Source organism: Phyllobates terribilis, unplaced genomic scaffold (assembly GCF_046119375.1).
Source record: "Phyllobates terribilis strain yellow unplaced genomic scaffold, ASM4611937v1 Scaffold_3__8_contigs__length_932513732, whole genome shotgun sequence".
NCBI lineage: Eukaryota > Metazoa > Chordata > Amphibia > Anura > Dendrobatidae > Phyllobates > Phyllobates terribilis.
The window spans coordinates 709506702-709578790 of NW_027362763.1; the positions used below are offsets into that span (position 1 = coordinate 709506702).

At 43.1% G+C, this 72089-nt stretch overlaps 1 protein-coding gene across 3 annotated transcripts; it reads right to left on the reverse strand.

Annotated features, from left to right (window-relative positions):
• Positions 1-17185: 17185 nt before the first annotated feature.
• Positions 17186-60425, reverse strand: SERTAD4 (SERTA domain containing 4). Of its 3 annotated transcripts, none has more exons than XM_073672003.1 (4): positions 60279-60425; positions 35065-35256; positions 30859-30971; positions 17186-18506 (listed from the first exon to the last, which is right to left on the reverse strand). In XM_073672003.1, the coding sequence occupies exons 2-4, from the start codon at positions 35237-35239 to the stop codon at positions 17784-17786; spliced, it is 1011 nt and encodes a 336-aa protein (XP_073528104.1). In that variant the 5' UTR covers positions 35240-35256; positions 60279-60425; the 3' UTR covers positions 17186-17783. The 3 variants fall into 3 exon arrangements, with proteins under 3 accessions (XP_073528104.1, XP_073528101.1, XP_073528103.1); XM_073672000.1 differs by lacking the exon at positions 60279-60425 and adding an exon at positions 60019-60270; XM_073672002.1 differs by lacking the exon at positions 60279-60425 and adding an exon at positions 38581-39037.
• Between the last annotated feature and the right edge of the window lie 11664 nt (positions 60426-72089).

Below are 72089 nucleotides of genomic sequence, written 5' to 3' on the forward strand. Positions count from 1 at the left end.
CCTGTGGTCCATCATAAAATGTGAGATCTACAGGGAGGGAAAACAGTACACCTCTCAGAACAGTGTCTGGGAGGCTGTGGTGGCTGCTGCACGCAATGTTGATCGAAAACAGATCAAGCAACTGACAGAATCTATGGATGGAAGGCTGTTGAGTGTCATCATAAAGAAAGGTGGCTATGCTGATCACTATTTTTTTTGGTTTTTGTTTTTGCATGTCAGAAATGTTTATTTCTAAATTTTGTGGACTGATATTGGTTTACCTGGTGAAAATAAACAAATGAGATGGGATTATATTTTGTTTTTATTAAGTTGCCTAATAATTCTGCACAGTAATAGTTACCTGCACAAACAGATATCCTCCTAAAATAGCCAAATCTAAAAAAAAAAACACTCCAACTTCCAAAAATATTAAGCTTGGATATTTATGAGTCTTTTGGGTTGATTGAGAACATAGTTGTTGATCAATAATAAAAATAATCCTCTAAAATACAACTTGCCTAATAATTCTGCATACAGTGTAGAGAAAGCTTGTAAGACCTGCTTTCTCTGCCCACACAGCTTTTACTGTATGGCATTGTATACAAGGAAAACTGTCAATCACTGTGTGTGGGAAGAGAAAGAAGGACTCAAAGTCTTTCTCTGAGTGGGTGGGGAAAACAGGACTCACAGGAGTCTCTCTCTATAAGTGGGTGAAGAAAATAGGACTCACATGAGGCTCTCTCTATAAGTGGGTGGAGAACGCAGGACTCACAGGAGGCTCTCTATAAGTGGGTGGAGAAAATAGGACTCACAGGAGGCTCTCTCTATAAGTGGGTGGGGAACGCAGGATTCACAGGAGGCTCTCTCTATAAGTGTGTGGGGAATGCAGGACTCACAGGAGGCTCTCTCTAAAAGTGGGTGTGGGACGCCGAACTCACAGGAGGCTTTATCTATATGTGGCTGGAGAAAATAGGACTCACAGGAGGCTCTATCTATAAGTGGGTGGGGAACACAGGATTCACATGAGGCTCTCTGTATAGGTGGGTGGGGAACGCAGGTGTGGCACCCTGCTGTTCACAGGTACCACAGGACCCAGGGTGCATGGATGGACTTCTCCACAAGAGGCCCTCATTACATACAAACACCTCCACCCTTCCACCTCACACCACCAGAGGGAGCCCGTTAGGGATATATATATGGAGGGTGGAGGCAGGCAGTTCAGTTCAGTCAGAGAGTCTGAGAGCGTGCTGACGCTGAGAGCAGCGAAGACGCAGCACGTCTGCTGCTGAGTTTTGAGGGCCCCGAGTGTGGCCGACGGCAAAGAGGAGAGGAGAGAGGAGTTGAGGGGGCAGAGGAGCATCATAGGCTCACCCCGAAGATACAAATCGGACACCGGGTCCGCGCCTACAGGATCCTTTATACCCAGTAGGGACCACCGGCATACCAGGAGGACTGCAAGTCCCTGGCAGACCTGAAGCTAAACCCTTAACAGGACCAGGAACCACGAAGGCCCCAGCGTTACCAGGGATAGTGGTTGCCAGCAGAAGGTCCTACTACCAAGTGACAGGTGAAGGAACAGCACAACACATAAGGTAGGCCCAGTTGCAGGCTGGCCAGGAGCATACAGAGAGGCAGACATGGACCAGGAGGCCTTATACCCGCTCACTGGGGTGAAGTCCTGAAGTGCACCCATCCTACTGAGTACCCTGGACCGTACCTGACATCCGCATCAGTAAAGGTATTGAAGCGAATCCCCTGTCTCTGTCAGTTACTCCTGCTGCGCCATCCCGCCTGCACTACAAGCCCCAGCATCACCATCCACCATCAAACTCCACATTGCCCCGGGGGCCCGCTCCGCCTGTGGGGAACAGAAACATCCCAGCTGCCATCCCTTCACCCCCCGGAGGTCTGCAGCAGCACTGGTAATCCTTACCAGGTACCACAGGTGGTGTCACAAACTATTTACTTATTTATTTTATCCAAGTTCCAATCCCCTTTTTCAAGAGTGACCCCAGGGTACGGGCCCAGGAGCCGACCACCGCGACATCCCCAAACCAAGCAAAGGCCCGGGTACCGAGTCGTCCCCATCCCCTGGGCGCGTCATACTCTTCCTGGCGTCACAAACTCTATAAATCCCCTATAAATAGAAAGCCCCCTCTTTATTGACCGCGCTGGGTCACGGACCGGGTCACCGCCACTGTGATATCACCCCCTGCATCCAGGGGTCGCGTCACAGGACTCACAGGAGGCTATCTCTATATGTGGGTGGAGAAAATAGGACTCACAGGAGGCTCTTTCTAAAAGTGGATGTGGGACGCCGGATTCACAGGAGGCTTTCTCTATATGTGGTTGGAGAAAATAGGACTCACAGGAGGCTCTCTCTATAAGTGGGTGGGGAATGCAGGGCTCTCTCTATACGTGGGTGGAGAAAATAGGACTCACAGGAGGCTCTTTCTATAAGTGGGTGGGGGATGCAAGACTCACATGACGCGCCCCCTGGGCCATGGGGTACTCGGCAGCCGGGCCTCTTATGGACGCCGGTGAGGAATATCACGGTGGCTGGCCCGGTCCGTGACCCAGAGCGGTCAGTAAAAAGGGGGAGATTTATAGGGGATTTGGAAAGTTCGTGATGCCACCTGTGGATTGCTGCTAAAGGGTGCCGCCGCTACGGAGCAGTCCTCTGGAGCTGGTGTTACGGCAGCAGGGATGATGTGGCTCTTCACAGGTAGAGCTGGCTCCAGGGCAGTGTAAGGTGGTGTGGGTTGCACTGGGCGTTGTAGTGCAGGGAGTGAACGGTGGCGCAGATCAAAGAATGGACGGAGGCAGTGCGGTGCAGTCATCCAAGTTTTTACTCACAGTTCTTATGAGGGTTCCACTGGTGCACTGTACAGGTGTCAGCCTCCCACGTCGCGCTGCGTTCACCAGGCAGGGGTTCAGCACTTCCTCAGGTAGATCAGGAATACCTGGCAGAACCCCACTTTCACGTGTTCCTAGCTAGACCAACTTCACACTGGGTCTTTCTCCCTCCTGCCCTGCGCTGCCCACTCTCAATCCCGCTCGGGTGCTCTGAAGTCCCTCCTGTGCGTCAGATCCCGGACCTGCTTGACCCTCCTGGGGATTAGAATGCGGCTTCGGCAACTGACTATATAAGCCAGAAGCCTCCGGTTTTTCCAGCCGGGACTTAAAGTACACGGCTGGGCCAGGGGCTGGTCCCCTTCCTGCGGCCTACGATCCCTCCTACTAAGACTCTGCTCCCGGACTGTTCACCAACTACCAGTCCACTTTCTCAACTGCCACCCTAAGATGGCTTCCCTATTTTATACTCCTACCAAAGTGCTCCCCCTAACTACTTCCTCCACCCACACCCACTACTGGTTCCCCCTACCTTTGGGTTCCCCCCACTCCAGCCAGGGTCAGCAGAAACATACATTGCGTCTTGCCCCTCCAGCCGGCCTGGAGTAGTGTAGTGTTGGATGCAGGTGTTGGGGTTCTGGGCAGCACTCCCTCCTTACCTGAGTGAATGAGACACCACACCTCTGGGTGAGGTGCAGTACCTCTGTGGCGACTGAACCATCAGGGGCGCCACACACAAACTTTCTTAATGAGTGGGTTGAGAAAGCTGGACTCACAGGTTTTTTTAATGAGTGGGTGGGGAAAGCTGGACTCACAGGTTCTCTTAATCAGTGGGTGGTGAAAGTGTGGCACCCCAGGGGTCTGGTTGCCACAGTAATAGAAATATTATGTCTAAGAGCAAGTGGGAGGTTTCTCTGGTCAGGAGCCCTAAGCATGCAACACTGCCCGCCCAGACCTGGGAGGGGAGGAATCTGCCCTTATAAACTGGGTCTGGGGCGGAATTAGGAGAGTCAGAGCCTGGAGAGGGAAAGATACATCAGGAGCTCTGTAGGAACAGTAGCTGAAGACCAGGGGCTGGACCTGAGCAGAGCTCGTCCTGGCTGAGGACACTACAACCGGACACCGGAGTCCGAGGCTGTGGGTACTGATATACACCCAGCAGCAGAAACCAGCCGGCAGGGAATTCAAGGTCCTCTGGCCATAGAAGCCCGGAGGCTCAGTCACAAGGAAGGGACCAGCACCGCCATCCAGGAGCGGAGGCTAACAGAAGGCCCCAAGTCACCAGCCATACGGGTGAGCACCACACGGTATACTCAGGGACGTGGGCTACTTGTAACCGCTTACAGCAAGGTAGCCAGGAAAGAGTGCAGATAGACGGGGAGGCCTACAACTCCGCCTGGCCAGGGGAGATCCTGCTTGCTCACAGACTGACCAGGCCTCTACTGCTAACCAGTACTCCCAGGAGGGTCTGCTTTATAACACCAGTAAAGATCCTGAACTGCACTACACGTCTCTGTGCTTCTTTGCCGCACCAGCACTACCAGTGCTGGGATGCTCGTGCACCATCACTACCATCATCCACACTAGCTGCCCTGAGGCTATACTCCTCCCGTGGGGAGTCATCCCATTCTAACTGCACACATAATACCAGCCTCAGCGGTCTGCCCTGCAGCGGCAGTCCCCACTGGCCGCAATCCACGGGTGGCGTAGTCGGACAATTATCGTACTAATAGGCCTGCCACTGGTTTGACCACCCTGAGCCACGGACCGGGTCGCCGCCACACTGAGACTACCACCCCTAGCATCCAACCAGAGGCCCGGTTCCGGGTTCCCCACGCGGCCCAGGGGGCGAGTCAAAAGCAGGACTCAAAAGTTTTCTTAATGAGTGGGAGGGGAACTAAGGACTCACAGGCTTTCTCTTAGTAGGTGGAGAAAACAGAACTCACAAGAGGTTTTCTATATAAGTGGGCGGGGGACGCAGGACTCACAAACTTTCTTAATCAGTGGATGGGGAAAAAAGGACTCACAGGTTTTCTTAATCAGTGGGTGGGGAACGAAAGACTCACAGGCTTTCTCTGGAAGTGGGTGAAGGAGATAGGACTCTTGTGCTTTCATGCTTCTGAGAGGGTGGTGAATACAGGACTCGCAGAAGTTTTCTGAGTGGGTGGGGGAAGCTAGTCTCACAGGCTTTCTCAATGAGTGGGTGGGGAAAGAAGGACTCTCAGGTTTTCTCCATGAGATGGCAGGGAAAGCAGGATTCACAGGTTTTTTTCAGGAAAAGAAAAACAGAAAACGAATTTCCAAAGCACCTGATATTTCCTAATCTTCCTTTATTGCATTATCATTGAAAAGTTACCATGCTGTAACTTTTTAATGATGATGCAATATAGGAAGATTCTCACAACCCTCTCCTGGATGTCTGCAACAACAAAATGTGTCCGAATACGATTTTTTTTTTTTTTTTACTCCAAAACTGACCAGGAAAACTTGTTTGTATCTCTGTCTGAGCCTGTGTGTATATATAGGCCTGTTGGACTCACACATATCACTATTGACCTCCACAAAGGTACAACTTGAATAGCAGGGAGGAATAGGACAGACCGTGTGTTATTTAAAAAAAATAAAAAATGACAGTTTTAATTCTTTGAATCTAAGGAGTTAAAAGAAAATTGACATTTATTTTATTTGAGACATAAAGTGCGCCCCTTGTCTTGAGCTCCTCATTATATAAAATATCTCCGGCAGCAGCCAGTTGCCATAGAAACCTTGAGAGAGCATGTTTATTAGACATCATTATGTTTTTCCTTCAATCCCTTTTATTGTCTTTTTTTTTCTAGAATTTTTTTTTTTTTCTAGTATTCAAAAACTGCTCGAATAAGTGTCTGTGTAGTGTATATATATATGAAATAGAGATAAAAAGGGAGATGGCTGCAAAAAAAAAATCACCGTTTACTTAATGGATGTATAATCCTCGCTGTCACTTTGAGACGATATTTCAAGGTGCAGCGTGTGATAGCTACGTTAATAGAAGCACTTTTTTTTGGTTAATGCATTTGCTTAGAGCAATTTATTGTAATTATATTTGTTTCATTTTTTTTCCTTTTTTACAGACCTTTTTGGAAGCCATCAAGATTAAAAGTGGAAACAAGACCCCCATCTATATAAACCAACTCCAAATCGAGACCTAATGTGCTCCACCACCCTCAAATGCGCCCCTCTGAAGTTCAGCATGGTCTCATAGACAATCATTAATTTAATTGCCCCCAGCATCTCCTTCCACATTGCTCCTATTGCCCCCAAGGCTACTTTCTGCACATGTGTACAGGGCTTATCTGGGCCCTTGGTCAACAAAGTTCCAGTTGACCCCTCTTCGCTTTTAACTTTTCCACCTTCCCTTGTGAGGGCTATAACTTTTTTGTCTGAATTTCTATTTCTATTTTTAATTTTTACTGTTTGTGGTATGAGCTGTAGTTTTTATCATTACCATTTTGGAGTCCATTTGACTTTCTGATCTGCTTTTATTTTATTTGTTGTTAGGCAGTGTGAACAAAAAAAAAAACAGCAATTCTGCCTTTTCGATTTTTCATTTTTTCCCGGAGTTCACTGTTTGGGATAAATATGATATTTTATTACTTCGGACTATTACACATGCGGAAATACTAAATATGTAAAAAAAAAATTATTTCTTAGTCCTCATTTAGCTTCTATTTAATTCACATTTACGATATGTTATTTTTTTCATATATATATATTTTTGGTTTTTACATTTTTTATCTACTTTTTTTTACAGGACTTGAGCCTGAGACCACTTGATCGCCTATATAATACTCGGCAATACTGTGATATTGCAGTGTATAGTAAAATTACCTACAGTATCTCCTATGAAACTTTGCCTATGGGGTACAAACATAGTAGACACGGGAGTCTTCAATAGGCCCCCCCCCAGCCATTGGCACACTGCATTCTTATTGCGGTGGGGACAATGGAGGCTGGAAGGAACACCATCCTCCACTTTCAATCTCATAAATGCAAGTTTCTTAATTGCCGGCTTTATCTATGATGTTAAACAGCTGCAATCAGAGTTAACTCCGATTGCAGCAGTTAGATTCCAGTGCCAGCTGTATAGTTAAGCCAACACCCATCCTGTATGGAGCAGGTCAGCTCCTGAGCCCACTCCATATGTGCAGCGCGACAATCCATCATACACGTACAGTGGACACATAAACTGACCCCGTAAGGGTTGGGATAGTCACCCCTGGTGCCATGGACACCATCACTTGCCCGGGTTCACCGGGTACTGTCGCCAGCCATGATAAAAGTTATCAAAACTAATGAAAAAGAAACAGAGTAGATGTTGCCCATAGCAACCAATCAGATTGCTTCTTCCATCTTCAAAAGGATAAATGAAACATGAAAGCTAGAATTTGATTCGTTTCCAAGGACAGCTCCTTCACTATTTTCCTTTGCATCAGTTTTGATCATTTTTCTTCAAGTCTTATCCTAGAAGAGCTTTGTATTTTTACGGCATGTCTTTTTTCAAATTAGAGAATGTCACATTTAATAATATATTGCATTAGTAAACGGTTATTATATTTTATATGTCGGTTACATATATTCATTATATGACATTATAGCGTGATATAAAATCCTAATTGACAGCCTCTGATTCCAAAAAGATTAAGTCAAAGATGTCTCCCATCATTAAGAAGCTGGAATGCGTACATAGCCGGCTCCAGAAGTCGCCTTACAAAGGCTTAAGGACATGTGGTCTGTAGAAAAAAAATATGCAGAAAATATAAAACAAATATGTGGTTTTCTTAACAGCAGTTTCCATGCAGGCACAAACAATGGCCTTTGTGTATATTAGTAAAAACCACAAATCAACACCAGGCCGACTTACATCCTGTAAAATCCGATCCTCGGCGCGGTTTTATCTGGGAAATGTTAAATCGTTCTCTTCCAATTTCAACCTTGACTGTAATAATATTCAATATATGGCAGAGGGACATCTGCATGATATCTGTGGAGCAGCCGACTGCATCCATTGTACTAATCATACAGCTAAGAAAATGCCATTTAGGATATGTAGAAAGCAGAGTGAGACCTCGGAGTGTAATGAGCGACCAAATAAGTCATAGGCCCAGGTCCTCCATCATGATTATGGTTGGCATCAATACCTGGCAAATCCACTTGGCCCTGCGGTTTCAAGCGAGTTTGAAACAGCTCAGCCAAATGGGTGGAGCTTGGGAGGAGCTGGGGCGGTGCTACTCCACCCAATAAAATTCAGCAAAAGTGCCAGAATTTCTTACGCCAAAAAATGTTACTCCAGTCACTGGCAAGGCTCAGGCCACTAAAAAGATGGCTTGCATTTTTTAAGGAATTGTACTCCAGTGGGTCCTTTATTAAGGCTCTAGTGCGCCATGCCAGTCTTAATGAATCAGTCCCTGTATTCATGGAGCGGGCTCAGGAGCTGTGTTATACAGCTGGGAGACCGGTCTAAATGCTGCTGGAAGTATACAGCTGGAACGGCTGCTTAACCGTTTAGATGCCTCGTCAGTTGTAAAAGCTGCATTTAAGCGGTTGGAAATGGGATGCCAACAAACTAAAAAAATTCAATAAAAATTGTTGGAAAACAGAAATGGGGTGCCAACAACATTGTCATGGCAGCATTGATTATTGTTGCCATTAGGGTTCGTGCACACGACCCATCATATGGGACAAGTGCTATCCATGATTTTAACTGATAGCACTCGTATCCAAGTTATTCTATGGGGCTGTGCACGTCCAATTTTTTCATCGGACCAAGTGATCCGAGGAAAAATTTGGTGACATGTTCAATTTTGATCTGAGTGTCGGATTAAAATCGGCAATAAAAGTCTATGGGTCCGTGTAAAACATCGGACCGCACTTGGAAGACATATGAGTGTTGTCTGATGTTCCCAGACTGAGAGAATGGAGAAGATGGAAAAATGTTTCTTTTCTATCCACCTCCAAGAAAAACGGATCCCACTCTGATCAGCATAATCAGACTGTTTTTCTCTGATGGAGAGAAAACGGTCGTGTGCACCAACCATTAGGGTGCGTGTCATCAGCCATATGATCAACATCTTTCATACACATCTTAAAGGAGTTATTAAAATATATCCTACTCACCTCTTCTTTCTCCCAACAATCTATTGCAGGTGCTCTGACCTCAAGTCTTTTGTAGAAGGCACCAACATGTGAGCTAACGGTTGGGACCACCGGACAGGTACAGCATCCATGCTGAATCAACACAAGATGGATGAGGTGCTTATTCTTTAGTTTTATTACATGCTACTGGGTTTTTGCGTTTTTTATCTTAGAAACGAGAATATTATGAGACAATCAATTCACAGATATTCCATTAAAGTACAATATCAGTTATCAGAATTGTTTAGACTATTAAAGTTTTCAATGCATTTTCTATTTTTACAGATTAGAAAGCTACAGATTAGCACTGTACAGTGATTAATGAGTACGTCATAAATGTCCTATAGGTAAAAGGTCCTTCCATAACTGCTGTAGGCTTAAATGGAAGGAGAAGGTCTGTAGCCAGGCCTCCTGTACATACAATCTGAGGCTGGATGGAGCCTCTTTGCTGGGCAGAAGATGGATCAGGGCACCTTCCTTGCACATTAGATATAAAATATACCCCTTGGGATGCCCTAAATTTCTATGATGGAAAACCCAATATTATAGAGTCTAACACCAGATAAAAAATTTTATAATGGTGATTTTCTTATTTTTGTGCCTCATTTCACCACCATAGACCCACTTGTTTGCATTCTGTGTTTCGCCATTTTGCTGCTTCCGGCGCTAATTATGATGACAGTTTCCACACCGCTACGCACTGGCTTCACTGCCTGGTCACTACTCCTCATTAACTGCCATACCGCTGCCTCTTCTCCCATCGGCTACATAAACATAGCACTGACTTCAGAGCTGGCATTTCATGCTCATAGTCAAAGCCTTACTGCTAACACTCGTACTCTTATCCTTCTCTAACCCTCCAGATCCTCTGTTTTCTACCATGCCAATACAGTAGTAAAAAAACTTTTAGTTTTAATTTCCTTTATTTTTTTTACACTATACAGTAGAGGGGTTTAGAATAACTTTAGACACTTTACTGAGCATGAATGTCTAAATGTCATCAGCACATGCTCAGTAAAGGTTCGAGCTCACTGGCGGTGGGCACACACTGTGTAGGCGCCAGTGATGGATTGTGTTGGATGGGGGAGTGGCGACAAAGGAGGAAAGCACTGAGCATGTGTCAGAATAGGAGACTAGCACGTGCTCAGTTTGGGAGACAAAGGATCAGTGTGTGTCTTCATATCAATCATAATGTTCCAATTGAGATTGTGCTAAGCATTTTAATAAAGAATATCAGTTAAAAAATATAATTAATATAATATAAGTTAAAAAATAAAAACTTCAAACCCAAAGTGTGGATATCTTTGTTAGCGGAGTGATTTTTTTTTAATAACAATCAATTACATAAATGCTTGTATTCACTGGAGTGATTGCTTGGAATCAGGAAATTAGTATTTGAGAATCAACTTATCTCAACTTGTGTAACTTTTTTTTACATATATATGAAAAATCCCTTTAAAGATTATTACTAGATATACACATAAATTGAAATATTCCAGTATTGAGCAGTAAGTCTTCAAAATTGTTAATGGTTTTCATGGTTATTTCAATCAGGGATGTTGGTGAGTTTCCAGCTTGGAAGTCATCTTCTAATAGAGATCCACTATTTAGGGGTTTCGCCCTGTCTAGAGAGCCCAAGTTTGGCTGGTATGAGATGAGTGACTTGGCATATATTTTTTTCGACAATGGAGCATTGTCTTGAAAATATACCTCCTTAAATAATTGTGTCACTTCCATGGGTGCCAGGAACCCCCTGAAATATAATAAAGAGATGGGTGAATAAATTGACAAGACCCTGGTCCAGTAGCAAGGTCAATATTTCATGGCGTCTGGATGGGAACCTTGCAAACCGAGTTCTACCAGTTGGCAACATTGGTTCCTCTTTGATTAGCCGGCCTGGTACGGTGTCGTGAGTTTGTTATGCTGCAACAATGGTGTCGCGCCAGGCTGGCTAATCAAAAGAGAAGTTGCGGATGCCGACAGGTCAGAGGTGGCTCACAGGGTTTCTGTCCAACAGGGTCCTGCAAAATAATGCGCTCATCTCCAATTACTTATAAAGGCACCAATGCTATGCTTCTTCCAAAACTAAATCTAAACTGAATACAGTGAAAACCTTTATGAGTTGACCAGCAAAAAAAATAGAGGTCCCCAAATAAGGGACAATCTTGTCCAGATATGGGTTGGTCTTCTAATAAAATAAATTGTCCTTTGGAGAAGTTTTATTGAACTTATACCTTAAAAAACCCATAAAAGTAAAAATCATCTCTTCTCGTCTTATAACCAGGTTATACCATATCACCAGCAATCCTGAGATTGAACGGGATGCCATGATGATTCAACACTACGGACCTTCTGTGGTTTCTCCATGCACATCGGTGACCTGGCTGCCTCCAAATCCATGGTGGTTACGTATAGTGCTTAGGATCAGGCTTATGGAGGAATCAGCAGCTGAATTTTGGAAGCAATTCTGGTTATGACATATAAGAAACCATGTAGCTGAAGGACAATCTTACTTGGATTTCCAACCTGTGAACTTCCGATGTGACCTGAAGTTGTCATGGCACATTGGGCGTTGTAGTTTTTCAACAACAGATGAAGCCAGGGGTGGATTAAGAGTAGCAAGGGCCCCGGGCAGTTTAGAAGTCGCGGGACCCCCCCCCCCACACACACACACCTGATGTATCACATCACATGATCCCCTGTGATAGTTCACGTGAAATTAATTTGTCACAATATTAATATATTAATCATAATAATTTTTTTTAGGCTGTGTGCCCACTATGCGTTTTTTAAGCGTTTCTGCAGTGGCAATTCCGCTGCAGAAACGCTTAAAAAACGCTTGGTAGAAGGTCTGCCATGTTCCCCAATGATAATCCGCATGTGCTATGCACATGCTGCGGATTTTTCCGCTGCGGATTATCATTGCGGAAAAATCCGCAGCACTACCAATTATTTTGCGGAAGCGCGGCGTTTTCGCCACCATTGACTTCCATTTGAACATAAGGAATCCGCATCACTGCATCTGTACATGCGCATTCCATGCGTTTCAATGTGCGGATGGTACCCGGGTCTAGAGGAGAGGAGACTCTCCGGACCCGGGTACCATAGAACCTGTAAAAAAAAGAATAAAATAAAAAAATAAATATCATACTTACCTTCTGATGGCCCCCGGTGTCTTTATCCGATGCGTCCTGGCTTGCTGGCAGCTCGCGGTAGACTAAAGGACCTGTGGTGACGTCATTTAGTCATGTGACAAGTCACGCGACCGCTGACGTCGGCAGGCCATCAGAAGGTAATTATATATTTATTTTTTATTTTTTACCATTCTTTTACGGTCACACTATATAAATCCATGTCGGTTGCATGGATTTATATAGTGTGACCAAGTTGTCAAGCACTTTCCAAGTGATGCTAAAATCGCTTGGAAAGCGCTTGTCAACCCGCAGGCGGAATTGCACATGAAGAACGCTTCACATCCGCATGTCCCTGGCAGGAAAAACGCATGTACAATCCGCATGCGTTTTTTCTGCCAGGGAGATGCTGAAACGCTCAGGAAAAATCCGGAGCATTTCTGCATCGTGGGCACATAGCATTACATTAATTGTATGGCTTAATACTGAGCACACGTAGCCATCTATGCACAGCGGGAGGCCGCACGTAGCCATCTATACACAGTGGGAGGCCGCACATAGCCATCTATACACAGCGGGAAGCCGCACGTAGCCATCTATACACAGCAGGAGGCCGCACGTAGCCATCTATAAACAGCGGGAGGCCGCACATAGCCATCTATACACAGCGGGAAGCCGCACGTAGCCATCTATACACAGAAGGAGGCCGCACGTAGCCATCTATAAACAGCGGGAGGCTGCACATAGCCATCTATACACAGCGAGAGGCCACACATAGCCATCTATACACAACAGGAGGCCGCACGTATCCATCTATACACAGCGGGAGGCCGCACGTGTCCATCTATACACAGCGGGAGGCCGCACGGTGCCATCTATACACAGCGGGAGGCCGCAATGTGCTATCTATACACAGCAGGAGGCCGCACGTAGCCATCTATACACAGCAGGAGGCCGCACGTAGCCATCTATAAACAGTGGGAGGCTGCATGTAGCCATCTATACACAGCGGGAGGCCGCACGTAGCCATCTATACACAGCAGGAGGCCGCACGTAGCCATCTATACACAGCGGGAGGAAGCACGTAGCCATCTATACACAGCAGGAGGCCGCACGTAGCCATCTATACACAGCAGGAGGCCGCACGTAGCCATCTATACACAGCAGGAGGCCGCATGTAGCCATCTATACACAGCAGGAGGCCGCACATAGCCATCTATACACAGCAGGAGGCCGCACGTAGCCATCTATACACAGCGGGAGGCCGCACGTAGCCATCTATACACAGCGGGAGGCCGCACGTAGCCATCTATACACAGCGGGAGGCCGCACGTAGCCATTTATATACAGCGGGAGGCCGCACGTAGCCATCTATACACAGCAGGAGGCCGCACGAAGCCATCTATACACAGCAGGAGGCCGCACATAGCCATCTATACACAGCAGGAGGCCGCACGTAGCCATCTATACACAGCAGGAGGCCGCACGTAGCCATCTATACACAGCAGGAGGCTGCACATAGCCATCTATACACAGCAGGAGGCCGCATGGCGCCATCTATACACAGCAGGAGGCCACACGTAGCCATCTATACACAGCAGGAGGCCGCACGTAGCCATCTATACACAGCAGGAGGCTGCACGTAGCCATCTATACACAGCAGGAGGCTGCACATAGCCATCTATACACAGCAGGAGGCCGCATGGCGCCATCTATACACAGCAGGAGGCCACACGTAGCCATCTATACACAGCAGGAGGCCGCACGTAGCCATCTATACACAGCAGGAGGCCGCACGTAGCCATCTATACACAGCGGGAGGCCGCACGTAGCCATCTATACACAGCAGGAGGCCGCACGTAGCCATCTATATATAGCAGGAGGCCGCACGGCGCCATCTATACACAGCGGGAGGCCGCACGGCGCCATCTATACACAGCAGGAGTCCGCACGGCGCCATCTATACACAGCGGGAGGTCGCAAGCAGTCACGCGCACACACAATCACATACAGACATATACATACATGCATAAACACATTTGAAATACAAAAATACATATAAACAGACATCACACAATGATATCTGCACACACACACATTCACTCAATCACTCACACACACATTCTCTCACACACACTCTCACACACACTCTCACACACACTCACCATCCCCCGGCTTGGCTCCAGTCCTCCAGCTCCTCTCTGGTGCAGCAGTGCAGCGCGCACTGCGTGACATCACACTAGCAGACACGGCCGCGCACAGGGCCGTGTCTCCTAGCTGAAGAAGAAGTAGCGGCTGTGCTCCGCTGCTGGGGGAGCGGTCCGGGGGCCCCCCCGCCTCTGACTGCCGGTATGTGCTGCGGCGCCGCTCATATTATAATGAGGGCAATCTGGCCATGGACCCCCCGGAGCCCCGGGCCCCCTGGAGCCCCGGGCGGTAGCCCAGATTGCCCTCATTATAATCTGCCTATGGATGAAGCCATAGGTTAAAGGCCACTCTTTGGTAACCCATCAAATTCTTCATGCATAGCCCATAATCAATGAACCTTTTTAAAAGAACCTGTCAACTTTCTTTATCAGTCTTTTTAATAATTGCATGTAACAATTCTGGAGTATTTTTTTCTTGAATTTTTATATTGTGTTGTTCTTCTGTTATTCCTTCTAAAAAAAAATGAATAAATTAATAATGGGGTGTTACCAGTTGGGGATGAGTCCCTTCAGAGCTGCCACAAAGAAGTCTGAGAACTAGAGTTGTTATTTTTTCAGGAATGCTAGCATTTATAGAAAAACAGACATGAAAGTAGTCGTGACAGGTCCACTTTAAAGGGAATGTTTCATCAGAAAATTACCTATTGTTTAAATCAGGTTTTTATATACTGTATTTTTTCAAGATTCCATATCACTATCGATATTAACATAAATAAATAAATCAGAAATCTTGCAATTTTCACACTGTCCACTAAGTCTAATACTAGCCTTTCACTTCCTGTTCTGCACAGATGACTTTTCAGGAGACCCAGTGTCATCACAGACAGGGTAACATCACTTTGTACAGTAGATAATGCAGGATCAACAATTCACAATATAAGATATCACAGCTCACCTCCTCCTCCTGTACAATGACAGATAACACCTTTATATAGAGTACATAACATAGGATCCACCATTCCCTATAGTGATATCACAGCTCATCTCCTCCCCCTCCTGTACAATGACTGATAACACCTATAAATATAGTAGATAACACAGGATCCACCATTCACAATAGGTGATGTCACAGTTCACCTCCTCCTCCTCCTGTACAATGACTGATAACACCTCTATATACAGTAGATAACACAGGATCCACCATTCACAATAAGTGATGTCACAGTTCACCTCCTCCTCCTGTACAATGACTGAAAACACCTCTATATACAGTAGATAACACAGGATCCACCATTCACAATATGTGATGTCACAGTTCACCTCCTCCTCCTCCTCCTGTACAATGACTGATAGCACCTCTATATACAGTAGATAACACAGGATCCAACATTCACAATAGGTGATGTCACAGCTCATCTCCTCCTCCTCCTCCTGTACAATTACTGATAACACCTCTATATACGGTAGATAACAGGATCCAACATTCACAATAGGTGATGTCACAGCTCACCTCCTCCTCCTGTACAATGACTGATAACACCTCTATATACAGTAGATGACACAGGATCCACCATTCACAATAGGTGATAGCACAGCTCACCTCCTCCTCCTGTACAATGACTGATAACACCTCTACATACAGCAGATAACACAGGATCCAACATTCACAATAGGAGATATCACAGCTCACCTCCTCCTCCTGTACAATGACTGATAACACCTCTATATACAGTAGATAACACAGAATCCACCATTCACAACATGAGATATCACAGCTCACTTCCTCCTCCTGTACAATGACTGATAACACCTCTATATACAGTAGATAACACAGAATCCACCATTCACAATAGGTGATATCACAGCTCACCTCCTCCTCCTGTACAATGACTGATAACACCTCTCCATACAGTAGATAACACAGGATCCACCACTCACAATAGGTTATGTCACAGCTCACCTCCTCCTCCTGTACAATGACTGATAATACTTCTATACACAGCAGATAACACAGGATCCCCTATACACAATAGGTGAACATCTTATATCCTCCCCTCCCTTTGACCTTTGCCCTGTAGAAAGCCAATGTGTTAGAGTCTGTCTATTCCAGCCTATGCCCATGTGGCTGCAGTGTAAGACTAGTCTTGTGCTTAGTATCTGTCTGAAAATTGCATCACTTTTATATATATTTTTATTATAGATTGCGGTAGAAAAAATTGTAAAAAAAATGTAATAAAAAATCTGATTTAAACAAATTGGTCATTTTTTTTATTACACACTCCCTTTAAAGGGGTTCCCAAAAATCAAAACTTATCTTCTATCCATGGTTATAGTGGATAACTCGTTGATTGTTGGGGATTCGACCACTGGGACCCCCAATGATCCTGATATTATGGCTCAAGTAACTCGGAGGACAGGTCTCTGTAGAGCCCCGCCTTGAATGGAGCAGAGGTGCAAATGCTCAACCTCACGTAGTCCCATAGACAAATCCATTATCTATGGGACTACATGAGAAGAAGAAGGAGTACAGTGCTCCACTATTTCTGACAGTCTCATTGACAATTAATGGAGTGGAGGTCGAACATGAACATCTCTGCTCCATTCAAGATGGAGCTCCACGAAGACCTGTTGCGGAGCCCTGTTTTTGAAATCGTTGGGGGTTCCAGCTGTCGAACCACCAGAAATCAGCAAAGGGCAGACCAGAATGTCCACCAAAACATTCATTCCCTTAGTGCCCTCCCCAGGCACTCTTGAGTTGCCAACCCAGACGCCATGTACCACTCTTGTGAGAAGCCATGTTTTTGATACCTCAGTTGGCCAGTTAGGTGTTCATTGTAGGTCTGTCCTACTACATAGGTCTACTCATCGACGCAAGATGTTGTTAGTAAATAAATGACTACGTCGTAAGCTCAATATTTATTTTAATACAAATATTAAGAGTGAAAATGAAGGTCACTACAGCAGAAATGCAGATGAGGAGAAAAATACATTGCAATGCTCGTTAAAAAAAAGATGTCTTAGCTGGGTTGGATCTTAGATGCACCTGGATAAGGCTTGTTTCATGCCCTTGGCCTTACCTCCAATGGCAAAAGGAGGTCTCCAGTAAGAAGACCAACAGTCAAACTGGGTACTCCTACACATATCGAGTATGTGCGTATGATGGTATCCAGTTCTGAATTCTAGGCAAGTATGAAGACTTGTCTGACGTACGTGAGGCACAGTATAGTACTATGAATCCATCTCCATGGCGTAAGCCCAAATCACGGACAGTACCAAAAAAAATGATAACTGTAAATGTGATCTAATACATTTCATAAACTATATTACACAAATGAAAACACTGACGTTTGTTTCATACCAGATATCCCCTTTTTTTTGCATAGGGAATGTTTCATTATCACCATAAAAAGCTACAAAAAAATCCCATTTCCACTGCAGAACAGAACCCCACTTTTAGGCAACAACAGAAATAACGAAAATAATCATAAAGTTATCGCGCCACTCACATCTTATTTCCTTTGCTGCAGCAAAGTTTATTACCTGGAAAAACCTCTTTCTTCCTGAGAGATTTTTTCCATGGTTCACTTATGCTACCCTTGTCGTTGCAACCAGTTGCCAAAAAATCATAAAATCGGCCTTTGCGTTCATGGGTACCACCCGCATTGGAAGCTTCGCAGCTAAAACTGTGCGTGCCCCTCTTTTCTTCTGCTGATTCCTCGTGCAAATTTAACTTATGTTGAGACTTTGAATTGGTAACAACCCCCCCGCAGGAAGGCCCTTGGATGCTGTTCCTGTATAAAGGATCATCTGCCATGCTGTATTCCATATGGTGAGAGCATCCAGGCAAAGGCAAAGAGCTACTAGACGAACAGGAAGCTGCAAGGTGCCCTCCATTGGTGTTAACGGCAAACGGGATGTTTAGGTAATGGCTGCCACATTCCTGGTAAAAACAACAAGTTTGAAGGCTACTGTCGTCCTTGGCAATACGAAGACGTTTCCGATAAGGACAATCCTGGGGCACAAACCATTCCTGTGCTGATGCCCCACTCAGGGCACAGGCTGAGAAACACCAGTTGTTCTGCAGGAGAATCTCGCCGTGGATTCTTTTCATCAAGTTGTTGATGAGGACCGATCTTCTGAGGAACACTTCGGGGTCATCAATAAATTTTAATTTCTCCAAGGACATGTAAAGTACGTGGGCCCTCTCTTCAAAGATGGATACATTCTAAATCATGAAAGTAGAGAAAATAAAAATGAGATTTAAGGGAAAGAAAACAAATTATACAGTCAATGAAATGTTCAACCAAAATACATATAGAATGTATAAGGCTAGGGCAACAAGACATAGTCTGAAGACGGTTGAAGAAGAAAAGGTCCATCTAGTTTGACTTCATGTAGTGTTGGTCCAGAGTAAGACCAACGCAAGGCAAACATATTCCTTTGTGACTACTAAGGGGGTATTTACTGAATTTCTGGACCATCTACCCGTCTTAAGATGGTTTATTTACAGATCAACCATCATAATATCTTGTAGCACAAAGTTTTATCGTCGTAAGGTGGACTTAGGTCAGCAGAACCCACAGCCAGAGGTATAGGCCAACGTCTAATGTCTGTAAGATGTTCAGATGTCATTTGTTTTTTCTATGGTGGGGACAAAAGGATTGGGCATGTTGAATTTCAACTTACCAATTCCTTTTTTCCCTGGGGGAGTTAACCTGTCACCGGAGCTGTCTCATAGCAGCTTCCGTTGACAACACATGCATGTGTCACGGAACTGAGTGCATGTTTTTATGGAGTTTCTTAGGAACAAATTTCGGACAGTTTTATTGTCTTTACAGTAGACAATCAGAAAAGTCCCGAAACACATTTGATGGGCACTAAAGACTCCTAAGGTCTACCAATTCCAGTGATCTCTTTGGTTGACCGCCTCTCTTCCCTTCTTTACAACTACGATGGTTTTGGTCTTTCATAATCACATTTACCTGTAGAACATGTGCAACCATTCCCAATGAGATATAACTCAGACATACTTTTTACCCTACCAATGTCACATGTGTATTTAGATCTACTTTTCCTTAAATCGACAAAAGTACCTCAGGAATTACAATAAAATACATCCCGGGTTGATATTCAATTAAAGGAAATGGACCATGAAACCAAAAGATCTTTCCAGCGATTATCATGATTGTAATGATATAGATGCAATGAATCTGTGCTGAGAGCTGAGAAAATTTCCAGAACAAAGTGGACAACTTTCCACATGCTACTATATAGGAGTGTTTATAGGAGTTACTGTATGTATGCATATATTTATTATCCAGTATTTACATACAATCATTCACACCAATCTCCATAACCATAAAAGCGCACAACGTACAGTGAAACCTCTTTGATATGACCACCCAAAATTGCATTAAAAAAGGTCTTCTAGATTGAATTGTCTTCTCGAAAATGTTGGCCAGTATGGTAGAGATGAGCACTTCAATTTGTTCTGCCCAGGTCCGCCATGACAGCTGATCTTCACTTCACTTCTACTCCTGGCATCCTGGGAACCTTCTGTACTTACTAGTCACCGCAACGTTATGTCATTACGTGAGGATTAATGACTAAGCCTCATGCAATATCATAACCTACATTAAGCTACAACGGGGCATTGTAAGCACTAGAGGTGCCCAGGATGTCGGGAACTGAAGACCCTCTTCCATGGAGGACCAGACTGAACGTAGGACCAGAGCAAAGCAAATCAAATCACTCATCTCTACCATCTTCTATATTAATGGTCATGAATGAGTGTGAAGTGCCTTCAAGAGCCAAAATGTACTCAAAGCTGTTTTTGTTTCTTCCATGACTTCTCGAATCTCATGGCAAATTATGCAACGTGCCTCAAGATATGTCATAAATGCTTGATGGACCAGGGATCCGCTCCTGGAAAGAAAGTTTCTTATCTACAGTTAACTCTAGTGACCAGTGGTAGCCACAACCTGGCAAAGGCAGAATGGAGTCCAACCTGGGTTGCCAAGTCCAGAAATTCCAAGATAGTCCATAAAAATTGGTGACTTTTTTTCCCTGTCTGTGAAAAAAAATGAAGGAGTCCATGATTTTTTTGAAGCTGAAGAAACTTCTACAGATTATTCTGACTGTAATCGTCATCATTTTACAGTTTACAGTGAATGCAGCGATTGTCTTAATAATCAGAACTATGGGCCTTAGATATGGATCACTTAGAATTATAATGATTTATTCTGGTTTTCCATAGTGTCCATACAAAATATTGTCTGATTTTTTTTAATAAGCTGTCCAGAAAAAATAATAAGTCAAGATGACAACCCTGAGTCCAACAGACTTGGATGTACAGAACCAGCACATACCCACACCATCCTGATTCAATCTGCATGTGGCTGTGCAGAACAGTGGTTAGTAGAGTTCCCAAAGATAGGATCGCCTCATTTCAGATATTTTTGGATTAAGCAAAATATATCTATAGTTTTTAACAGTTAAACTATTATAATAATTGCATGGAACAAGTCACATTTAGGTGTCAGGTAAAATCTTTTTTTTGGAAGAACTGGCAGAAATTGAGGAATTAAGTGTCATCTCCAATAACTTTACAGCAGCATGAAGCTTGGAGACGATTTAACTGTAAGTTATATTAATTTAGTATATGCTATGGAAAAGTAGTACAGGTGGCTTAATGCACTCACTTTATCTCTTATGGAATATGTTCATAAAAACAAACCTTGGGCTCCGGTCACATATATTTTACATATTAGATTTTTTAGTAGAAGAATCTTAACTATAGAGATTATTGATGACAGCAGAAGAAGAGTAGGTTGACCTTGAAAGAGAAAGTGACCTGTTTACTCATGTGCTTATGTTTGTAAGGACAGGACTTCAGGTGAAAGGGGAAACAAAATCCTGTAGGCAGTCATATCATGGGAATAATAACAACAATAGGTGAGGAGTGTGTTGATTTTATGAGAAGCAGTGACCTGTCCAATTTTTTGCCACTTATTGTGTATTATCGCATCGCTTGGTAACTTCTTAGTGGGAAAGCTGTGTTTTATATTATATGTACAGTGCAATTACTGGACCAACAGCATCGTACAAGTGATACATGTCAGATAAGCGGTCAAGAATGGGGGAGGTCAGATCTATGTCTATTTTCACCAGCAAGTGCCCCACTCGGGACTCCCACCTGTAAGCCAGGATGGAAAGTCACTCACGTGGACTTCCACTGACGGAATATTGAGAGCTGCGGCCAATCAGTGAGTGTTGATAAGCTGCAGCGGTCAAGCGACATAACAGATTTTTCCACTTTAAACCATCCCTCTATTATTCCTCTTGGAAAAGTATTAATCAATGGACAGTTCAGTAGTTGGTGCAGCATACCCCTAATCTCTCTTTGTTGGCAGACACCCTTTTGAAAAAAGGAAATATAATTCCTAATTGGAAATGTATTCATATTTTTCCACGAGGTATAATAGAGGAAAGGCACAAGCAGAGGCGTGCCAGGTCCTCTTTACAAGATTTAATCTAGTTTGGATCCAATATACAGCTCAATTCTATGCAGTAGATTGATCACAGCCAGGACCAGTCACCACGTGGCAGTAAAATCACGTCGCTGCTGACTGTTTCATTATGGAAATTACTTTTTTTTTCCCGAATTCCGTTCCTCTGTTACTGTTCTTGGAATTGTATGACTAAACTAACAACTTGGCATCAATATTCCACCCTAAATACAAGGGAAATGGTGATGCCTAGTTGCCTATTTTGAATTTCGTTTTCCAGGAGGAAGAACAGAGGAACAGCGAAATCTTAAATTCTTAGAAATGATGCTATTTTACTGGAAATACTGGTAATTAAAGGTCGGAAGAGTCGAGAGGCCTTATTTCATGCAAATATATGATATTTTTTTTTAAGTAACATGGGAAACAGAAAAAGCAACGTGTTCACAGTGAACACTCAGGAAATGCATTAAATTAGGAAATGCATTAAATATTTTGGAAGCAAAAGGCCTTATGGTCGCTGCCATGTAAAAAAAAAAGGACTGAACGCATCACCCCGTCTGCCATTTCTGCCTCTTGTGACCTTGAACATTTGGAGGCGTACGGCATCAATGGCAACAGGTACGTTCTATTGTGCGCTGCCGACTGCGGGCACTTTGCAAAATGCTTGAAGTTGAATTTAGACAAAAGATTAAAACTGCAATCAGAGCCTAACAAAAAAAAGTATAAAAAGTCATTGTATTTCACCCAAAAAAAAAAAGCAAAAAAAAAAAAAGCACAAAGACTTCTGGCAAATATCAAGAGTAACATGGACTCAGACGACTTTATGAAAGTTGGCGGTGTGCCAAAGATGACACATAAGGTGCCATGGAACGGGATGGAAAATTCTTTACCACGTAAGTACTTGCAGGACTGCAGCAGAGAAGTGAAACATTTCCGGCCACACCAGCGCTGAAGTAATAGGAGAGAGAAAACCTTGGAAATCGGCATCTGCACTTCATCTGCTTTCCTTCCAAAAACCCAAAACAGAAGTCTGTAGTTTATTAGTAAAGTTACTGGAGATCGAACTGGAACCATATATATACATATATGTATATATATATTTATGTATCTGTGTGATGCATTTATTTTACTTTCTAAGAGGTATTGTTTCAGCCCACTGTTGTTCCTCCTGGAAATTAATAAACTCACAACTGGATGATACCCATCCCTCTTGTGTCTCTACACGTTGTGACATTCTCATCATTTATTATTTATAGTGTACAGTCACGGCTATTTGAGAAATGGAAGCAGTTCATTTATTTCTACAATTCCAGGAGGAATAACAGAGGAATCATGCCATTGACAATGCTAAGAAAAGTTTTTAGTATTTACAGGGAAATACATCAATTTACAAAAACAGGACAGTTCTCCATTTCGTCAGTCCGTCAAAATCGGACTGTACTCATGTGTCATCTGATTGCAGTCCGATTTTTTCAACAGACTCATCGATTTGCATGGTCGAGTGCGATCCGAAATATCGGATGCAAATTGTGCATGCTCCAATTTTTGCACGGCCCCATAGTATAACATTGGTCCGGGTGCGATCTGATGTTTTGTCAGATCGCACTCGGACCGAAAATACGATCGTCTGCATGATCCCATAGAGGTGATTTATTAGACTACATGGACCAGAAATTGGGCTTCATTTGTGCCAAAAACCATTCTTGCATTGAACCAAATTTATTATTATATTAGACACATTCTAGATACATTTTACACGTTTCACAATGGGGGGAACTTATCAGAAGGTGGATGGAAAGAGGGGCGCAGCCGAAAGCCTGTTGCCGTGTGACAAAACTGTGCTGAAGTGGCGCCACAATTTGACTTAACTTGGTTGACCATAGAAAGTCAATTTTTAGATGGTGTTTAGACAGTCTAAAGAAGCGCCAGTATAAAGAAGCGCCAGTCTAAAGAAGAGCCAATCTAAAGAAGCGTCAGTCTAAAGAAGCGCCAGTCTAAAGAAGCACCAGTGTAAAGAAGCGCCAGTGTAAAGAAGCGTCAGTCTAAAAAAGCGCCAGTCTAAAGAAGCGCCAGTGTAAAGAAGCGCCAGTGTAAAGAAGCGTCAGTGTAAGAAGCGCCAGTGTAAAGAAGCGCCAGTCTAAAGAAGCGCCAGTCTAAAGACGCGTCAGTCTAAAGAAGCGCCAGTCTAAAGAAGCGTCAATCTAAAGAAGCGCCAGTCTAAAGAAGAACCAATCTAAAGAAGAGCCAGTCTAAAGAAGCGTCAGTCTAAAGAAGCGCCAGTCTAAAGAAACACCAGTCTAAAGAAGCGTCAGTCCAAAGAAGCGCCAATCTAAAGAAGTGCCAGTCTAAAGAAGCGCCAATCTAAAGAAGTGCCAGTCTAAAGAAGCGTCAGACTAAAGAAGCATCAATCCAAAGAAGCGCCAATCTAAAGAAGCAGCAATCTAAAGAAGCGCCAATCTAAAGAAGCAGCAATCTAAAGAAGCGCCAATCTAAAGAAGCGCCAGTCTAAAGAAGTGCCAGTCTAAAGAAGCGACAATCTATATAAGCCCCAGTCTAAATAAGCATCAGTCTAAAGAAGCGCCAGTCTAAAGAAGCGCAAATCTAAAGAAGCGTCAGTCTAAAGAAGCGCCAGTCTAAAGAAGCATCAGTCAAAAGAAACGTCAGTCTAAAGAAGCGTCAGTCTAAAGAAGCATCAGTCTAAAGAAGGGCCAGTCTAAAGAAGCGCCAGCACTAGCCAATTTGATAAATTTGATGCATTTAATGCCTTTTTTTTTTTTTTTTACATATTTTGGTGCTTTTTTTTGCAGCTTTCTGGGAGTCATTAGGAAAATACACCATTTGTTGTCTATTTTTATACTGCAAAAAAAGGGCAGTATCTTCTAGATATGGCATTTTTTCAAGTGGTTTAAAGAGGGTTTTTTTTATCCATAGACTTATATTGCTTTTTTTCCTCTGTTAGGCCATGTTCCCATGTGCAAAAATGCTGTTTTTTTCACTATTCTTAGTGTTTTTGCTGTTTTACTTCTTTTTTTATGCGTTTTTGGTGCAGATTTCACGCATTAAATAGATTTTGTTTAGTGCTAAAATTCTGTGATTCTGCCCTTTAAAACAAAGTTGGTTTCTTTACATACCATTTTTAGGCTCTTCTAGAGAAAAACGCACCAAAAAACGCACAATTCAACCGCATCTTTAAACAGGCGTTGGACATTGGTTTTCATGAAATCTCACCCACTTTGCTTGGACACAAGATTTACATATTTGGGTGAAAAGAATAAACTCAGCTGGTCAATGATTATCATATAGTCTAAAACAAATCTGGTATCTTGAGTTTTGCTCCCTTGCAGGCATGCCACCCACATCGTGTTCTGGGCGCTGGGCAGGGCAGGAAAAAGTTATATATTCCCTGTATTATGTCAACTTCCATGATGTCATGTACATTAATTCATTCCAGGCACACTGAACAAGTCTTTTCCAGTACAATGGACACATGGTTTATGTTGCCAGTTTCTGAGACCTGTAACTTGTTTTTGCATTTTTCTGCAGAAAAGAGACCGACAGAAGCATTTGCGGGGATTTTACTGCAGTGATCTGAGCTAATTCTGGTTGCTGCTTTTAGAGGCGGATGCCAGCTGTATAATACAGCTAGCACCCAGTCTGGGCAGAGCAGATTCATCTCCTGAGTCCACCCACACCCGATATAGGGAAAAAGAGAGAAAACGAGAGTGAAAGAAGATGGGAAGGAGTTCATAAAGATGTTGGGTGAGTGCAAAGACCCCCAGGCAATGATTGACAGTTCCCGGTAGTCCCATCCAGAATGATTGGTGCGGTGATGTGCCATCACCCCACTGGGGTAATTCAGAGCCCTGTTCTCGGGATCCGTGAGACCCCCAGTGATTGGCAAGTTTATCCCCTATCCATGTTATTTCTTACTGTATTTTTTTTTACAAACTATTTCTAGTAGTTGATACATTTTGTTTCTTCCATTTCTTATCTTTTATATATTCCATTAAATTTTGAATCCAGTAATAATGAGAAAATGAGAGAAAATAGAAAATATCGAGGGTATAACTACTAGAATGATGTTCCACAGAGACATCAGACCTAAAAGACACGACTGGGTCCAATTACTGTTTTTGATTCAATGCTACTCATTTTAATTAACAAAAGATGTCATTGTGGTCCATGAGGGGTGCAGTTAAGAAACCAAATGTTGGCTATAACACATGCCAGTGTTTTGCCCCCTCGTGAATATAATGCCATCTTATATATTAACGTTTTGGCAGATATGATAAGAAACACAATGCAATTATATGAATGCATGCCAGCCACAGATGTCAAGCAGTAAACGGTTCGCCTGGGGTGTGACTTGGTCATTGACATGGCTCCAAGCATCCATAAATGGAGTAATTTGCATGAAGGTATCTCTAATGTAGTTGTGACATAACATCAATAGAGCCCCCGACCTCCTGAAAACCACAAGATCGTGTCTCATGGGTTCAGGAGTTTGTGACATGGGCATTGAGTTGACACCAAGCATCCACCAATGGAGTAATTTCCATGAAGGTATCTTTAATGTTCTTGTGACACAACACAAATAGAGCCCCCGACTTCCTGAAAACCACAACATCATGTCTCATGGGTTCAGGAGTGTGTGACTTCGGTATTGACTTGGCTCCAAGCATCCACCAATGGAGTAATTTCTATGAAGGTATCTTTAATGTTCTTGTGACACAACACAAATAGAGCCCAAGACCTCCTGAAAACTAAAAGATCATGTCTAATGGGTTCAGGAGTGTATGACTTGGGCATTGACTTGACACCAAGCATCCACCAATGGATTTATTTGAATAAAGGTATCTCTAATGTACTAGTGACACAACACCACTAGAGCTCCCGACCTCCAGAAAACCACAATATCATGTCTCATGGGTTCAGGAGTGTATGACTTGAGCATTGACATGGCTTCAAGCGTCCACCAATGGAGTAATTTCCATAAAGGTATCTTCAATATTCTTGTAACACAACACCAATAGAGCCCCCGACCTTCTGAAGACCACAAGATCATGTGACAGAGAACAGTTGGGACCTTTACCGATGACTCTAACTAAGTAAGGCCCAGAGCTTGTTTTCAGGCATAGAGGGTCGGATCAAAATCGGCAATACAAGTCTATGGGTCTGTGAAAAAATTGGACCCCACTTGGATGACACCTGAGTGCTGTCTGATTTTCATAGACTGTCAGAATGGAGAAGATGAAGAAACTTTTTTTTTCCACGTACGAGAAAAACTGATGACACTTGGGCCAAACTCTGATCAAAATAATCGGTCCGTTTTTCTCGTACGTGATAAAAACAGAAGTCTGAATGAGGCCTTGAGTTGACACGTCCAACATTACTGATCTCAGTATGGACTATTTTGTCAGAAACGGTCATGGGTTTCTTGACCCAAACTCAAGAACCTCATAGGCATATATGAGTCATGGGACCCATGACCCATGGTCTGGACATCATAGATCATGAATGTTGGACATGTGAAACTCTATTCTGCCTCATACAGAGGAATCTTAAGGGGAATCTTACCCTTCATGACAAAATAAGGGTTATTGATGTTTAAAAACCCTTTAAAGCAGATCTATCATCAGCTGCAGAAATTATTATGTAGATCTCTAAGATCTGATGAGGCTGGTGTACTTATTTTTGAACTACATGTCAGACTGGCTGTTTAATCCATTGTGAAATTATCACAGCCGAACATTAAAACAAGCATTTTATGAATCAATAAAAAAAAAGTACAAAAAAAAAATCATTTGGAATAGTTCTCCTGCCCTTGGGTGCTATACTTAAATCTGTTTTGTCAGAATCTGATAGAGAGTACATGGCCCACAAAAAAAGACAAATGGCAGAAAAACAACACACTATCAACTAGCAACATGCATGGCTCAAAGTAAACTGGTGACTATGTGATCACAGGGCACAATGTGTATATGTATACATTGTACATCGCCCGCCCTCCATGCCCTGTATACTCACAAGAGGGGGAGCAAAACCATTGAAGAGAAAAGGAAGGTACATCCAGCACTGGGTCCTCATAAAAAAATCTTCTTTATTGCAAATCCATAAAAACTCCAGACAGAGTAATCGCATACGCGTTTCAGACGGTTACGTCCTTAGTCATTGCATACATTGCTGGATGTACCTTCCTTTTCTCTTCATTGTTCCTTGCTATACTACAAACCGGCCGTGCAGAGGAGATCCTCGATCCATGGGTGAGCGGAATACCAGGTTACCGCAAGGTTTCCTATGACTTTCATGATCAAAACCTTTCCCCCATTATTCTTCCTAGTAATTAGTCCTGTGTTATTGATATGTTACAGTAACTACTGGAATTTAATAGCTCAGTTGGCATATATGGTATAATTTTATTTTGTTTGGAAGACATATCTGCTGGGTTTCAGGTTTGATGGGTAACAGAGTTTATCTGGAGGTAACTTCTTCCATCTCAAAATGTATAATGTGCTACTAATGGCCGTAATGCAGCACAACTCCATGTAAGCGAGCGGCTGCAGGGTCCTGGACAAAGAGAGGATCCCCACCGCTCAGAAATGATGACCTATCCTCCAGATATACCAACAGTGTATGAGAAGGAAAAAATGCTGTATCTATCTATCTATCTATCTATCTATCTATCTATCTATTATCTATCTATCTATCTAGCTGTCTATCTATCTATCTATTATCTATTTATCTATTTATCTATCTGTCTGTCTATCTATCATCTATCTATCATCTATCTATCTAATATCTATCTGTCCATACATTCATCCATCTATATATCCATCTATCTATGTAATATCTATCTATCTATCCATCCATTCATCCATCTATCTATCCATCAATCTATCTATCTATCGATCTATCTATCCATCCATCTATCCATCCATCTATCCATCTATCTATCTATCTATATATCTATCCATCTATCTATCTATCCATCTATATATCTATCCATCTATCTATCTATCTATCTATCTATCTATCATCTATCTATCTATCTATATATCCATCTGTCTATCTATCTATCTATCCATCCATCTAGCTATCCATATATCTATCTATCTATCTATCTATCTATCTATGCATCTATCTATCTATTATCTATCTCATATCTATCTACTTACCTCATATTTATATATCTATAATATATCTTTCCAGTATCTATCTCATAGCTATGTACACACGTGGTCAAAATTGTTTGTACCCCAGAAAAACCCACAATGGTCACAGAAATAACTTGAATCTCACAAAAGTAATAATAAATTAAAAATCTATGAAAATGAACAAATGAAAGTCAGACATTGCTTTTCAACCCTGCTTCCACAGAATTTTTAAAAAAAGCTAAACTCATGAAATAGACCTGGACAGAAATGATGGTACCCCTGAAAATAATGTGACAAAAGGGACATGTTAAATCAAGTTGAGTCCACTAATTAGCATCACAGGTGTCTACAATCTTGTAATCAGTCAGTGGGCCTGTATATAGGGCTACAGATACTCACTGTGAGGTTTGGTGACATGGTGTGTACCACACTCAACATGGACCAGAGGAAGCAAAGGAAAGAGTTGTCTCAGGGGATTAGAAAGAAAATTATAGACCAGCATGTTAAAAGGTAAAGGTTATAAGACCATCTCCAAGCAGCTTGATGTTCCTGTGACTACAGTTGCACATATTATTCAGAAATGTAAGATCCATGGGACTGTAGCCAACCTCCCTGGACGTGGCCGCCGGAGGAAAATTGATGACAAATCAAAGAGACGGATAATACGAATGGTAACAAAAGAGCCCAGGAAAACTTCTAAAGAGATTAAAGGTGAACTTCAAGCTCAAGGAACATCAGTGTCAGATCGCACCATCCGTTGTTGTTTGATCCAAAGTGGACTTCATGGGAGACGACCAAGGAGAACACCATTGTTGAAAAAAAAACATAAAAAAAACAGACTGGAATTTGACAAACTACATGTTGACAAGCCACAAAGCTTCTGAGAGAATGTCCTATGGACAGATGAGACAAAAATGGAAGTTTTTGGCAAGGCATATCAGCTATCAGCTCTTTGTTCACGGATGGAAAAATGAAGCATATCAAGAAAAGAACACTGTCCCTACTGTGAAACATGGAGGAGGCTCTGTTATGTTCTGGGGCTGCTTTGCTGCATCTGGCACAGGGTGTCTTGAATCTGTGCAGGGTACAATGAAATCTCAAGACTATCAAGGGATTCTAGAGAGAAATGTGCTGCCCAGTCAGAAAGCTTGGTCTCAGTGGCAGGTCATGGGTCTTCCAACAGGATAATGACCCAAAACACACAGCTAAAAACACCCAAGAATGGCTAAGAGGAAAACATTGGACTATTCTGAAGTGGCCTTCTATGAGCCCTGACCTAAATCCTATTGATCATCTTTGGAAAGAGCTGAAACATGCCGTCTGGAAAAGGCAACCTTCAAACACGAGACAACTGGAGCAGTTTGCTCATGAGGAGTGGGCCAAAATACCTGTCGAGAGGTGCAGAAATCTCATTGACAGTTACAGGAATCGTTTGATTGCAGTGATTGCCTCAAAAGGTTGTTCAACAAAATGTTAAGTTAAGAAGAACCATCATTTCTGTCCAGGCCTATTTCATGAGTTTAATTTTTAAAAAAAATTCTGTGGAAGCAGAAAAGCAATGTCTGACTTTCATTTGTTTCATAGATTTTTAATTTATTATTACTTTTGTCAGTTTCAAGTTATTTCTGTGACCATTGTGGGTTTTTCTTTCATTAAACGAGCGGTGCTAACAATTTTGACCACGTGTGTATCTATTTTTATCTATTGATCTATCTATGTAGCCATCATCTATCCATCTATTTAGCTATCTCTTATCTATTCTTCAATCTATCTATTGATCTATCTATAATCTATCTCCACAGTATAATATCATGCAATATCCACAGCTATGACATCATTTATCAGCATTGACACATATAGTAGAACAATCAGTGTGATGTAACAGAATAAGTAAAGCAGACGAAACAAAACGTACTTTATGACTACAGCTGTTGAGCGGCAGATGATAATCCTCTTCTACATATTTCCTTTTAAAGTAAGCGCTCTTGGAAGCTGTTTTTGGATTTGAGATTCCCCTGTAATGTGATTCTGTGGTAATAAATCAGATATGACAGATGACATGAGGTTCGCCTGAGGTTCTCCAAACAAAATAACTTTGTATCCTAACGCACAACAGAATATATCATGGCACAAACTGATCTCACAGCGCGGGAAGAGCACACAACGGAAATGTTTCTCCAACCATCACCCCGCTCCCAATAACTGATGCACTGGTTATACCGGGAATGTCGGCATTGTCACACATTTACATATGAACTGCTCATTGTCTTCAGACAAAACACTGGAGGAATCTTATGGAATTTCCACTGGAATTTTTTGGAAACATTATTGTGGTATCTTCTATATTAGTCATTTTCTGTCTGTATTATTTAAAGGCAAGGCTCTTTTAACCATTCCCACCCTTCTCATTATATTTAAAGGGGCTTGTCACTCATCATAAGTATGTTAATTTTTTTTAGATGGTGTACAGTGGGGAAAAAAAGTATTTAGTCAGCCACCAATTGTACAAGTTCTCCCACTTACAAAGATGAGAGAGGCCTGTAATTGACATCATAGGTCGACCTCAACTATGAGAGACAAAATGAGAAAACAAATCCTGAAAATCACATTGTCTGATTTGGAAAGAAATTTCTTTCAAATTTTGGTGGAAAATAAGTATTTGGTCAATTACAAAAGTTCATCTCAATACTTAGTTATATATCCTTTGTTGGCAATGACAGAGGTCAAACGTTTTCTGTAAGTCTTCACAAGGTTGTCACACACTGTAGCTGGTATGTTGGCCCATTCCTCCATGCAGATCTCCTCTAGAGCAGTGATGTTTTGGGGCTGTCGCTGGGCAACACGGACTTTCAACTCCCTCCAAAGGTTTTCTACAGGGTTTAGATCTGGAGACTGGCTAGGCCACTCCAGGACCTTGAAATACTTCTTACGAAGCCACTCCTTCATTGCCCTGGTGGTGTGCATGGGATCATTGTCATGCTGAAAGACCCAGCCACGTTTCATCTTCAATGCCGTTGCTGATGGAAGGAGGTTTGCACTCAAAATCTCACGATACATGGCCCCATTCATTCTTTCATGTACATGGATCAGTCATCTTGGTCCCTTGGCAGAGAAACAGCCCCAGAGCATGATGTTGCCACCCCCATGCTTCACAGTAGGTATGGTGTTCTTTTGATGCAACTCAGCATTCTTTCTCCTCCAAACACGCCGAGTTGTGTATCTACCAAACAGTTCTACTTTGGTTTCATTTGACCATATGACATTCTCCTAATACTCTTCTGGATCATCCAAATGCTCTCTAGCAAACTTCAGATGGGCCCAGACATGTAATGGCTTAAGCAGGGGGACATGTCTGGCACTGCAGGATCTGAGTTCCTGGCGGCGTTGTGTGTTACTGATGGTAGCCTGTGTAACGTTGGTCCCAGCTCTCTGCAGGTCATTCACTAGGTCCCCCCGTGTGGTTCTGGGATTTTTGCTTACTGTTCTTGAGATCATTTTGACCCCACGGGGTGAGATCTTGTGTGGAGCCCTAGATCGAGGGAGATTATCAGTGGTCTTGTATTTCTTCCATTTTCTAATTATTGCTCCTACAATTGATTTCTTCACACCAAGCTGCTTGCCTATTGCAGATTCGGTCTTCCCAGCCTGGTGCAGAGCTACAATTTTATTTTTGGTGTCCTTCGACAGCTCTTTGGTCTTCACCATAGTGGAGTTTGGAGTGTGACTGTTTGAGGTTGCGGACAGGTGTCTTTCATAGTGATAACAAGTTCAAACAGGTGCCAGTACTACAGGTAATGAGTGGAGGACAGAGGAGCCTCTTAAAGAAGAAGTTACAGGTCTGTGAGAGCCAGAAATCTTGCTTGTTTGTAATTGACCAAATACTTATTCTCCACCAAATTTGAAAAAAAATTCTTTCCAAATCAGACAATGTGATTTTCAGGATTTGTTTTCTCATTTTGCCTCTCATAGTTGAGGTCGACCTATGATGTCAATTACAGGCCTCTCTCATCTTTTTAAGTGGGAGAACATGCACAATTGGTGGCTGACTAAATACTTTTTTTCCCCACTGTAAATGCCGCTGATTCTGATGGTGTTATTTTTTCTTCTTGCTCCTCTCCATTCCTGAGATATGGCCTCCTATCCCTTATCTGAAATATGGCCTCCTATCTGTAAACCTAGTCTTGTTAGCAAAGGGGGTGTGGTCCTGAAGAACACACCCACACATATCTGGACCACGCCCCCTATGATGACAAGATTAGATTTACAGACAAGGAATAAATGGGCTGTATATCAGGGATGGAGAGTCGCAGGAACAAAAGTAAAAGTACATCAGAATCAGGAGAACAACGGCAATCCCACAACGTAAAAAAATATATATTTATTGCAAGTGAGAGGTCCCCTTTAAAGGGGTCATTCCACTAATACCTTCCATCAATTATCTATAGGAAAGGTGATAAATGTATGATCAGTGGGGGTCCATTTTGAGAATGGGGGTCCTGTGCTTCCGGTGTGAAAGGTACGCTACTGCACATGCCTGGCTAACACTCCATTGGCTTCTATAGGTCTATTGGAGCAGTAGTGCACACTTGTGACCATCAATACCATGGACCTTGAATTAAGCTGTTGTCCCGTATATGCACTTTCTCTCCATTAACCCCATGGACACGGGACCCTTGTTTTCAGGATCAGTGTGGGTTCCAGCGGTCAGACCACCACTGGTCATAGATTTATCCCTTCTGGATGGATTATAAATGCTATTGGTGGGATAGCCCTTTTAAAGGGTAACCCCAGTTTTATCACCAAATCAGAAGCTCATGCTGTTTGGGGTCTTTGGAAGGAAGCGGGGGTCTGTAAATCACATTATAGTGTTATGGTCCCCAAATATTACAAATGCACGGTACCCCAATAATACAGCATGACACCGCCATGACACCCTCTATGAGGAGTGGCACGATGCATTACTGACACTACTCAGTGTATCTATGGCTGTCGTTCCATGAACGTGAATGTGTGATGGCACGTCAGGATTATCCGTGATATTGTTAGAAATGTCTATGATAAACTCTATAATAAAGTCATACATTCTGTACTATTGAAAAAAAAATAAACTGGAAAACGTGATAATAACGGTATAAGAGCGCAACATCCATTCATGTCACCGACATCTTATTATTGTTTGTTCTGCAGCCGCCGTGATAGCTGCGAAGTAAAGACACCGACATTATATTTATCAGGATCCAACCCGAGATCTAGACTTATCGGATGACGGGTAACTATGGAAATGAAGGGAAGAGAGCCGCGCGTTATGTGTAATCTCACGAGAGGACGGAGCTGTCACATAGGAGTCTTACACATCGGAGATAGAGAGATAATAGACAGATAATGATAGATATGAGATAGAGAATGATAGAAAGAAAGATAGATAATAGATGATAGATAATAAAAAGATAGATAGATAGATAGATAGATAGATAGATAGATAATATATAGATAGAGGGATAGATAGAAAGATAGTAGATAGATAGATAGATAGTGGATAGATGGATAATGGATAATAGATAGATATGGATAGATAATAGATAAATAAATGATAGAGGGATGGATAAATAATTAGATAGATAGATAGATAGATAGATAGATTAATAGATAAATAGATAGAAAATATAGGTGTAACAAAAAAAATGACAGGTGGGTGCAAAGCCTCACATAAAATACCAAACCTTAAAAATAAGTCCAAGAAAATAGAGGCAGCTCTATGGAGTGCTCCCTCTATTTTCTTGGACATAGATAGATAGATAGATAGATAGATAGATAGATAGATAGATAGATAGATAGATAATAGATATATATTTAGATAGATGGATAATAGATAATAGATAGATAATTTGTAGAATCGGCTGTATTTAGCTTTCAGTATCACAGATGGCTGATGGGTGACTCCTCTGTATAGCGCCCCCTGTCTGTAATATATAGAACTTTCCTCAGTACAGAACTTTTGGCAGATCAGGCAGTATGTGATGAATGACATTGCTGATAAGGCCCATTGTCGCTAACACTTGGACTATCACTCCCAGCATGCTTCTCTAGGAGTTCTTACATTGGCCATGAATGATTCACCTACCTGGAGCAGAGTGACATATTCTGTAGTCCTGGTGCTGGGCATGGAGGTTGGCGGAGGAGCTGCCGGCCTTGCCCTGGTGCTCAGTCTCCCACACCGTCCTGTACTCTGCAATCTCTGCGGGACCTTCTGAGCTGATGGGGTTGCAGAATCTGTTCATGGACAGAACCACAGTCATCTCTTATAGCCTGCAATCTGCAAAAACAAAACAATATGTAGTTAGCCAGCCGGCTGGCATCCATGTATCAGGACCTCTATGGCCTGAAGGTGAAAATCCTTAGATGTAGCAGAGCGGTACGTGTCACTGAATACCTGCATTGCTTGTGTACTGTGAAAGCGTCACCTTTCCTGTATATACTACAGATCTGTGTTGAAAAACTTCAACTCTAAGCAGGATCATTACCAGCACCCTGCAAATCCGGGAGAGTGCCAGAAGGCCCACCTTGCCCAGGTCTCTACCCAGCACCTGGGGGCCCTCCCTGCCCAGGTCTCTACCCAGCACCTGGGGGCCCTCCCTGCCCAGGTCTCTACCCAGCACCTGGGGGCCCTCCCTGCCCAGGTCTCTACCCAGCACCTGGGGGCCCTCCCTTCCCAGGTCTCTACCCAGCACCTGGGGGTCCACCCTGCCCAGGTCTCTACCCAGCACCTGGGGGCCCTCCCTGCCCAGGTCTCTACCCAGCACCTGGGGGCCCTCCCTGCCCAGGTCTCTACCCAGCACCTGGGGGCCCTCCCTGCCCAGGTCTCTACCCAGCACCTAGGGGCTCTCCCTGCCCAGGTCTCTACCCAGCACCTGGGGGCCCTCCCTGCCCAGGTCTCTGTCCAGCACCCAGGGGGCCCTCCCTGCCCAGGTCTCTACCTAGCACCTGGGGGCCCTCCCTGCCCAGGTCTCTGTCCAGCACCCAGGGGGCCCTCCCTGCCCAGGTTTCTACCCAGCACCTGGGGGCCCTCCCTGCCCAGGTGGTCTCTACCCAGCACACAGAGGGCGCTCCCTGACCAGGTCTCTACCCAGCACCTGGGGGGCATTCTGCTCAAGTGTCTGCTCTCTTAGATGCCACTATCAATCGTAACAGAGACATTTCAGAGTCTGATCAGCCCCCTGCAGCATGATTGTGGGGTGCCAATTACAATGTCACAGCATCCTGGGGGGCTACTGAAGGCCCACTAACACTACCGCATGAGTACAGTACCTTCAGTACAACAGTACCTTCTCATTACATACACTGGATAGGTGACTCTCAGCATTGCTTGTCTTAGCTGCGCTACAGTACCTTCTTCCTAGACAGGCAGGGACGACAGATGTCACAAATTCACATTATCACAATGAATGAGCAATGCTGAGAGTTATAGTTTTGCAACAGCTCAAAAGACACAGATTGGAGACCTTCAATTCACAGTAAATGCAAAAGTGGTACTGTTGAAGCTAGTCATCATTGGTAGAATTAATGGAAAAGGACTTCAGATGTGCAAGTCTACGTTATCACATTGCATGTGGCCGCCTGGCAGTTGTAGATCAGAGGTCTCCAACTTCTGGCTCTTCTTTTGCTGCAGAACTATAACTCCCAAAATGATAGTACTTGTGCATTGTGATACTTCTACCTTGCTTCATCTATTACTTGTCTACAGTACCTACTCCGAGTCCTAACGTATCATGGAGATCTGAAGTCTTCATCTTATGTCTTTTTTTTCTAGCAATCCCGTAACTCCCAGCCTTGCTTATTCATTGTGATCATTCTGCCCAGTGACATCTGTATTACCTGTCCACAGATTCTACTAAATAGAATGCGTAGCTGTCATACAACAGTACCTTCCCATTACATATCCTACAGATCAGAGGACTCCAATCTGTGCTCCTTTAGCTATAGAAAAACAACAACTCCGAGCATTAGAGGTGCATTGTGATAACTTGGCCTGACTACATAACCACTGATTTTACCAAAGAGGATGAGTAACTTCCGTTCAACAGTACCTCTTTATTACATACACTGTGGATCATTGTTTTCCAATGTTTGGCTTATCATTTATGGCCAAACTACAAGTCGTTGTGCATTGTGGTAACTTAGCCTTACTAAATCTGAAGTCCTTTTCCATTTACTGTACCGAAGAAAGCTTTTGTACAACAGTACCATCATTAGGTATACTTCGAATCAGAGGACACCAATCTGTGTCTATTCTATAACAATAACTCCCAGCATTGCTTGGGTGTTGAGAAAAAGCAGTTCTGTTACGTCTGTGGTCCTTGCCTGTTTTCTCTACCAAAGAGGAGAACCAGCTTATATACAACAGTACCATCATTATTACCTATATTGTAGATCAAAGGTATCCAATCTGTGGCTCTTCAGCAGAGGCAAAACTATAGCACCCAACCTTATTTGTGCGTTGCAACAATCTGTATTTCTTGTCTGTTTGCCAAAGAGGATGACTAGCTTTTATACAACAGTACCACCAGCACATATACTGGGAATCAAAGGTCTCCAGTCTGCATCTCTTATGCTATTTCAAAACTATAATTCCCAGCATTGCTTGTGAATTGTGATAACTTCTATAGTCTTTCTCCATTGACTCTACCAAAGTGAATAAGTAACTGAGTAACTTTTATGCAACAGTACCTTTCCATTACATATACTGTGGATCACAAGTTTCCAATCTGTGGCCCTTTAGCTTTTCCAAAACTATATTTTCCAACCTTACATTGTGATAACTTAGTTTGGTACAACTCTAGTCCTTTCCAGTATACTCCACAAAAGAGCGTAAGCAGCTTTTATACAACAGTACCTTCCTATTACATACACTGTAGATCATAGATCTCCAATCTGTGAACCTTCAGCTGTTCCAAAATTATATCTCCAGACCTTTCTTGTGCATTGTGGTAACTTAGCTTTGCTACAACTCTAGTCCTTTCCTGAATACTTCACAAAAGAGAGTAAGCAGTTTTTATACAACAGTACCTTTCTATAATATAAACTTTAGACCAAATGTCAATCATCTATGGCTCTTCAGCTGTGCAAAACTACAACTCCTATGATCGCTTGTGCATTATGATAACTTAGCTTTGCTACAACTGTAGTCCTTCCATTAATACTCAGCAAAAGAGAGTAAGCAGCTTTTATACAACAGTACCTTCTTATTACATACACGGTGAATGGAAGGTTTCCAATCTGTGGCTCTTAAGCTGTAGTAAAACTACAATTTCTGCACGTTGAGGATCACGGCTTTCAGTGGTTACATAGTAGAGTCTCTCTCTCTCATGATAATTTCCTTTTTTACGTTTTTAGCCCTCTTTTTACACCACAATTGCGCAGTATCTTATGAAACCCCTACTTTCAAGACGTGGAGGCATCTAATATTATGATCTGATAACTTTACTCTTATTCATTTGTTTTCAAAATCCCAATATAGATCACAATAATGGTAATAAACCCTAAAGAACGAGTAGGTGATGAAAGTACTAGTTAAACAAAGCAGCAGTATCTTACCGGCAGCATGCACTAAGGATAATGTCTGCTCCTATTGCCCACTAACCTCGTGCAATATCCAGGGAAAAATAAGAAATGAGATCTTCCTCCAGATCAGGTAGAATTGTTAGAAAATCCCTGCAACAGAATAATCCCCCAAAAAATCCCTTTTCTTCCCTGTGCGAAGACCTAAGTGGATTTACTTAAGCGTCCTCTCTGTTTCCATTTGGTCACCACTTGATGGTCATCGTTATCCGAGCAGCCGGTGATCCGTTCTCTCCATCCGTCTCCTTATGAAAAGCAGAGAGTGATGCTTTGGTAGTTTCCACTCGGACTTAAAAACTAGATCTGCCTCCAGTCAAAACATTGTGAGATTAAGACAGAAAATTGGCTTCGGTTTCAAGATGTGAGTTCCAATCCCACAGGAGCCAAGCACAATATGAGGAGAGCAGGCGGAATATTAAACAGGAGCAGGGTTGGGGAGGCAGTCATCCGCCTCGCAGCCTCCTTCTTCCCCGTATCTCCCTCTCTCATTACATTCGCCCATTGTGCTGCTCACCCCTCCTCATCTCACTCTTCCCCTCTCATCCTCACCTTCCTTTACACCAAGCCTCATTACATCTCGCTGGCTCGCCATGCATTTCCACATCGAATTATTGCAACACAAAACTGCAAAGTCTTAGAAAGTCAATGCAACCAACCATTGGATTTGCACAATAGTTGATCTTATTTCTAACTTTCTTTTGCACTGTTTTATTCTGATTTAGTCCAAGGTGAAAACATCTGGGGAACGGTTCTATCAAAATCTGCCACCTAATCGTCACCCTTTGCATATGGCGCTGTACATGACGAGAAGGCCCGTCTCCATTTTTATCCAGTCCTTTAAGTGTCCCTTCTTTGCTTTCCATTTCTTTCCTTCCAAAGACTATAACTTTTTTATTTTTCCGTCGATAGTGTTGTACCAAGGCTTTTCTTTTTTTGACGTTCGATGCGGAGTTTGGGGTCCATACGACTTTCTAATCTCTTTTCATGCAATTTTTTTCAACTCTGACATTTTGATTTCTTTTGTTTTGCCTTTCACCTTATAGGAAATATATTCTGATATTTTATTACTCACGTGGCAATGCCTAATATGTCTTTTTTTTTTCAGATTTTTGACATTTCGGGGAAAATGGGGTGGGGTGAAATTAACTTTTATTTCACTTTTTGGAATATTTTTAATTGTATTTTTTTACATATTTTCTTGGTCCTTCTAAGGATCTTGAACCTGTGATCACTTGATCGCTTGGACAATACTCTGTAAGGCCTCGTGCATATGACGGTATTTTTGGTCCAAGTGCAATCTGATAAAACACAAGATAGCACTCGGACCAATGTTATTCTCTGGGGCCATGCACATTTCCAATATTCAGATCATACTTGGTCATGCAGGTCAATGAATGCGTGGAAACCATCGGACTGCACTCGGATGACATCCACGGACTGACAGAATGGAGAAGATGGAGAACAGTTTTTCCATCTTCTCCCCATCCGAGAGAATCGTATCACACTCTGATTAAACTCTGATCAAAGTCTGATTAGCATAATCGGCCTGATTCTCTCGGATGAGAGAATATATGGTGGTGTGACCCTGGCCTAATACTGTAATATTGGAGTGTATTGCAAAATTACCGCTCTCCTATGAAGCTCAGCCACAGGTGTAGAAACATGGCAGAAATGAGGGCCTTCAGTAGGCCAACTAAAAGCCATAACAATACCATCAGCTCCCCGCAATCATCCGAGGGGAGGAGGGAACAATGGAAGGAACGCCTCCCCTCTATTTTTACAATTGACAGCAGCATCTTACCCGGGACTGCCGGGTGCTGGCACCAGCCCTGATAATAACATCTTGTAACATGTTCTAATACATGACATGTAGCTTGCAGGTCCCGAGCCCTGACGCCAAGGCTTTATCCATTTCCACCACCAAGCCATCAATGGTTTCACATATCACTATAGATGAAGACACTGTTCACAGAGTGGCTATGCCAAATCCTTGGGTTCAGGAGAGAAAGCTATAGTAGATCCTGGGCCGCGAAATCTTGCCAGAATTTGGCGTAACTTAGTGGACCAAAATAAGCCAACTAACTGATGGTGTAAACTTAGACTAAGAATGTAAAGAACCATCCAGCCTGAGCCACGATGAAAAATTTGGGGCATTTTAAGACTGTTTAGTCTAAAAGTTTTAGTAAATGAACCCCTACATCTTTATCCGCCACTTTTACATTAATTTGCCTATCGTAACATATTTGATGACATCACGTAATAGGACCTGATAGCAATTATATCACTTACTCTTTAGTTCACAGCTGGATGTTGTTGTATAGAGCTTGAAAAAACAAGCACTTTTGCAATTTACTGCTTATTAAAATTTGCAGTTGTTCTTGAGATATTAACACTTTTCGTTTTTTTGTTTACAGCTCGTCGCCTAGGAAACCGACCACCACTGCTTTCTTCGTAAGCACTGCGATGAAACTGGTCAGGATTAGGCGGTGATATCATGCTCCAGCGATCCTGGTCAGCTTCAAAACAGCCCTTACAAGCTCAATAAAAAGGAACTTGTAAGCGCTGAGCATGTTCTGCTGTTTAGCAGTGGTGGTCGGTCTCCAAGGCAATGAGCTGTAAACAAAAGAAAAGTTTTAATATCTCAAGAAAGACTAAAAATGTTAAGAAACAGTAAATTACAAAATTGATTGTATTTACAAGCTCTATCTGAGAAATCCCTTTTAAGAATTAGGGAACAACCCTATGAAGATTCTGAGCCCAGGAGTAAAGAGTATTTCTCTATCCACCAACTAATCATCAGAGGTTTCCATTGGTGGTCTAATAAGCAGATATATATATGATGTTAGTTTACAAGATCTATTAGTCGAAGCATATCTTAAAGGGAATGTATAATCAGAAGATGACCTATTTTTAAATCAGGTTTTTATGTTACATGTATTTAAAAAAAAAATTATATTACAATCTATATTAAAAGACAAAATGAATAATCTTGCAATTTCCAAACTGGCCACTAGGGCTATTTTAGACTCATATATCATGTTCTTTCAGGAAGAGTTTTCAGCACTGTACTCAGCACCAGGGATCATGTCCTACCAGCTTTCCCTCCCTAAACCCCTGCAATCATTAATGATTTCACATAGTGCTCTATACTGTAGGATGGTATCACATGGTATAAGATCTAATAGCTGAGATGTAGATGGAAGCTCCGAAGCCCTGGAGGAAAGACTTTATATTGATTGGCCCCCTAACCCTTGTTGAGTTCACATTGTCTGTGGGTCTTCGTCCGACCCGTATACACTGAATGCAAAAAATGCAACCATGCTACAAAGAATGCATACAATCCCAACCACAGCATTGGGTAACACAGGGCTCAAGACCTCTATGCTAATGATCTGTGAGGGTCCCATGGGCGAGAAAACTATGAATGTGTAGTCCATGCAGAAACCCTTCTTTCTAGCTGTGGTTCTTTGTCATTAAGGCTATGTTCACACATTGCGTTTTTTCAGCGTTTTTTTTTTTTCTACAGCAAAACCTGATCTCTTGCAAGGAAGGTTTATTCAGGATTTTGCTTGTTTTTTTCCTTGTTTTTTTTTTCTGAGTTTTTGCTGCATTTTTTGGTGCATTTTTGCTGTGTTTTTCAAGATCCGAAAGTTCAGCTTTGCTTCCACCACAGAAGCATGAACACAGGTCACCAATGCAAGATATACTGTATGTGAAACCATATTAACCAGAATGTAACAGTAGGGGGAGGTGAATTGCTCAGGAATAGTTTACCCAAGACACTGGCAGTGAATTGAGTTTGTAGGACACTATTTATATTCACACTATGGTCTGCCATTGATTTGCTCAGAGATTGTTAAATTTCACACCTCCGTGGGCCACAGGTATTGTTTAATCTCACACCTAGCTCAGCCATCACTAATTTCATTTAACTGTACTATCCAAACTGCCATCTCAGGTGACCAAGACAAGATGGTAAAATCACAAAAATAAATGAGTTTCACATACTGCTGTACTTGCTATTTTCACTAAAAACGCAGCAAAGCCTAATAGCTATGTTCACACTAGGCGTTTTTTCACTACCCATTACTTCCAATGAGTGAAAAACGCTGAAAAAAAGCTGAAAGAAGTGACATGCTCTATTCTGCAAAAAAACATGCAAAGCACAAAATACTGATGACACAAAAACCAATGTGTGTACAGGAAATTTCTGAAATCTCATAGACTTCGCTGGTATTGTAAAACGCAGCAGAAAATTTGCATTAAAAAAATGCAGCAAAAATTGCAATATGTGAACATAGCCTAAGAGTATCCATAGTGTGGGCACCTCTCTATGACATATAACAAAGGGTAGGACAATCCTGTTTAGAGTCTTTCTGATAGAGACAGTGTCCAGAAACGGTGGCAAGCTATGGTAGATGCCAAGACCTATTGAACGTTGGGTGTTCATGGCAATTTGGGTAAGTACAGTATGTAATGTAGTTGGGATGGGTGATAGGTAGAGTAGATAACTGCCTAGATTTTGAGAGAGGAGGTACAAAATTATAGGTGGGGCGGTAAAAATCACTGTCAGAAGTGCCTGCAAACCAGTGTAGATGCCAAGTTCTTCAAGGCTTGGATGGGGTCCATTGCATGTACCATGCCTGAGACAGGATGTAAGTAAAGTTGAGGAATGCCTAAAGCTTGAGAGACGGGTTGCAAAATTATATGTGGGGGCAATAAAAATCACTGTCAGCAGTACTATGAAAACCAGTGTAGTTGCCAGGGTCTTCTGGGCTGCTCGTTGCAATCTTGTTATGGCTGAAACAAGAGGTGGGTCAAGTTGGGGAAAGCTCGAGAGAGGGGGCAAAAAAATTATAGGAGTGGGCAGTAAAAATCACTGCCAGCAGTATCACACAAACCAGTGTAGATGACAGGGTCTTCAGGGCTTTTTTTATGGGGGGAGGCGGTTCCTTGAAATCTTGTTATGCATATTCCATGGCTGAGACTAAGAGTAGATAAAGTTGGGGAATGCCTGAAGCTCGAGAGAGGGGGCAGTAAAAATCACTGTCAGCAGTATCATGCAAACCAGTGTAGATACCAGGGTCTTCTGAGCTTGAGGTTGGAAAGGGGTTATTACAATCTTGTTATGCATGTCCCATGGCTGAGACAAGGAGTAGGTAAAGTTGGTGATCGCCAAAAACTGGAGGAAACTTGTCCAGCCTTTGGCATGTACAAAGTTTGTTGACTTTAGGATGGAGTATACAGGACGCTCACCATGACTTCTGTTACCCAAGTGCCCACACCAGTTGACTTTTGCCGCTCTCACATTTATGCACCCGGTAGTATTTTCGCACTGAAGGATCTGTATATGTTATTGTTTTAATAACGTGTTTCCGCCATTGTCCTCTGGCTTTCTTCATTGTGTAATCACTGCTACAGAAGCCGACAGTCTGAAGACTTTCACCGGGAACGCAGCTTAATCCAGGGAGGGATAGTATTACATGACTGTTATTTAATAAGCCAGACTGTAAATGCTAGGCTATTGAATGAACAATCTACACTCCCGCCTCGCTCCCCGATCTATTTCACCAATATAAGACGCTAATTCAGTTCACCCCCCGTTCCTGATAGGAAACAATGGGGTCATTTATGTATTGGGTGACATCACAAACCGCTACATGTAGATGATATTTTTTTGGAATCCTCTATGGATTTGTTCTGCCAAATGCCAAGTGCTAACGTGAATGTTGGCAAAAGAGGAAAAATGATCGATGTTGAGAAGTAGTTTGTATTGACATATCCTGACATTATGAGGAAGAGTGCAGAGATAATTCCTGTTCAAATGCCCTAAAAAAGGGATTCTCTGGGGGAAAAAATCCAAAATGGCCCAGACTGAGTTGAAAGAAGCGATATTCAATCTCTCCAATCCCCCGAGGTTCCTACTGAGAAATGGACCAAAATGCTCACTAAGACAATTATTGACCCCTTTCCGCGAGTGATTGAGGAGCCATTTCTTATGAGCAGAAACGGGATCAATAGGTGGAGACAATTTTACACAATCTGACCCCTTTAAAAAATCACTTTTATTCCTTGAAAAGTAATAATAATCTTTTTATTTATATAGCGCCAACATATTCCGCAGTGCTTTACAATTCAGACAATTTACAGACATTATGGGCACTGTCCCCATTGTGGCTCATAATTTACCTTCCCTATCAGTATGTCTTTGGAAAATCTCCTTTAAAGCTTAGATCGGGATTCTACATGCAAAGTACAAGATAATAGTTCATATTTAGTAGGGACCTTAAAGGGGTAGTCCACTACTAGACAACCCCTTATTAATGGACCCAGGAAGGTGAAGAAAAATTACATACCCACCTCCCAGACTTCCTCTGCGGAGATCAACATCAGACAGGGCATCACATGACAGCTGCAGGCAATCAGTGGCCAGTGATCAGCTGCAGCGCTCACATTTTGTCCAAATAGAAGAAACAGTAAACACATTGAAACCAATTAGAGTCAATGTTGATGCCGGCAGACTGTCAAGGGGCATAGCACTGAGCACAGAGGAGTGATGACGGTTCTGGGAAAAGAGGATCATTGTTTTTTTGTTTTGTTTTTTACCTCCACGTTCTAATTAATAAAGGGGTTGTCCTATAATGTATATAATGGTCATAATGATTATGTTGAGCAGTGCCAAAAGGGGCTTGAATGGGTTTTCCTCTTTTCTTGAATAGTCTACCAAACATAAAATGATGACCATACTATTAAGAGACCATGAAATCAGCTGCAATCTGGATGGACCCCAGCAGTAACTGTTCAGTTTCCCTACAGTGCCACCACTGGTGAAATGAAGCATTGCATTGTGCCTAAAATCAGTAACTTGTCAATGTACATGGTCATGCCAAGTCCTCTACTGCAGAAGGCACTCTTTGTAACAGATCCATGCTCAGACTAACCCATGTTTGTCTCAAATGCCGCAAGACATTTTAGTCTGTAAGTCAGTCATCGCTTCTAAGATCACAGTTTGATCTTCTTATGTGCAACTATAACACATCACATATTTATTTTAACTAGATTTCACCTTTAATGTGGATCTGTTACCACATTTCAAGACGCAAACTCTATACATATTGAAATTAATGTATTGGACCTGGCGAGGCTGGTGTACTTACACTGAAAATCCATATTAGAATGGCTGCAGAATCCTGATTTTAAAATGAGCATTTGTGAGTCCAGATATAAAATGAGTGACAGACAGCTGCGGACTGATGTTAATAGGCTGTTAATAGGCTGGGAAGGGCCATGGATGTTGTCCACCTTCCCAGACTAATAAGACTAATAAGACCAGCCATCAGCCGCCCCAGAAACGGCGCATCCATTAGATGCATCAATTCTGGCGCTTAGCCTCGGCTCTTCCCAATTTCCCTGGTGCAGTGGTAAAGGTTTTGGGCTTGATGTCAGCTCTCATCAGGCCAGCACTCGCGCTGTCTCATGAGAACCGGCCGCTGTGAACTGAGGTAACCTTACTGACATGACCTCAGTTCACAGCGGACGATTCTCATGAGGGCAGCGCGAGTGACGGACTGATGAGCGGTGACGTCAGTGCTCATCATTTTGGCTCTCGCAATGCCCTCATGAGAACGGTAGCACATCGTTTTTTTCATGTATTTATTTATTAACAAGTACAGTAAAATACACACACAAGTACAGTGTCCGTTGTGTACAGAATAATGTCAGTTTCAGGCTAAATACCCTGTCTGAGAACTGACTTTGGTAAATGACTTTGATATGTGACTTTGATATCTGACTTAGATATCAAAGTCACATATTAAAGTCACTTATCAAAGTCAGATGTCAAAGACACATATTAAAGTCAGATGTCAAAGTCACTTATCAACATCACATTTCAAAGTCAGATGTCAAAGTCACATATTAAAGTCAGATGTCAAAGTCACTTATCAAAGTCACTTATCAAAGGCACTTATCAAAGTCACTTATCAAAGGCACATGTCAAAGTCACTTATCAAAGTCAGATGTCAAAGTCAAAAGTCAAATGTCAAACTCACTTATCAAAGTCAGTTCTCAGACAGGGTATTTAGCTTCAAACTGACATTATTCTGATGTTTGACTTTGATATTTGATCATGTCCTAAAATGGACACTGTACACAAGGCACTGCTCCACTCCTCCACTCGGACCTCAGCTTTCTGGTTCAAGATTTATTTATTTTTTTTATTCTATGTTATTTTAAGTAATTTCCCTATCCACATTTGTTTGCAGGGCAATTGTCCTGCTCTTACCCCTGTTTTGCTTCCTTTTGCAGCCTCCATAGCCCTTACTACAACTATTTTGCAGACATTTTACAGCACCAAAGTTCGGGTCTCCATTGACTTATGTGGGGGTTCGGGTTCAGGGTCAAGTTCGGATCAAGTTCTGGTACCCGAACCAAACTTTGGACTCAACTTGGTCCAAACCCAAACTTCCACAGGTCCGCTCTTCCCTAGTTATAGTACAATAACACCTTTAAGCTCTCTTTTAAGCCATTTTGCAAATCATCGGTGGTCTAAGATAACAGATTTACTAATATCATATTGGTGCATTTATCAATTACATATCTTTTTCACTAGATTTCCCTTTAAATGCTTAATTCGTTGCAACTTTTTGGAGTATTAGTAAATATTTGATTCCCTGATCAGTAGATCGTTTCATCATCATAACCCATCAACAGAGCACACAGCGCCACCTATTGGCTATTAAAAGTAGCACACATGACAATCTACTGACGGTGCAATAGCACACACAACCCATGTGCAAGAGTGGCGCTATTTCTGCAATCATGCTGGAATCCTAAATAAAGAAAATAATTACAGATATATCGGTAAGAATAAAACAATCCCGGAATTGGACATACAATTCCGATGGATGGCTGTCGTTCTGTATCCTTATGGATGCTTTATTTGTATTTTACGTTTCTTATAAAAGTTCTCCTTCTAGGGGAATTAAAAACCTGAGGTAGGATTCCATGGGAGTGAGTCAGATGTATTGGCAGCAGCATCCAGAAATTTCGGCCAGCTTTGCAGGAGCCCTTAGAAGAATGGGTCTACTTATTGCCAGACGGTCTTCTCAGAGGGATTAGTGGGGGTTTAGTCTGTGTACTGTATGTGTGAGAGAAATGGAGTGGGACAAGAGCCAAGCGACACTCTATGTCCGGAAAATAAACCCTTTCACCACTACAGAGTCTGTAGACCCTCCATGACGGGGGCTAAAGCCATTTAGTGTTACTGGAGACCTTCTGAAAACCAATGGCCACCCATTCATAAAGAGAGAGTGACACTGACGAGCCTGGAGGAACGATAAGTGGAGTATACTTTTATATACTTGTATACTACAGTCTCACGCCGTGTTTATTCTCCATTATTTTTCCATAGGAAAAAATGCAGAAAATTGCTGGAAAAACGCTTTAAAATATGGCCTCTCTATGGTGCATATTCTGTGCATTTTTTCATTGATCTCAATTAGAAAAAAAACACAATCAGGATGAAAGACGACATGTGTTTAAAAAAACGGATAGTGGGTCCGAAAAACGCCAGGGAAAATAAAAGACATCTTAGAAATCTCATTCATTTTCAGACTGAAAAAAAAAACCACAATAATTTACAGCAATATGAATGACATTTTTGAACACCTCCTTGACACGCTGATTTTTTTCTTACATTTTTTGACATGCTGTGTTTTTGGCTTTTCTTTCATAAACACATCTTGAAAATTCTTTTCGCGTTTTTTATTGCAGTTTTTCCCCCCATTGAGATTCATGAGACTTAGAAGCAAAAAAAAACGAACCCAAAATAAACATTCATAAAAAAAACACATGGAAGTTTGCATTTTTGATGCAGAAAAAAATACCGCTGCATGTGAATATATGGTATCCTATCGGTAGTTGGAGAAGGAGGCTTTTGCTACATCTGTAAGAGTGGTGGACTGTATTGTCGCATTCCTAGCTCTAAAAGCACCAATTGCGTCATGTATATAATGTCATGCGTTTTATACATATAATGTGTTATGTGAAATGTGAATTAGGGACTGCGGTTTTAGTGGATATTGTGAATAGACTGTGATATGATAGTGAACAGCATAGGGTAAGATATAAATTAGGAATTAGGACAGCAGGCTTAGTACATACTGTTATAGGACAGTAACTGTAGTTAGCTGAAGGTATAGGATAAGATACAGTTAATGTTTGGGACTAGCCCACAGTGGGAGGGAGATACCGCTAGTGAGAAGCAGGCACTTCCTGATAGTCAGTCAGGGAAGTACAGAGATCAGAGTCAAGTTCAAGTGCAGTGGGCTGCTAGCGACAGCAAGTATCTATTGTTCATGGCAGTGAGAGGCCATACTAGAATCACTTGCGGACACTCCTGCAACGTCCGGAGCTCAGGGCTCGGTATGGGTACTATGGAGCCTTATGCTCTGGCATACAGGGGGCGATGGATGTGGAACCACATGAGAAAGGAGGGTAAAGGATCCCGGGTGGACTGCGGGACTGGATTAGAAATCCCAGAGGCTGAGAGAGCCAGTGAACGTGGGGAAAGTCCAGGAGGAACGAATAGCGATGCTGAGGGCGCACTGTGTTAAGGAAATAAGGAACGGAAAGTGTGGTGCCCAATATTGTGTGCTATAATCTGATGAGCTTGAACTGTCCAGTAAACTTTTGCTTGTTGAAACGAACTGTGTGACCCCTAAGTTATGTGTGGTGGTTCTGGGAGATGGAGGCCTGGGGACAGCGGAGGTCTTTGGCCTACAAGTGAGTGTGATGCACCACATACCTGAGAGCACATTGGGACTGGGACACGATTTTCCTGTAAAGTGCCGGGGAGATATGGAGCAGTAGCTCGGTCATGGCTACCGCCGGCGGTCACTTTACACATCTGTACCTAGAAATGTAGTGGTGCAGCTAGAGGCAGTGAAGCTTGGTGGATACATACATGACCCAGAAAAGGCCACCGATCTCCCACTATTCTAATGCACAAATATATCATATATTGTATACTCTTCAGCAATAAAATTTCACCAAGTCTTGAAATTATGGAAATCACAGGATGGATAGACATGATCTGCAAAAGATGAATAAAATGGAAACAAAATTTTCAAAACATCTGGATTTATTTAGTATAAATATGTTTATGATAACCACATGCAGAAATCCCAGCACTTACAGCCTCGGCTGCTATCAACGAGGTTATTAATGGTCGTCTGAGGAATGTGCTGCCGCTGAATGCAATCCAACAAATCATCAAAATCCACTTCTGGCAGCTCGTATGAAATCACCGAGCAATGACGTCCCAGGTGGGTGGGCTCAATTGAAGACAAGTCCGGAGATGCTGCAGACTATGGTAGCGTGTTTAGGCCACGCAGGCGGCTCACGGAAGCGTGAGAAACATATGGCCTGGTGTTGTCATATTGAAAAACGGCTCCTGGAACATTTTTGGAGAAATGGCCGCACTACTGCTTTCACCAACAAATCAATGTAATGCTGAACTGTTGGTCTACCTGAAATGAAGACTAGAGGGGTCTGACTACCGTATATTATGCCACCCCACACCATAATCCTCAAAGTAGGACCGGTATGATGTTGCTTCGTGAAGGCCTCTTCATGGCATTACCCATGTGCTCTCAGAAGATTGGTACGTAGTGATCTATTCTGTACTGCAAGTGAAATTAGACATCACATACCAAGACTAATGTGTAAAGTAGTGTCTACAAAAACCATCAAAAGGCATCTGCACGACAATGGGCTATGAGCCAGACATCCAGCTATAGGTGTCCATTGACCTCACACCACCGCTCTCAAAGACTTTCATGGTGCAGAGCAAGGCGGCAATGGAGGCTGCAATGGAGGTCTTTCCTCTCCAGCAATGAGCTCCGCTTTTATCTTGGATGCAATGATAGCCGGAGATTGGTCTGGAGATATTGAAGGTCTACACGAGGGAATGTGAAAATGTCCCAGTAGACATTTTTCAAGATGACAACACCAGGCTGCATGTTGCTTGTGCTACTCTAAACAGCCTGTATACCCTAAACGTGCTGCCATGGCCTGCAGAGTCTCCGGACATCATTGGTTGGCAATTTCACAAGGGCGCTGCCAGCCGCGGATTTTGATGATTTTTGTGCCCAAGTACATTCACCACAGCAGAACAATTCCTCAGACAACCATTAATAACCTCATTGACCTTTCCTTCTTGGTTTTGTATTTTCAAAGTGGAGGAGTGGAGGTCAGCGCATCTGTATGATATTTGTAGAGTTCTGTATTGGATCACAAAGAGTCACATTGGGGTGAACATCTGGACAAGATGATGGAGTGTGGAGTGACTGTATCTATATATATATATATATATATATATATATATATATATATATATATATATATATATATATATATATATATATATATGAGTACATGGATATGCACATCTGAATTCCCGGCACCTCGGGGATCCTATATAAAACATGTGCGTCCCCTCTGCTTCTTCTTTCCTGTAGATCTGTATAACATATGGTTCCTCGTCTGTGACAGTTAAGGATGTAGGAAAGAGCCACAGGCAATGAGCAGGAAAACTGCGATCACCTAGAGCCAGGGGCGTCTCTGCCTGTCGTCATTACCCTTAGCGAATACTGTATACAGGCTACAGTCACATGAGGGGTCCATAGGCTCCCCCATTACATACAGAGAATAAGGCCAGCGCTGCGAGGAGCACAGAAGGAGCCGAGACATTGAACTCATCTATTTTGCATATAGACAGACACCATTTGGCTCATGAATGTGTTTGCTTTTGGTTATCGCTGCTTTATGGGCGCTCAGTAACCTGCTGCTTAATGTGGAAGCATTAAGGTTAGGGCTGACTTGTATAATGTCCCCAGGGTACAGTAGCTGGTGAAGAAGATGTTGGGGTCTGTGGTCATCTAGATAAAACGTGTGACAGCGCTGCACAGAAAAGCCTGTTATGGCTTTTTATAACTTGGATATTACATTGTAGTGTTCAGTTTTCTTAAGGGGAACCTTTCACATTGACCACGGTGTCTGATCTGCAGGCAGCAGGTTGTACAGCAGATTTAGGTATCGTTTTGGGAAGGGAATATAAATTATAACTCAAATTATATTAATTTAAATCCCTATTCTTTTTGGGCTTAAGAGTCCAGTGGGCGGTCCTATTCAGTGACTGTGCATATAGAAATACACTATATGGACAAAAATATTGCGACACACATCTTAATCATGTAATTCAGGTTTTTTATACTGTCCCATTGCCCCCGGTGTATAACATCGGGCCCCTTGTCCTCAGCATATAACATCCAATCCCATTGCACCCAGTGTATAACATCCGGCCCCTCAACCATGATGTATAACATCCAATACCATTGCACCCAGTGTATAACATTCGGCCTCTCACCCCCCGGTGTATAACATCTGGCCCCTCGACCCCAGTGTATAACATCCGGCCCCTCAAACCTGGTGTATAACATCCAATACCATTGCACCCGGTGTATAACATCTGGCCCCTCAACCCCAGTGTATAACATCTGGTCCCTCACCCCCTGGTCTATAATATCCGGCCCCTCGTCCCCGGTGTATAACATCTGGCCCCTCGCCACCAGTGTATAACATCCTGCCCCTCACCCCCGGGTCTATAACATTCAGTCCCTCGCCCCCCGGTGTATAACATCCGGCCCCTTGCACCCAGTGTATAACATCTGGCCCCTCGCCCCCAGTGTATAACATCCTGCCCCTTACCCCCTGGTCTATAACATCTGGCCCCGACCAACGTGGTTCTGTTATAGGGGTCACCGGGGTAACAAGTCTGTTCATAACATTTGTTCCCTCCTAAATCTTCCTCCATCACCCATGAGTGATATTATTGTGGAAGGAACCACAGCAACTCAGCCACAAAGTGGAGACCCCATAACGTTACAGAGCGGGAGGCCGAGTCTGAGGAGCAGAGCGCAGAAAAGTCACCAACGCTCTGCTGACTCTATATCTGCAGAGTCCAGACCTCCTCTGGTATAACATCAGCACAAACACTGCGCCCCCGCCGGGGGCCTCATGGCCGAGCAGCTGCATGCAGCCGTACATCACCAAGCACAATGCCGAGCATCGGATGGAGTGGTGTAAAGCCGCCACCACTGGACTCTGGAGGAAATTTGTTCTGTGCAGTTGTAGAACAGGCAAGAAAGCTTGTAAAAGGACTTCAACATGACGTTTCAAGGATGGAGCGAGACTGCCATCTACTGGCCAGATACAGTCAAGCTGAACCAAAATATGCAAGGGAAGTTGCAGGGAGGGCAGGTTCAGACGCTGGACCCGATCAGGTGACTTCCAGGAAGGAGTTCCAGGAGATAAGAGGCCAGCGCGCCAAACCTGAGGGGTCTTTGGCGCCAAGCAGCAGAAAGGAGCAGACGTGCTCCCTGCGTCCTGAGAAACCCCGCGTGACAGGCCAAATCCAGAGGCCTGAGAGGTGCTCCAGCCGGGCACCGGTAAAAGAGCTCCGGATCCCTCACAGTTGTGACCCGAGTGCTGTGCCTGCTGAGGGGACTAGGAACCTGATCGCGGTGCTGAGTGAGTTCGCGGAACCCGACGTCGCCCGCCGACAGACGAGGCCTGGACCCCCCTATCCAAGGCTCGAGAGACTGCCTCCAACGGCCAAGCAGAGAGGAGTTGAGAGACAGTTGCCCCAGGAAAGTCACGCCAGCGGAAGCAGAGGAGCTGCGTACATGAGCAGGGCCGTCACTTCCACTGTTCACCCACGGTACCGGGGACAATTGGGTTTATGTACTCAGGTTGGGAGGGGAACGGTTGGGGCTAAAGTAGCACAACGTGATCTAATTGAATTTGTCCGGAGGAGACTCACGGCCTAGCGGGAATAACCGGTGACCCCCGCTAGGGCCAAATGCACAGTTAAAGAACTTGCGTGGTGTCTCCCATGATTGAGGGCATCACTTTACTTTAAGAGACTGCACCTTACTTTGAGAAATTTCGTATTTTGCTGATATTTCAAACCACTGTTCATGTTGCTAATCCCTTGTTTCAGAATACCTGTTGTATAAAACTGTTTACAATCATCTCTGACTGTTCTCGCCTTGTGTCTCTGTGCGCTGCATTCCGGCACCTGCATTACACAGTGACAGATCGCACGTCTCTATCTGGCATCTGATGAAGGAGTCTGGGTTTGGTGAATGCCAGGAGAACGTTTCCCCCTGACTGCATTGTGCAGCTGTAAAGTTTGGTGGAGAAAAGATAAAGCTATGGGGTTGACTTTTATAGGTTGGCCTAAGTCAAATCCTAAAGGGGTTGTCTGACACTGAAATAATTTTTTTCTAGGCATACTCACTCTTCATCCTCATGGATGCAAAATAGGTTGATCTGGAGGTCTGTGCTGGCTCCGGAAGCAATGTCTACTCTGTTTGGACCACTGCAGGCTGTGATTGCCTGCAATATTCAGGTGACTAGAAGAGCTCATTATTGGATGTTTCTCCGATAATTCATTTTACATGTCAACTGATGGGCTAACTGCTGCCGCCAATCATAGCCTGCAGTGGTCCAAGTGACTTTCGAATAGAGCATACATTGCTTCCAAAGCCATAACAGACGTTCGGAGTGCCCTGCATTGGATCCACATGGATAGTGAAAGGTGAGTAAACCTCCTGTTATTGTTTTAAAACCATTAAAGCCTAAAAAAAATATTTCAGTGGCGGACAACTCCTTTAATTCTTCAGCTGACAAGACATTTTGGACAATTGTAGCTTCCAGCTTTGTGGGAACAGTTTCTGGAAGGCTCATATCTGTTCCCCATGACTGTGCTGGGGGAGTTTTGATGAATAAGAAAAAAACCTCCTGGATTAATTTACTTCTTGTTTTTTCATAAATTTTTGAGAAATGACCAATTCTAGGAAATGTCAATGTGGCCACTTTTTGATGATGTCTTCACAGTGATGCATGATATATCTAATGCCTTGTAAAAAAATTTGTACCCTTTTCCTGACTGATAACTTTCGACAGTGAGATCCATTTGCTGTGTTGTAAGCTGTTTACAGACCATGCTGTACTATGAAACTTAGAAAATGTCAGGAAAATCCTACTAGAACAACTAAACTTTATATGGGGTTAATCAGAATCCTTGTAAATGTTGCGTACTGACTACTAGCGTATTTTTCGGACTATAAGACGTACTTTTTTCCTCCAAAATTTTGGAGGAAAGTGGGGGGGCTGCATCTTATAGTCCGAACATATATACATTGCTCTCCATGGGCATGGAAAGCAATGAATATTAAATTTCCTTAATAGCATGCACACTGTACCCACAGCGCAGGTCAGGTACAGGGAGGTGGTGCACTATGCAAGCATGCCGCCAGGGATGTTACAAGTACCAAGATATCCTGGATGAAAACCTCTTCCAGAGTGCTCTGGACCTCAGACTTGGTCGAAGGTTCACCTTCCAACAAGACAATGACCCTAAGCACACAGCTAAAATAACAAAGGAGTGGCTTCAGAACAACTCTGTGACCATTCTTGACTGGCCCAGCCAGAGCCCTGACCTAAACCCAATTGAGCATCTCTGGAGAGACCTGAAAATGGCTGTCCACCAACGTTCACCATCCAACCTGACGGAACTGGAGAGGATCAGCAAGGAAGAATGGCAGAAGATCCCCAAAAACAGGTGTGAAGAACTTGTTGCATCATTCCCAAGAAGACTCATGGCTGTACTAGCTCAAAAGGGGGCTTCTACTCAATACTGAGCAAAGGGTCTGAATACTTATGACCATGTAATATTTCAGTTTTTCTTTTTTAATAAATTTGCAAAAAAATTCTGTTTTTTTCAGTCAAGATGGGGTGCAGAGTGTACTTTAATGAGAAAAAAATGAACTTTTAGAATTTACCAAATGGCTGCAATGAAAAAGAGTGAAACATTTAAAGGGGTCTGAATACTTTCCGTACCCACTGTAGCCAATAAATGTGTGTGATAGTATGATGATATTACAGAGGACAACATTTATGTCACCCAACCTATATAACTTGTCAGTGTGAGTGAGTGACTGGATAGTGATGTCACAGAGGAGTACAGTGATGTCATAGAGGAGTACAATGATATAACAGTCCATATAGCGAATTAACATGTGTGATGTTGTGATGATATCACAGAGAATAACATTTATGTTACACAGTCTCTGTAACTTGTCTGTGTGGGTGACTGGATAGTGATGTCACAGAGGAGTAGAGTGATGTCATATAGCCAATTAACATGTGTGGTGAGATGAAGATATCACAGAGACATAAGAGCGATGTCACCAAGTCTGTGTAATTTGTCATTGTGAGTGACTGTATGGTGATGTCATAGATTAGTACAGTGATGTTGCAATGCAGTATAAGGTTGTCACAGGAGTACAGTGATGTCACAGAGGAGTGTAGTGATGTCACAACAGGAGTAGAGTGATGTCACAGAGGAGTGTAGTGATGTCACAGGAGTACAGTGATGTCACAGAGGAGTATAGTGATGACACAGGAGTACAGTGATGTCACAGAGGAGTGTAGTGATGTCACAGGAGTACAGTGATGTCACAGAGGAGTATAGTGATGACACAGGAGTACAGTGATGTCACAGAAGAGTATAGTGATGTCACAGGAGTATAGTGATGTCACAGCAGTAAAGTGATGTCGCAGAGGAGTATAGCAATGTCACAGAGTATAGTGATGTCACAGGAATGTAGTGATGTCACAGTAGTACAGTGATGTCACAGAGGAGTATAGTGATGTCACAGGAGTACAATGATGTCACATAGGAGTGCAATGATGTCACAGAGGAGTATAGCGATGTCACAGGAGTATAGTGATGTCACCAAGGAGTATAGTGATGTCACTGGAGCACAGTGATGTCACAGAGGAGTATAGTGATGTCACAGGAGTACAGTGATGTTGTAGAGGAGTATAGTGATGCTACAGAGGACTATAGTGATGTCACAGAAGAGTATAGTTATGTCACAGGAGTACAGTGATGTCACAAAGGAGTATAGTGATGTAACAGAGGAGTACAATGATGTCAAATAGGAGTATAGTGATGTCACAGGGGTACAGTAATGTCTTAGAGTATAGTGATGTCACAGGAGAATAGTGATGTCACAGAGGACTATAGTGATGTCACAGAGGAGTACAATGATGTCAAAGAGGAGTATAGTGATGTCACAGGAGTACAGTAATGTCTTAGAGTATAGTGATGTCACAGGAGTATAGTGATGTCACAGAGAAGTATAGTGATGTCACAGGAGTACAGTGATGTCACAGAGGAGTATAGTGATGCCTCAGGAGTACAGTGATGTCACAGGAGTACGGTGATGTCACAGAGGACTATAGTGATGTCACAGAGGAGTACAATGATGTCAAAGAGGAGTATAGTGATGTCACAGGAGTACAGTAATGTCTTAGAGTATAGTGATGTCACAGAGAAGTATAGCGATGTCACAGGAGTACAGTGATGTCACAGAGGAGTATAGTGATAACACAGGAGTACAGTGATATCACAGGAGTACAGTGATGTCACAGAGGAGAATAGTGATGCCACAGGAGTACGGTGATGTCACAGAGGAGTGTAGTGATGACACATAGAAGTTTAGTAATGTCACAGGAGTACAATGATGTCACAGAGGAGTATAGTGATGTCACAGGAGTACAGAGATGTCAAAGAGGATAGTGATGTCACAGGAGAATAGTGATATCACAGAGGAGTATAATGATGTCACAGGAGTACAGTGATGTCATAGAGAATAGTGATGTCACAGAGGAGTATAGTGATGTCACATAGAAGTATAGTGATGTCACAGGAGTACAATGATGTCACAGAGGAGTATAGTGATGTCATAGAGGAGAATAGTGATGTCACAGGAGTACAGTGATGTCACAGAGGAGTATAGTGATGTCACATAGAAGTATAGTGATGTCACAGGAGTACAATGATGTCACAGAGGAGTATAGTGATGTCATAGGAGTACAGAAATGTCAGAGTATAGTGATGTCACAGGAGAATAGTGATGTCACAGGAGTACAGTGATGTCACAGAGGAGTATAGTGATGTCACAGGAGTACAGTGATGTCACAGGAGTACAGTGATGTCACAGAGGAGAATAGTGATGCCACAGGAGTACGGTGATGTCACAGAGGAGTGTAGTGATGACACATAGAAGTATAGTGATGTCACAGGAGTACAATGATGTCACAGAGGAGTATAGTGATGTCACAGGAGTACAGAGATGTCAAAGAGGATAGTGATGTCACAGGAGAATAGTGATGTCACAGAGGAGTATAATGATGTCACAGGAGTACAGTGATGTCACAGGAGTACAGTGATGTCATAGAGGAGAATAGTGATGTCACAGGAGTACAGTGATGTCACAGAGGAGTATAGTGATGTCACATAGAAGTATAGTGATGTCACAGGAGTACAATTATGTCACAGAGAAGTATAGTGATGTCATAGAGGAGAATAGTGATGTCACAGGAGTACAGTGATGTCACAAAGGAGTATAGTGATGTCACATAGAAGTATAGTGATGTCACAGGAGTACAATGATGTCACAGAGGAGTATAGTGATGTCATAGGAGTACAGAGATGTCAGAGTATAGTGATATCACAGGAGAATAGTGATGTCACAGGAGTACAGTGATGTCACAGAGGAGTATAGTGATGTCACAGAGGAGTATAGTGATATCACAGAAGAGTATAGTGAAGTCACAGAAGAGTATAGTGATTTCACAGGAGTACAGTGATGTCACAGAGGAGTATAGTGATGTCACAGAGGAGTATAGTGATGTCACAGAAGAGTATAGTGATGCCACAGTCTACATAGCTTCTCAGTTTATAACCGGATGGTGATGTTATCTGGTCTTTGTGGTAAATTATATCCTCTCTCCTCTCACCAGACAGACAGTCCACAGTTACAAACTGCTGTTCAGATATCATAATGTAAGCTGATACTTCTGCGCAGCGCCTGGTGGGATTATCACCACTTATGAGACCAGAAAGAAACATTACCTCATCATAAAAATAAAAAATAAATTGCTTTAAGATGTTTTTATTTTCTGCATCCCAAACCCATCAAACGAGGGACTTCTGGAGAGGAAAAGCTCAGCCCTAATGCACATATTGCCTAGGGTTTCTCCAAAAATAGATAAGTCAGGTCGAAGTGCGTGGGAAACTGTAATGTAAAATACATATATCCTGATCTTACTGTGGAGATGAGTGATACATTGTATTAGGAAGGAAAGAAGGAAAAAGGGTGAATAAAATAAAGCACTAAAAATCTCCTGACCAGAAAAACATTAACCTTCTTATTATATGTATCAAAATAGACTACAAAGAACGAAGACCACCTAAGTAAAGTCACGTTGTCTGATTGATTGGTGCGACTTTTTCTTTATCATTTCTTCCCATAAAAATGCTAAAACTCAAAGGACAAAAATAAAAGGCAAATTTGTCAAACATAAAAATCAAGTTACCGAAAATCGCTAAAAATCATCATTGCTGCCAAGAAATACATAAATAATGATATTTTTTTATTATAAGAGACAGAAGATAAAATCCTTCGGGTTTTTTTTGGGAATTAAAAAGTAATATTTCCTCCCCACGAGTTTTAATTCTTCACCGGTGGAAATGAATGTTATGTATTTATGTGACCGTCCTCAGGTGCCGTATAGGTGAGACACCTACGGGTAGACGGGGAGCTTCTCCATCCCCGTGGCTGGGAGGAGGTAGACATGTAGCAGTTAACCCTCAGGTATGTCATAAACACTAAAATATTCATCTGCCCAACCTAAAGTGACCTTCCTGGCAGCTCGGTGGACTGCTGGGAACAGACTGCTCCTTCCTCCAGCCCGGGGCTATGTTCTGACCTGATCATCGCACAAGCACAGACACGATCCCTGGATACACAATCACACGCTGTCCCTCCTTCCATAAGAGACAATTAGTATTCCAAACAGCAATTACCACTATTATCACGTTAACCCCCTGCATGCAGTTCCCCCCCCCCCCCCCTTTATATTTTTTTGTACCCGATTGTGGGTGGCTAATTATCTCCGTAAAAAAAAAAAATCACCCGAAAAAAAAAAAATTTGACATTTGCAAATTGCGCTGTGTTTTGGAACGGATGACGCCGCTTTGCAACATTTTTCATTTTTGCATAAAAAAAAAAAAAGAACTGGATGCACTTGGCTTCCAGATCAGCATGCAAAGTGGAAATTCGAGTTACGCTATCGGTCCTGATCCCACGAGTTTTGGTGATTTGCAAAACGTATTTTGGAAACAACGATTATTATTATTATCGTAAAGCATAGAATGATATTTTCTGCCCAGACATAAAAGTTTTTTTGGGGATGCACAGGAGTCAGGAACAAACACAATGCCCGCATTCTTCCACCAATCCGGTACCCATTCCCTTACCGGAGCTGTGTCCTGGCTGCGTCCTGAGCGACGGATCACTGGATACCGGAGCGTAAATCCCCCGTCCTTCGCTGGCATCTGTGAGCCCCTGGCTGCTGCTGTGTGCACTGTGACTTGCAGCAGACGTTATGGTAATGAAATGATGGCTTATAGTCTAGCAGCGAGCGTGTGAAACCAGTAAATCCTGTTTAACATTTCCCTCTGGATCTCACAGTGTGCCCCCAGGGTTAGAAAGGAAATATGACAACCTCGTGTCTTACCCACTAAGCTTCCCATATACTCCCTCCTCCAGACCAAGGAGGTGTGACTGCTGGCACCTGGTGGCATTACCCGGCACTGCCCAGCGCTCTGCTGCCTGCTGGAGATACATGAGAAGCGGCGTCACAAATCATTCCCATCACTTTTCATCATGCCGGATGCTGCTCTCGTCTTATCAGCATTATTTCCAATGCGACTCGCAGATGTAGCAGAGCTGAATTTGTTATACAGTATGCGATACAAATGTCTCGTACGTTGTATCAAACTGTTTTCAGCCTCCGATTGTCATTGTTTTATTTAAATAGCGCCGACATATTCTCCAGCGCAGTACAGAGTCCCCAGCCCTGATCAACCCTTATTCATATTGAGGTCATTTTTAACACATGGCAAGATTTTAATACTAAAGGCAGTATAGGACCATCACGATTTTGGTCACCTTGTTGTGGTGGAATGGATTGTCATTGTTTTATTTAAATAGCGCCGACATATTCTGCAGCGCTGTACAGAGTCCCTGGCCCTGCTCAACCCTTATTCACATTGAGGTCATTTTTGACACATGGTAAGGTTTTAATACTAAAGACAGTATAGGACCGTCCTGATTTCGGTCACCTTGTCGTGGTGGAATGACTTTTATGCTTTTACTCTTTTTTTCATCAAAAACAGTGTTTACTAAGTCCCCTAGGTTCCTTATATGGACTATCACTTTTTACTTAGTTTACTTTTACTAGAAAAATAACAAAAGGGATAACATTTTCACAACATGGCCGTAGTATTAATATCCATTCATATGGGAGAAAGGGACCTTTTAGGCTACTTAGGCTCCAAAAGGTCACTAAGTGATCCAGAAGGTCCCATTGGGCCATATGAAAAGACTATTATTATTAAAGCCTTGCAATAATTGTGGGCCCCGTTGGAGCTTTTGCATTGGCCCCCATGAACTTCAAGTTGCACCACTGACATCATGATCATGTCTAGTGATAAATTCAGCTCTGCTATATCCACAGACTTATTACTATTACACATTTGTTGTTAGAAAACCCCAATAATGGGAGTACATATTAATACTACAGCCGTTTGTGTGAAAATGATATCCCTTTTGTGATTTTCTAGTTTTTATTACTCCTTGACTGCCATAGAGAAGGCACTGTGTTATGGGTAATTTATTTATTTATCTTACTCACTTATAGAGCACCATTAATTTGACAGCGCTTTACAGACATTATCATCACTGTCCCCATTGGGGCTCACAATCTGGTTTCCCTATCACTATGTCTTTGGCATTTGTGAAGAAGCCGGAGAACCCGGAGGAAACTCACACAAACAAGGGGAGCACATACAAACTCCTTGCAGATGTTGTCCTTGTGGGATCTGAACCCAGGATCCCAGTGCTGCAAAGCTACAGTGCTAGCCACCGAGCCACCATACAGTGCTAACCACTGAGCCACCATACAGTGCTAACCACTGAGCCACCGTGCTGCCCTGTGTTGTATATATCGTATTTGAAGGAGGTTTGGAGAAGGGATGAAAAGAGATTATTAGTTTCTGGGAAACCAGGGTGAGTCTGTGACTAGATGATGTGTCCACAACTACTAACACACTTGTCACTTGGGAATAAATATGTAATTTTTTTACCTAATGTAAATGCCGCTGTTCTCCTGAATCCGGCGATGTTTTTCTTTCATTTCTATGCCTCTCTGTTCCTGAGATATGACCCCTTCTTGAATGTATATAAATCTAGTATTTTAGCCAACTAGGCATGTTCCGTAAAGAAGATTACCACGGAGAAGTTGAGAGTCACGCCCACTTGGATAAGTAGACAGGATTTATCTATAGGGAAGAGTTGGCCATATCTCAGAAACGGAGAGGCGCAGGAACGAAAGAAAAACATCGCCGGATTCAGGAAAACAGCGGCATTTACACCAGGTAAAAAATTACATATTTAAGACAAATGACAGCTCCTCTGTAAGAGCATTATTGACTGATATAGGAAGGAAATAGCAATTAAAAAAACACTGAAAATGCAGTCTGTTCTGCAGGAAGCATAGTATGGAGCTGTGCGAGGATAGAGTCAGCATGATAATTGACATTCAGCTCATTCTGGGCTCAGGGGTCCGGTGGGTGGTGCTGTTCTTAAAGGCATAGATATAGTTAAAAGCAGGAAATGCCACTGACAACCTGGGACACCGTAAACCTGAGACTGTAGCACCGGATTTGGGAAAGTTAGGAGGTAAGTAGGGGTTCTGTGCTAGTGATGGTTTCCCTTTAAAGTCGCCTCTTTATAGCAGTGTATTTCTATGTATACCACCCCCCACATCTGTATACAGCCCTCCTGTGACTGTAGAAGGATATGAGAAGATGTGAAATCCACTCAACCGCTGCGGTACGTGTTTAATATGGATGTTGCCTGCCAGTGACCATCCATCTGTTAGTTTGTCCTGCAGCCAAGAGGGCATCTGTAGTTGCGCATGTTCCTGGTAATGACCCAGCTGCGACGTTCTGCGTGTCCTGTGCAGAGCATCGCTGCTTTCAGATAATTCATTTTATCGTTCTCAGTTCTGCAGAATTATCCGAGCTCCAGATTCAAGTCCCTTCATGCTCCATGCGTTCTGCTGGAATTTCATGCCCGGCCATACCAGTTGTACAAGTTTAGTCCTTGCACCAAATATACATAGACATTATACGACACAATCGATTTGGGAATTCGGCGCATGTTGCATTAATCAGCAGCTTTTTGTTTAAAGTGACTCTTCATAAAAAAAGTGTCCTTTTGTGTGGAATATTCTTCTCTCCTGGATTTGGTACAAGTCTCCAGAAATAGAGGAGATCTGGCGCAGCGGGAATAGGCCGTTTGCAACTGCCACTAGAGGGCGCTTTCTACATGTGAATTTATGTAGCTTTCATTGGGTGGAATCTACTAAGGTGGGATGTTCATACCCAAGTCCTAGAAAGAAGCCTGCTCGAGTACCATGCCCTGAAGGTATTAAAAGGCACATGCTTCAACTTGGCAGAACTGGTGGTGTACGTGCGGCATCAACTGAAATCCGCTAACATTTAAGCAAAAATTTAGTCTAGATTATAGTAAATTTGTCAACGAAAATTGGCCCGGCACCCTCCGGGTGGGCTCATCTTACAAATTTTTGAAAAAAAAATACAAGAAAAAGCAATGTAAAGATAGAGAAAATAAATGAGAGAAAGAAAGGAAGGGAGGAAGGAAGGAAGGAAAGAAGAAATAAGGAAAGAGAAAGACTGAAAGAAAAAGAAATGCTGAGAGAGAAAGAGAGAAAGAAAGGAAGGAAGGAACAAAGGAAGGAAGAAAGAAGTAAGGAAACAGGAAGAAAGTAAAATAAATAACGAAAGAGAAAGAAAGGAAGAATAAAGAAAGAAAGAAAAAGAAAGAGATAGAAAGAAAATAATGAAAGAAAGGAAAGAGAGAGAAATAACGGTTAAGAAAGATACTTAAGGTTGCAGCAGCACTCCATGTGCCCAAAGATACAGTATATGCAAACACTGACTGTATGAAATTGCCGTGCAGGCTTTACTTGAGGTACTTAGCGCACAAATTGGCCAAACTTACCTCTATCGGGTCAAAGTCTAGCCAGGAGCCAGTACTAATTAAAAATAGCCCCACGACTGGTGGGAGGAGAGCTCAGTCAGCCATGGAGGCAGTAAAAAAATCTGACCAGCACTTTCTAATAGAATGAAGCAAGTGTGAACAGGTGCAAGCTGCTGTGGCTGTAATATACACAAACCAAAGCATACAGCAGCGCTCCGTATATGCAAAGATGCATGCAAACATTGAATTTGTGAATATTGAACTTCATTACTGCAATGTAGACTCTACTTATACCTTGTACCTGGTGCACAAATTGTTCAATTCAGCTTGCACCAGTTCACATTTGCTTCATACTGTTAGGAGGTGCTGGTCAGATTTGTTCTTTTGTAGATAGATGGATATTAGATAGATACAGGGGGAAAATAAGTGTTTGATACACTGCCGAATTTGCAAGTTTTCCCACCTACAAAGAATGGAGAGGTCTGTAATTTTTATGGTAGGTCACTTCACCTGTGAGAGACAGAATATATAAAGGAAAACTACAAAATCACATTGTATGATTTTTACATAATTTGCATTTTATTGCATGAAATAAGTGTTTGATACAGTAGAAAAACAGAAGTCAGATGTTTCCTGTAGTTCTTGACCAAGTTTGAATGCACTGCAGCAGGGATTTTGGCCCCCTCCTCCATACAGACTTTCTCCAGATCTTTCAGGTTTCGGGGCTGTCGCTAGGCAACATTAAGTTTCAGCTCCCTCCAAAGATTTTCTTTTGGGTTCAGTTATCGAGACTGCCTAGGCCACTCCAGGACCATGAAATGCTTCTTACAGAGCCACTCCTGAGTTGCCCTGGCTGTGTGTTTCTGGTCATTGTCATGCTGGATGACCCAGCCACGACCCATTATCAATGCTCTTACTGAGGGAAGGAGGTTGTTGGCCAAAATCTCATGATACATGACCCCATCCAGCCTCCCTTCAATATGGTGCAGATGTCCGGTACCCTTTGCAGAAAAATACCCCAAAGTATGATGTTTCCCCCACCATGCTTCACAGTTGGGACGGTGTTCTTGGGGTTGTAATCATCCCTCTCCTTTCCCCAAACACGATGAATGGAGTTGATACCAAAATTTTTTATTTTGGTCTCATCTGACTTCATGACCTTCTCCCATGCCTCCTCTGGATCATCCAGTTGGTCACTGACGAACTTCAAACAGGCCTGGACATTTGCTGGCGAGAGAAGAGGGACCTTGCGTGCCCTGCAGGATTTTAATCCATGACGGTGTAGTGTGTTACTAACAGTAAGGTTTGAGACTGTGGTCCCAGGTCTCTTCAGGTCATTGACCGGGTCTTCCCATGTAGTTCTGGGCTGATTCCTGACCTTTCTCAGAATCATCCTTACCCCACGAGATGAGACCTTGCATGGAGCCCCAGACCAAGGAATGTTTCTTCCATTTTCTGATAATTGCGAGAAGAGTTGTTACCTTCTCACCAAGCTGCTTGCCTCTTGTCCTGTAGCCCATCCCAGCCTTCTGAAGGTCTACAATTTTGTCCATGGTGTCCTTAGACAGCTCTTTGGTCTTGGCCATGGTGGAGAGGTTGGAGTGTGATTGAGTGTGTGGACAGGAGTCTTTTATACAGGTAACGAGTTCAAACAGGTGCAATTAATACAGGTAATGAGTGCAGAGTAGCAAGGCTTGAGAAACAGAATATTTGCTGGTTGGTAGGTGATCAAATACTTATTTCATGCAATAAAATGCCATTTAATTATTTAAAAATCATACAATGTGATTTTCTGGGTTTTTTTTTTAGATTCTGTCTCTCACAGTTGAAGTGTACCTACGATAAAAATTACAGACCTCTCCATTCTTTGCAGGTGGGAAAACGTGCAAAATCGTCAGTGTATCAAATACTTATTTTCCCCACTGTAGATAGATAGATTTAAGAAAGAGAGAGAAGATAGATATTAGATAAATAGTGGATTGTGTCATAATCTACCACACGGCAGCAATTATAATGAGTTAATGATGTGCAGATGTTGTTTTTGGCAGCGCCAGTCCTTTCTTTTTACACTTACTCTGGTTTGTATGAAGCCGCCTTAAGTTTAGTTAGAAATAATGCTGAGATTTACATGAATACAAGGCACGGCGTAAAGTCAATAACTCCGCTGTCTGTGAATAAGATGGAGCTCTTCAACAAGCGGAGCACGACACCAAAAATTACCAAAGAGAAGATCACCGCGCCATGCTCCACCCCTGCAGGACCAACCCTGGGCATAACACATTGTATTCCTTATTGTTGGAGTTTTCCTTTAAGAACTTGACAGTGAATCAAAAACTTAATAGTATATAACAGTGATTTTTTTTTTACATTTTATGATGCTTTTATTTGATTTTTTTAAAATAATTACACATAGATCTGCAATTACAATACGCAGTAAACTCTCATCACGGCCGCGTAGAACAAAAAGCCTGAGAATCATGGACATATAGCAGAGTTCTACACTGCCACCTTCTGGCTGAAGGGACTACTGCAATTATTTCTCATTGCACCACCTGTAGTCATAACATAGTTGATTAGTTCTGCAAGGACTGTTTCTACTAGACAACTCATTACTAGAGGGCACAGAAAAGCGAGAGAAAAAAATCAATACCTCCTGGACTGGTGCCGATCCTCCATAGTCAACAATGCATCTCCCTCCAGTCTGCTGGGATCAAAATCCGGAGGTGGCGTCAGATCCAATCTGAAACACTGCAGCCGATGATTGACTGCAGCCTTCACGCAATGCCCCAGCAGCGCCAGTCCAGGTAGTGAGCATCAGTTTTTTTATTCTTCTCACCTCCCTGGGCCTATTAATAAGGAGGTTGTCCAGTAGTGGACAATCCCTTTAAGAAAACTTTTTTTTTTTTTACTCCATTCTACAGAATTAATGGAACTGCAGAAAAGAAATGAAGTCATCTGCTGTTGTGCTGGGATAAAAGCTGCTGCTTGTGGCAGTCTGTATTCCAGCTATGGTGCAGCAGACAAGCTGCTGCAAATTACTCAGGATAATTCTGTAAGTAGAAGTAATAAAGGGAATACAATTCCTTTCAGGTTTTTTTTTGCAAATTTTTTATTTCAAGGGTATGTCCACCGTCCATCACCCCTCTACAGCTGACATGTACATCCCTTATCTGCCAACTGTCCCGAATATGCAGACATAATCCATACAAATTCTAGGCATCCTAGAACAAAAAGGGTGTAGTTTATGACTAGTGTTGAGCCACCCCCGTAGTGTTCGAGTTCGGTTCGGTTCGTCGAACACCCGTGTGTTCGCCGAACTGTTCGTCGAACTGTTCGTCGAACACCTTCGAACACCGTTAAAACCAATGGCAGGCAAACAAAAACACATAGAAACACATAGAAAACACCTTCAAAGGTGTCCAAAAGCTGACAAACTGCTCAGAAGACACAACTAACACATGGAAAAGTGACAAGTACATATAGTCATGCGAAAAGAAAAGAGGTGGAGGAGTAAAAGGAGGGGGAGACACAGATATAGGCATGTCATGCCCTTCTAAAATCCAAAAAGTGAGAAGCCAACACGTTCAGTCCGCTCCTGCCCGTGCCACCTCCGTGTCGCCGGGTTTGTGCCAGAGCCGCGGTGAACCCTGACGGCCAGCCCCCCTCTCCCAATACTGGTGCCTGTCCGCTGGTGGGTCGAGCGAGCCCCCCTGTGGTGGAGGCAGCTCTAAGCTTTTTAATTTAAATTGTCTCTCTAATTTGAATGAATACACTTTAAATCCATTTACAAGGATCTATTGGAGGGCAAGTCTCATGCCAGCAGCCGCGTAATTCCAGCTCCAGTAGCGTCCACTAAAGCTGCTGCAGTTAAAAAGCTTTTATAAGGATCGAGCTCGGCTGTCCACCGCAAGGCATCCTACTGCCAGTCCCAGCCCCTATGCCTTGGGGTGCCTCCTGATGCTCTTCACTGAGTATCCCGTGGTCCCGAAGCATTTCCTTTGAAAAAATTAAGTGTCCAAACTACAGGTGGTGTAGCTTGCTTAACAGCCGGGATAATCCGCTGACTAGCAGACACTGCTACTAGGCACAAAGTATTTCCTGGGCTAGATGCAGTTAAAAATTTGTAATTAGATACTCTCGTTGGATGCTGAGAAAGCATTCCATAGAGTCTCCTGGCACGCCATATATGATTCTCTTAAAAAGCTTGGGGTAGGGGTCTAGGGGACCCTTTTATAGCCAAAATCACGGCCCTGTATCGCAATACGTCACCTAGGCTGAAGATAAATGGAACTGTAGCACCCTGAGGGCTCGGTTGCTACAGAGGTATTGCACCTCACCCAGAGGTGTGATATCTCACTCTCAGGTAAGGATGTAGTGTGGATCAGGACCCGACACCTGCATGCATTACACCACATTGCCGTGGGGCAGGGCGACCAATATGCCCCTGAGATGGGCACGACAGTCCCTGTCCCTGGCTGGAGTGGGGGGAGGGAACACTGAGGAAGGGGAACCCTGTAGTGCAGGAGCAGGGAGGAAGCAGTTCCTGGGTGCATTGAGAAGGGAGTATAAAAGGTGGGCACCATCTTAGTTCAGTGCAGAGAAGTCTGAGCAGAAGTGGCAGGGAGCAGGGGCTCTGCATGAGCTCTGCTCCGGAGGCGGGCCTAGTAACAGAGGCCCAGGCCTGGAAGAGGGAGAAGGAAGGAAGAGGAGCGGAGAAGGCTCCAGGAACGAGGAACGAAGGGATCCCAGGGGTGCGGACGGGCGAGTCGCCACCGCACGCCCGAATCCACCTGCGTGGAGGGGTCAGGCCAAAGGGGGAGACCGGTCCCCGAAACTAGTGGAGGCAGGAAACGACCCTCAGATAGAAACAGGAGGCTGTGACATTTTATGTGGCGCAGCCCCTCGCTACACCCGCTAGGAAGGCACCACATAGGGTCAGGGAAACTGGCGCCAAGTTTACCAAGAGGAGGCCCGAGGCAGCCGGACAGAAGGGTTGGTAAGAAAGGCCAGACAAAGGACACACAAAGGGGGTCCTGTGAAGCGCTCCAAAGTTATCTGGGAGTTGTCTGAGCCCCTCACCTGGTGAGCACAGTACGACGTGGGCAGCCGTTACCTGCAGACATGGTCTGGATAATAAGAACTGTGAGTAAAGGCCCTGGACTGCATCACTGACTCCGTGTCGTTACTGCTGCTGCCCTGCACCATCACCCCCATCCTCCGCATACACTGCCCTGAGGCTATACTCCTCCCGTGGGGAGTTATGCTACGCTCTGCTGCACCCACAACACCAGCCTCAGCGGTCTGTCCTGGAGCGGCGGTTCACTCTGACCGCAATCCACGGGTGGCGTAGTCGGACATTTAAACATCAAAACCACATAAATAGTTCCGCCACTGGTTTGACCGCCCTGAGCCACGGAACCGGGTCGCCGCCACGGAGACTACAACCACCAGCATCCACCAAAAAGGGTCCGGCTCCGGGTGTCCCAAGGCCCAGGGGGCGCATCAGAACATTTTCATCACCTTTCATAATCACCAATGGGACAAGGCAGGGATGTCCTCTGTCCCCTCTCTTATACATCCTAGTGACGGAGCACCTGCTCTCATCAATTCGCCATAACCCCAATATTAGGTGGATTGAGGTGGGAGGTACCGAGTACAAGTGCTCTGCATTTGCTGATGATGTCCTAGTATATATCACTCAATCACATATATCCATCCCTGCTGTTATGGCTGAAATAGATCACTTTGTTACATGGTCAAATTTTAAAATCAATGCATCAAAGTCTGAGGCCCTCGATGTCTCCCTCCCCAAATCCATACAGGATTCCATCCAGTCCAACTTTCCCTTTGCCTGGCCCTCACAGGGTATCAAATACTTAGGAATTCGTATTCATAGAGACCTCTCCCATCTATGTTATCTTAATTTTGGGCCCTTTATTGAACAACTCCATACAGACCACGGTTGGCAAGTTAGAACTGTAAGATTCACTACGTGAACCACTGGTGTTTTGTGGAAAAGCACATGTACACTGTGTTCCAAATTATTATGCAAAAAGTGTTTAGGAGTGATAAGGTAAGAATTTGTTTGTTTGTCAGTTAAACTCATTGATGGTGATGTGTGTCAGGGCTCTTTATATCACTGTAAGCAATTGCAGACACCTGTGCTAATTAGTTTGGCAGGTCTGTCCAATGAAAGGCAAGACTACTTAAGAAGGCTGTCTCACATTATTAAGCAGCCTACATTTTCTGCCAAAATGGGAAAGAAAAAGGATGTGTCGGCTGCTGAGAAGCAACAAATTGTGGAGTGTTTAGGTCAAGGCATGACTACAATCAACATTGTGCGATGATCAGGATGAAGTGTCTTGGCAATCAAGAAGTATGTAGCTGATTCACAGTACACAAGTGTGCGTGCTGATAAGGGCAAATTGAGGACTCTTTCCTACAGGCAATTACGTCAGGTTGAAAGAGCAGCGGCAAAAAAGCCTTGTCATAGCAGCAGACAAGTTTTTGAAGCTGCTGGTGCCTCCAACGTCCCCCGAACAACAAGATGCAGGGTCCTTCAGAGGTTTGCAGCTGTGCATACGCCATCCTGTCGACCTCCTCTATCCACTTCACACAAGCAGAAACGGCTCCAGTGGGCCAAACATTACATGAAGACTGATTTCAAAACTGTTTTGTTCACGGATGAGTGCCGTGCAGCGCTCGATGGTCCAGATGGATGGAGTGGAGGATGGCTGGTTGATGGACACCCCACGCAAACACGGCTATAGCGCCAACAAGGAGGAGGTGGAGTAATGTTTTGGGCTGGAATCATGGGGAGAGAGATTGTCGGCCCCTTTAGGATCCCTGAAGGCGCTAAAGATGAACTCCATAATGTATGTGGATTTTCTCAAACAGCACTTCCTGCCATGGTTCAAGAAGAAGAACCGTGTATTTCACAGCAAGATCATTTTTTTGCATGATAATGCACCATCTCATGCTGCACATAAAACATCTGCATCTCTGGCTGATATGGGCATAAAAGGTGACAAACTTATGGTGTGACCCCCATGCTCCCCTGACCTCTACCCCATTCAGAACCTTTGGAGCATCATTAAAAGGAGTGTCTATGATGGCGGGAGGCAGTTCACATCTAAGCAACAGCTCTGGGAGGGTATTCTGTCCTCATGCAAAACAATTGAAGCAGAAACCATCCAAAACCTGACAAATTCAATGGACGAGAGAGTTCAGAAGCTCCTTTCGAACAAGGGGTCCTATGTGAAAATGTAACATCACCTAGAATAAATTTTTGAGTTGAAAACTGTTTGATTTCAGTTTCTAACAACCTGCTAATGCTTATAATTTCAAAAATGACCATTTTTTTGGTCTTTATTAAAATGAAAAGGTTGATCGAAAAGTTTGGGGGATCTAAGAGTGTGGCAACCCAGTAGTCATGATTACTTCGAATTCTGACAATATGAGGGTCATGCTGCAGGTAGTGCAGCAAGAAGGCACTTATGTGTCTTGCGCATCTCGGAGCCCCAAAATTATTTTCCGGGCTAGATGCAGCTAAAAATTATTATTAATTTTAAATCTGGTGAAGCTTTAGTATAGATGGCCTAATAGGATCAGTGCTGCACACTGCTACAAAGCCCAAATTATTTTCCAGTCAAGATACAGATAAACATGATTAGTAATTTTAAATCTGGTGGAGCTTATTATAGATGGCCTAATAGAATCAGTGCTGCACACTGCTACAAAGCCCAAATTATTTTCCAGCCAAGATACAGATAAACATGATTAGTAATTTGAAAGCTTAAAACGGTTGGTAGGGTGATTTTAACCAATCATCAAGCTTTTACTCTCCCCAGGATGACACATGGGTAGAAAAGTCGTTTCGGATCCATGATTTGTTCATCTTTATGAACGTGAGTCTGTCTACATTATCAGTGGAGAGCCGCGTGCGCTTATCTGTCAGCACACCACCAGCAGCGCTGAACACACGTTCAGACAGAACGCTGGCTGCGGGGCATGACAAGATCTCCAAGGCGTAAGTGGCTAGCTCCGGCCATTTATCCAGATTGGAAGCCCAAAAAGAGCAAGGGTCCAGTGACACAGTCATGGCTTCAATGTTTACTTGGAGATACTCCTGTACCATCGTCTCTAGGCGTTGACTATGTGTCAGACTTCTTGTCTCCTGTGGCCTTGCAAAGGATGGGCTAAAAAAGTGGTGAAATGATTCCGCAAAATTGATGTTACCAGCAGATACTGTGGTTCTGTT

Coding starts and splice junctions, on each gene's coding strand:
- SERTAD4 (XM_073672003.1), bottom strand. CDS start 35,239: ATGACTGTGGTTCTGTCCATGAACAGATTCTGCAACCCCATCAGCTCA. Junction 30,972..35,064: donor AATATGTCACTCTGCTCCAG/GTAGGTGAATCA, acceptor TTATTACCACAG/AATCACATTACAGGGGAATC. Junction 18,507..30,858: donor TCAACAGCTGTAGTCATAAA/GTACGTTTTGTT, acceptor TTCATGATTTAG/AATGTATCCATCTTTGAAGA.